The 63,015-nt window shown below is 41.4% G+C and overlaps 1 protein-coding gene and 1 long non-coding RNA gene across 5 annotated transcripts; both read right to left on the bottom strand.

The window, feature by feature from the left end:
• Positions 1–3,490: 3,490 nt before the first annotated feature.
• Positions 3,491–5,854, bottom strand: LOC124272100. Its single transcript, XR_006897240.1, has 2 exons — positions 5,152–5,854; positions 3,491–5,055 (listed from the first exon to the last, which is right to left on the bottom strand). It is a non-coding gene; the product is annotated as an uncharacterized LOC124272100 (long non-coding RNA).
• Positions 5,855–5,978: 124 nt separating this feature from the next.
• On the bottom strand, positions 5,979–60,388 carry LOC124272099. Of its 4 annotated transcripts, none has more exons than XM_046707252.1 (14): positions 60,365–60,388; positions 53,250–53,381; positions 46,294–46,593; positions 33,769–33,901; positions 32,994–33,193; positions 31,309–31,454; positions 27,110–27,254; positions 25,915–25,991; positions 25,184–25,373; positions 23,840–23,967; positions 11,174–11,315; positions 10,262–10,343; positions 7,618–7,705; positions 5,979–6,960 (listed from the first exon to the last, which is right to left on the bottom strand). In XM_046707252.1, the coding sequence occupies exons 2-14, from the start codon at positions 53,329–53,331 to the stop codon at positions 6,268–6,270; spliced, it is 2,406 nt and encodes an 801-aa protein (XP_046563208.1). In that variant the 5' UTR covers positions 53,332–53,381; positions 60,365–60,388; the 3' UTR covers positions 5,979–6,267. The 4 variants fall into 4 exon arrangements, with proteins under 4 accessions (XP_046563208.1, XP_046563207.1, XP_046563206.1 ...); XM_046707251.1 differs by lacking the exon at positions 60,365–60,388 and adding an exon at positions 54,822–55,018; XM_046707250.1 differs by lacking the exon at positions 60,365–60,388 and adding an exon at positions 55,309–55,416 and having other exon boundaries at positions 5,980–6,960.
• Positions 60,389–63,015: the final 2,627 nt, after the last annotated feature.

Here is a 63,015-nt window from a genome sequence, read left to right as displayed (position 1 = left end):
GATGGACATGGACATGGACACACACACATGGAGACATGGAGACATGGAGACATGGAGACATGGAACATGGACACACGGAGACACACATGGAGGACATGGACACATGGAGACATGGAGACATGGACATGGACATGGACACACATGGAGACATGGAGACATGGACATGGATGGAACATGGAACATGGAGACACACATGGAAACATGGAACATGACATGGACACATGGGACACATGGAACACACATGGACATGGAACACATGGACATGGACACATGGACACATGGACATGGACACATGGACATGGAACAAAGGAACATGGAACATGGACATGGAATGGAACATGGAGGACATGGATATGGAACATGGAAACATGGAACATGGAGATGGAAGGAACATGGAGACATGACAGGACATGGAACATGGATGAACATGGAGGAACATGGAGACATGGAATGGAACATGGAGATGGAACATGAACATGGAACATGGATGGAACATGGAGGATGGAACATGGAGACATGGATGAATATGGAAACAGATGGATGGAACATGGATGGATGGAACATGGAGACATGGAGAATACAGAACATGGAACATGGAACATGGAAATCATGGAGACATGGAACATGGAGACATGGAGATGGAACATGGAATGGAACATGGAACATGGAGGAATATGGAGACATGGAATGGATGGACATGGATGGACATGGATGGAACATGGACATGGAACATGGAGAACATGGAACGACAATGGAACATGGAGGACAATGGACATGGAACATGGATGGAACATGGAGGTGGAACATGGAATGTATGGAATGGAACATGGAGAACATGGAATGGAATGGAATGGATGGAACATGGAGATGGATGGAAACATGGAGATGTATGGAGGACATGGATGGAGATGGAACAGGGAAATATGGATGGAACATGGATGGAACATGGATGGAATGGACATGGAACATGGAGGATGGAACATGGAGGAATGGAACATGGAGATGGAACATGGACATGGAGGTGGAACATGGACATGGAACATGGAATGGAACATGGAGGACATGGATGGAACAGAAGAAGAAGAAGAAGAAGAAGAAGAAGAAGAAGAAGAAGAAGAAGAAGAAGAAGAAGAAGAAGAAGAAGAAGAAGAAGAAGAAGAAGAAGAAGAAGAAGAAGAAGAAGAAGAAGAAGAAGAAGAAGAAGAAAAGAATTTATTTTTGGACTTGAACAAATATGTTACTCGATCCAAGAACACATGGTGTACAGGCCTGTAAAGGACATCGGATATGTTTACAGCCAATGTATGGAGTCAATGTATGGTGTTCGAGTTGTTACATCATTCGAGAGTTTAGTGTATTTAGCTAAGTTTCGCAAGGCAGATTTATTGGAATATCTAAACAGTGACATAAACTTATAAACACTTGTAGAAGCTTTTAATAGATAACTTTCTAAACTGTAAATATTTAGGACAAATCGTTATAAAAGGCTACTGATTTTCAACAAAGATTTCACCCTGGGTATTGCAATAATCACAAATACGGTCTTCCCTTGGAATATTTGCATGATAAATCTCCTATCACTAGGATTTCTAACTAGATCCAAATGCACTTCAAAACCATAATTTTCGTTTAAATTTTTGTAAAGAAAAAAATTACCATTTGACTCTAAGTCAGGTCTCCATTTCTGACTACAGATATCGATGAGACGTGTTTTTGTGTCCGATGTTACACACATTAAGCCCTTACACAGGATTAAGGCAGTCACATCAACTCTTAATTATTATTCTAATATCTGCTACTAACAATTATATTTAATGAGGGGGCGGTGGGGTAGCCTAATGGTTAAAGCTTTGGCTCGTCACGCCGAAGACCCGGGTTCGAATCCCCACATGGGCACAATGTGTGAAGCCCATTTCTGGTGTCCCCCGCCGTGATGTTAATGGAATATTGCTAAAAGCGGCGTAAAAACCAAACTCATTCAGTATATTTAATGATTACCTAGTTTCTCTGAAGTTAATATATTCATGCCTGGTCTAATTTTCCACATGATTTGTGTATCAGTCGATACTCCAGTTGAATGATTGTCTGGACAATACTGACACGAAGTTCGTAAACACCAACAGGTCGTGTATCAGCTTTAGTTCCAAGTGAACCGACCTCCTACAGACGCCTCTTCCGGCTGACATTGCCTCCTTTGTGAGAATCTCACTTGTAATGTAAGATCAGACTTACAATATCTGTCTCCAGCTTTCATATTTTTAACCTATAATACATAAACATTTTTCCTTCTCAACGTGTAGTTTTAAGACTTAGTCTGCAATAGCACACTAATATCGAGAGATTCTGTAAAAAAAACCGAGTCTGAACCGGACACACCAGTGATTGGACAGGGTGCAGTGATCTGCAATAAGGGATGTGACTCCAGGTCCTTGTTAGATGATCCTAGGAGTCAAGGGTAGTGATGTAGCTGATGTCATCCTGACAGCTAGACAGGTGTATTGACGTAGCTGATGTCATCCTGACAGCCAGAGGTGTATTGACATACCTGTTGTCATCCTGACAGCCAGACAGGTGTATTGACGTAGCTGATGTCATCCTGACAGCCAGGCAGGTGTATTGACGTAGCTGATGTCATCCTGACAGCCAGACAGGTGTATTGACATACCTGTTGTCATCCTGACAGCCAGACAGGTGTATTGACATAGCTGATGTCATCCTGACAGCCAGACAGGTGTATTGACATACCTGTTGTCATCCGGACAGCCAGACAGGTGTATTGACGTAGCTGATGTCATCCTGACAGCCAGACAGGTGTATTGACATACCTGTTGTCATCCTGACAGCCAGACAGGTGTATTGACGTAGCTGATGTCATCCTGACAGCCAGACAAGTGTATTGACGTAGCTGATGTCATCCTGACAGCCAGACAGGTATATTGACATAGCTGATGTCATCCTGACAGCCAGACAGGTGTATTGACGTAGCTGATGTCATCCTGACAGCCAGACAGGTGTATTGACATACCTGTTGTCATCCTGACAGCCAGACAGGTGTATTGACATAGCTGATGTCATCCTGACAGCCAGACAGGTGTATTGACATACCTGTTGTCATCCGGACAGCCAGACAGGTGTATTGACGTAGCTGATGTCATCCTGACAGCCAGACAAGTGTATTGACGTAGCTGATGTCATCCTGACAGCCAGACAGGTATATTGACATAGCTGATGTCATCCTGACAGCCAGACAGGTGTATTTACGTAGCTGATGTCATCCTGACAGCCAGACAGGTGTATTGACGTACCTGTTGTCATCCTGACAGCCAGACAGGTGTATTGACGTACCTGTTGTCATCCTGACAGCCAGACAGGTGTATTGACGTAGCTGATGTCATCCTGACAGCCAGACAGGTGTATTGACTTAGTTAATGTCATGTAACCCCGACAGTGATATAATTACTCCTTCACTCCTTCAATTAAATTCAACATGTATGAGTGGGTATTTTTATTACAAGAACATGAATGCTATATACATTAGTATGACAGCAGGTAACTTATAAAGCAGAACATCAGAAAATCAAATATGTATAAATCCAAGTATTGAGTATAATGATATGACATCTCCATTCCATAACGGCCAATGTGGCTTCGTCTGGATAACTTCGGACCCTAAAGTTCTTAACTGAACCACAATCACCGAAAGGCAAGGAGTGAGTGAGTGAGTGTGGATAATCATGGATGATTCATGAGTATGATTACCCTGCGTTTACCTTCAGACATGATTACATTTCATCCTTACACTCTTATTTTCCCCATTGTCATCAGGGGGAAATGTAACAGATCATCTTTCTATATTCTTACAACTTTCATTTTGTTCCACAATAAATAAACAATAACCATTGTGCCTGACTCCATCAACACTGTCTTACATCATAACCACTATTCCTTCACTTAAGTTAACATGACACAAATACATCTGTGATTTGGATAAGATGGTTGTTAAATGTCAGCCACCTTAGTCAGTTGTTAGGAAAACTGCATGCACAGAACGAGAGTTACATCAGTACTTTTCAATAACCGACATCAACTAGATGTGGCTAGAATAGATAGATAGGTAGGAGGGGGACTAATAAATTTAAACTTAAAAAAAATCCACCACAAGCACATCTAAGGAATATATTATTCTCAAAACTTCTATTGTTGTAGACATTGCATGCTCGAATTACAAACAAAGATGATATTTACTTAAAAATTCCTTCAAAAACCTTATCTCTGTTACATTTATGAATACACAATGTCATTTAGAAAGTAGTCAAATGTAACAAGTTATATTTGGGATCACACTTTCTGAGTAATGTACCGATTCTAGTACTTTTGTTGGGTTGTGTCCCATTCGGGATTCGAACCCACACTCTCAGAGCCAGGCACCAAATCACCAGCACACAAAATCAGTCTGCATCATCTTCGACACATTCAATGTGAAGGTTTCAAGTTTAGTATATCCTCATGAAAACCAGCTTCATTTTATGAACGTATAGAAACAAATATAAACATATACAAACATGTATAAACATATAAAAAAATTAAGAAATACACAACTCCTTTGCACTTGCACTTTCAGTAGTGTTAAATAAGTATTTCTATGCATCTATTGCGTCTTCTGTACCTTGACCATACGAAACTACCCCGTCCTTGAACTGACTGTGTCTACCAGGTGTTGTAATGCACAACAGTCGTTAATCTATCGACCTATCATCTGTCTGCACAACCTTCTCCCTTCTCGGTAGAATAGGACGACTGGCTAATGGGAAAACTACTGGAACCGACTCGGAAGTCTCTCGGTCATGGTGCCGGACTGCATGGTCCTGATGATGGTGAAGGGAGGGTGTGGAGGAATTGCTTGTCTACTCCGGCCTGGCATGTTTGGACCGGGTCCACCCTGTTCCCGGACTGCATGGTCCTGATGATGGTGAAGGGAGGGTGTGGAGGAATTGCTTGTCTACTCCGGCCTGGCATGTTTGGACTGGGTCCACCCTGTTCCCGTACAGCATGGACCTGATGATGGTGAAGGGAGGGTGTGGAGGAATTGATTGGCTACTCCGGCCCTGGCATGTTTGGACCAGGTCCACCCTGTTCCCGTACAGCATGGACCACTTCTCAGCAGGTGGTCTTGGAAGACATCCTCCCTGATGACGACGACCTTCTGATCTTTGGAAGAAGATGTAAGCAATGGCTGATACTACAAGGCTGCTCGCGGGATCCTAGAGCTGAGTCAGGGATAACTGTTGAAGCCCTATTGGTTGACATCTTTGTCTCAAGTTACTGATACTATAATTGATCGAGTCTGGACCACACAATCCAGTGATCAACAGCATGAGCATGGATCTATGCAACTGGGATGACGTGTTGAGCATGTCAGTGAGTCTGGACACCCACTAACAAGCATAGGTTAGTGAAGACCCATTCTAACCTGGATCTCCACAAGTGATGTTTAAAAGTCGAGATCATATAGCCGGAATATTGATAAGAACAACATACAAACGTTTAACCTAGGATGGAAGTTTTAAGCAGCTGATGTCTTCTTCATCTGAACTATGGAAAACTACATCCTCGAGCCTAATGCTGCAAGGTCTAACAGCTGACTTGACATATATTGCTCTAAGACAGTCTGACTTTAGCTTGTTATCTATTCAGCCTGAAAAGTGGTGAGTGACTTGACAGTGATACAGCAGACCTACATGCCTGACTTGTGTGACCCCTACTGTGTTCTTGATGTCCATACATCTACACAGACAGTCTCCATACAGACACAGTCACTTACAGACACAGTCTCCATACACACAGTCTCCATACACACACAGTCTCCATACACACAGTCTCCATACACACACAGTCTCCATACACACACAGTCTCCACAGTACAGACAGTCTCCACAGTCTCCATACACACACATACAGATACACACAGTCTCCATACACACACAGTCTCCATACACACATAGTCTCCATACAGACAGTCTCCATACACAGACAGTCTCCATACAGACAGTCTCCATACACAGTCTCCATACAGACACACACACACAGTCTCATACAGACACGGTCACTATATACATCCACAATCTCTCCTGGCAGTATTGGCAGTGTCTTGGTGATTTGCTTGCTGGAGGACACATATGTATGTATTGCACTATGTGTACTTCATGTGAGAAGTAATATTTGTCACACTTGCAACTGCAGGGATCAGATCTTTTCAGACTAACTTCATTAGGAATACTGTGAAGCTTTCTTTGTAAAGTTTCTGCCCTTTGGGTGCTTAAAATGTATCAGAGGTCGACTGGACTCCTGGCTACTGGACTCCTGGCTACTGGACTCCTGACCATCCTCGGGAATCAACACTTCTGAGTAAGATGAAGCTGAAGGCCCAGACTGTGAGCAGGAACTGGTCACAGAAATTACAGATTCAGATGAGGGATGGAGATTGTCAGTGGTTTGTTCATCCACATTCTTTCCACTAAGGTCATCAAGTTCCTCTCCCCAACAGTCCTGAACAAATCTGTCTTCCACTGCAGCAAACTGTCTGTACTCGGAAACAGCACTTTGTCCCGAGTTGTCCCACATGCTCTCCCCTGTGGTGTCGGTTAAGTTGTCTGGAATTGGTCGAGGACCTCCTGAAGATGGTTGTGGTCCTTCTGGAGATGGCTGCAATCCCCCTGATGCGGATGTTGTTCCTGGAGCATGTGATGACTCTGTCCTTTCTTCGGATGATTCTCCATGAACTTCTGTAGACATTCCAGGTATTTCTGGTGGGTTTGCATCATTCTTGACTGAAGGACCCGACTGGCTAATGACTTGAGACTGCCTCACTGCTCCAAGACTGGCATCGGTGCCCATGCTGACGTTGCCGCTATCTCTAGACACCTGGGGTTTTATAGCTGCTACATTCTCTTTTGTGTCAGACTGGAAACATATGAAACAAAATTCAAGAACTTACAAGGTAAGTGAAATATGTGCTTTTGATTTAGACATTCTAACATTTGAACCTGAATGTGTGAGCTGGAGTTTTCGCACACTGTGAGTTGTTTGCAGAATTAATGTTCTAAAACTAAAAAAGTTGTTTAACAAACTATCATTAAAATATTTACACAGTTGACTATTTGATACAAGGTAGGAGTGCAAAGAGATGAACAGCCAGATGTGCGAGAAAGGATGGAGAAGGCATAGCTTTGTCCTCACTTGCTTCACGTACACCTGGATGTTGCTCTCTTTGCACTCCTCCCTCGTATCAAATATGGAACTGTGACAAAACTTTAATGATGGATTGTTAAATAACTTTTATTTTCAGGACATAAATTCTGCAAAAAACTCAGAGTTGGTCTGATGTTTCATTGAGTATTATATTTCGAGTTAGACTGCAATTCATTGGTCCGCTTTTTAAACCAAACAGACTATAAGAAATGCCAACAGCTTCAGGATATCATAAAATATATAAAAACACTTTGTTCTTCTAAAATGTTACTGACAAGAGGCTTGTGAAACAAATGAGTGTAGCCTGAGCTACTTTATACACTTGTATGTCTAAGGTTACTGGAAATATGTTGATGGATCGATATTCACCTTGCATTCCCCGAGAAGATGCTTGTAATCGGGAAGATGAATGGTGTAGTTACTACACATTCCTTTCTTCTTCATCCAGAGGCAGCATCTGCAACATCACCATGACTGTTACTTCAACACGTATCACAACTACAGTTCCAGTTTTACAAAATACAGGATTGTGCAGGGACTCATGCCAACTGGGAGTTCCCTTTGAACAGAACAGTATTAGTAACACTGGTCTGATGGTAGTGGAGCTCTTGTAGAGAGATGAACAGAACAGTATTAGTAACACTGGTCTGATGGTAGTGGAGCTCTTGTAGAGAGATGAACAGAACAGTATTAGTAACACTGGTCTGATGGTAGTGGAGCTCTTGTAGAGAGATATTAGAAACACTGGTCTGATGGCAGTGGAGCTCTTAGAGAGATAGAACAGAACAGTATTAGAAACACTGGTCTGATGGTCTTCGTAGAGATGAACAGAGCACTCTTGGTAGAGATGAACAGAACAGTATTAGAAACACTGGTCTGATGGTAGTGGAGCTCTTGTAGAGAGATGAACAGAACAGTATTAGAAACACTGGTCTGATGGTAGTGGAGCTCTTGTAGGGAGATGAACAGAACAGTATTAGAAACACTGGTCTGATGGTAGTGGAGCTCTTGTAGAGAGATGAACAGAACAGTATTAGTAACACTGGTCTGTGGTAGTTCTTTGTAGAAACACTGGTATTAGAAACACTGGTCTGATGGTAGTGGAGCTCTTATGTAGAGAGATGAACAGAACAGTATTAGAAACACTGGTCTGATGGTAGTGGAGCTCTTGTAGAGAGATGAACAGAACAGTATTAGAAACACTGGTCTGATGGTAGTGGAGCTCTTGTAGAGATGAACAGAACAGTATTAGAAACACTGGTCTCTGATGGTAGTGGAGCTCTTGTAGAGAGATGAACAGAACAGTATTAGAAACACTGGTCTGATGGTAGTGGAGCTCTTGTAGAGAGATGAACAGAACAGTATTAGAAACACTGGTCTGATGGTAGTGGAGCTCTTGTAGAGAGATGAACAGAACAGTATTAGAAACACTGGTCTGATGGTAGTGGAACTCTTGTAGAGAGATGAACAGAACAGTATTAGAAACACTGGTCTGATGGTAGTGGAGCTCTTTTAGGGAGATGTTACTTCATTCTTAAAAAAACCCGACTTATTTAGGAATGATGAGCAATGGCAGATTTAAAATACGTCTGTATGAGGCATGCTGAATCTAAGTGTTCGTTAAACTCATGCTGAATCTGAGTGTGAGCTAAAACTCATGCTGAATCTGTGTGTGAGCTAAACTCATGCTGAATCTGAGTGTGAGCTAAACTCATGCTGAATCTGAGTGTGAGCTAAACTCATGCTGAATATGAGTGTGAGCTAAACTCATGCTGAATCTGTGTGTGTTAAACTCATGCTGAATCTTAGTGTGAGCTAAACTCATGCTGAATCTGTGTGTGAGCTAAACTCATGCTGAATCTGAGTGTGAGCTAAACTCATGCTGAATCTGTGTGTGAGCTAAACTCATGCTGAATCTGTGTGAGCTAAACTCATGCTGAATCTGGAGTGTGAGCTTTCAAACTCATGCTGAATCTGGAGTGTGAGCTAAACTCATGCTGAATCTTATGTGTGAGCTAAACTCATGCTGAATCTGTGTGTGAGCTAAACTCATGCTGAATCTGTGTGTGTGAGCTAAACTCATGCTGAATCTGAGTGTGAGCTTAAACTCATGCTGAATCTGAGTGTGAGCTAAACTCATGCTGAATCTGTGTGTGAGCTAAACTCAACTCATGCTGAGCTAAACTGATGCTGAATCTTAGTGGAGCTAAACTCATGCTGAATCTGAGTGTGAGCTTAAACTCATGCTGAATCTGAGTGTGAGCTAAACTCATGCTGAATCTGAGTGTGAGCTAACTCATGCTGAATCTGTGTGTGAGCTAAACTCATGCTGAATCTGAGGTGAGCTAAACTCATGCTGAATCTGAGTGTGAGCTAAACTCATGCTGAATCTGAGTGTGAGCTAAACTCACGCTGAATCTGAGTGTGAGCTAAACTCATGCTGAATCTGAGTGTGAGCTAAACTCTGCATGCTGAATCTGAGTGTGAGCTAAACTCATGCTGAATCTGTGTGTGAGCTAAACTCATGCTGAATCTGTGTGTGAGCTTTAAACTCATGCTGAATCTGAGTGTGAGCTAAACTCATGCTGAATCTTAGTGTGAAAACTCATGCTGAATGTGTGTGAGCTAAACTCATGCTGAATCTGTGTGTGAGCTAAACTCATGCTGAATCTGAGTGTGAGCTAAACTCATGCTGAATCTGAGTGTGAGCTAAACTCATGCTGAATCTGAGTGTGAGCTAAACTCATGCTGAATCTGTGTGTGAGCTAAACTCATGCTGAATCTGAGTGTGAGCTAAACTCATGCTGAATCTGAGTGTGAGCTAAACTCATGCTGAATCTGAGTGTGATGCCAACTGGAGCATAATTAAAATCATGCTGAATCTAAGCATGTGTTAAACTGATGCTAAATCTAAGCATGAGTTAAAATGATTCTGAATCTAAGCAGGAGTTAAAGGGATGCTGAATCTAAGCATGAATTCAGAAAAAGGACTAATATCCTGATGATGACTTACAATGCAAAACCCGCTGTTAGTACTATGACCACACAGACGACGACAGTGACCACTATTTTTATGTCATCTTGTAGTTCCACAACTGAAACAATTCAAACAGGATTGAAACAGGATTTACATGGGATTCAAAGAGGATTCAAACGGGATTCAAACAGGATTCAAACAGGAAAACCAGCATTAATTAATCAAACTGTTATAAATATTTTACATCGAGGGCATTCATTTTACCATTCTGTTTGGAGATCACATTTTCTACACAGTGTGCACTGAAAAACATAATTTGCTCCCCCAAATTTCAAAATATACTGAGATGAAGGTATGGTCTGGGCAATGTCTGAAAATTCCTTCATCAGCAAAAAACTAAACATAAGTATACACAATCTCCCCCCTATCTTTCATCATATGAAACACATCACTATGCAACAATCAAATGTTAAACTCCACAACATGCAGGGTACTTAAACATTTGGGGTGTTGATATTTTGTGTCAAAAGACACAAGGGTGAGAGTTATGATGCCAATTTTTCAGAATGATGAATAAATAATTACATCCATAATCAATAGATGAGTGAGTGAGTGAGTATGTCTTTATGCCACTTTTAACAATATTGCAGCAACATCACAGTGGTGGGCACCAGAAATGGGCTGCATTTGTACCCATGTGAGGAATCGAACCCGGGTCTTTGGAGTGAAGAGCGAACACTTTAACCACTAGCCTACCCCACCGCTCAAACCATTAGCTAACCATGGTACACATGAGGTGTTACCTTCCATACAACACCCCATTCACAGGGACACCATTCACACATGATGATCTCAAGATCTAACTTATATGGGAGAAAAAGGTATTTCTTAAAACATTTACTTTGTCTCAACACTTAGTCATAGCTAAAGATTGATTATCTTGCTTACAGACTGTTTGCAGCGTCGACCACACCATCCCAGCCCTGCTGTGTTGGAGCCCGGACACAGCATACAGACAATCTGTGTCACAGTCCAGATCCTCCACGCTCAGCTGCATCCTGCTGCCCACATCCTGGTGCTGAAGTTCTTCCTGGGAAAATAAACTTCATTATTCTCTTATCTGCTTTGATTTTGAATGTCCTGAATCTATCCTCACTGGATGGTTTGGAAGCCTGGTTGTAATGTTTGATCTCCTTTCTTTGAGCTTCAGGTTATTGAAGTTTTAGAGGAGACTGTTGTCTCCACTTCCATGATACTAAATTGCAAATCTTATGATCTCAGCATTGTAACTGCGGGTGAGTAGGTTAGTGAGAGGTTGAGTAGTTGGGTGAGTGAGTGAGTGGGTGCGTGCGGATGGTTGGTTGGTTGGTTGGTTGAGTGAGAGATTAAATGGTTGAGTGAGTGAGAGAGTAAGTGAGTGGTTGAGTGAGGATGGTCGGTTGGTTGAGTGAGTGAGGTTGGTTGGTGCAGTGAGTGAATAAGTGGTTCAGTGAGCGAAAGGTTGAGTGAGTGAGTGAGTTAGGTTCAGCACTGCTTTTACCAGTGTTCCAGTTATGTCCTGGTGTGTCAGCATCATGTGGGGGGAGGCTAGTCCGAAGTGATGCAGGTTTTAAGATGTCCCACTTTGATAACCCCACCAGCATCAATTACTGAGTAAACCAGGAAATCATTTGGTCCGCACTTGCCAAAAGGGAAGCAACTCTGCATAGCAAATTGCAGCCCCCACGTTTTTGCCAAAGATAATGTGTTTTATATACTGAACATCATTGAAAACGCACCACCTGTATTAGTTTGGATTTCCAAGAGCATAAATGAGCAATCGGTGTAAATTTTACACACTTTTGTAGTCCAATGATTGAGAATTGTCCTGCTGGAATGTGTGAAGATCTTGATGTTGGTTAAAGAAGGGGAACCACGTTGTTCTGAAGAATGGTGTCACGGTAGTAAAGGGCATTCACTCTGCCATGACAAACTACCAGAGCGGTTTTGTGATGATAACTGATCACTCCCCACACCATAATGCTGTCTCCACCCACCGATCTGTTTGCACAACACAGTCCTGATGGTAACGTTCTCCCCGTCGATGCGATACCTGTAGACACCCGTCAGCATTTTGCAAGTGAAAACATGACTTGTCGGAGAACACAACACCATGCCAACGTCGTAACACCACAAACGATGCTGTTCAGCCATTCGTCAACGTTCAAGGCAATGTCTATCAGTCAGGATGGGTCCAACATAAGGGCGTAGACACCATAATCCTGCCGCAGGGAGACGGCGTCGGACGGTGGAAGCACTGATCAAACCACATCGGCCTTGGACAGCATTGGCAGTTCTGGCAGCCGTCAAAGTACGATCCCGAATATGGCACCGAACAATGTCTCGATCTTGGCGAGGGGGTGGTAACACGTGCCTGGCTACGACGTTGGCGGTTCCTGGTGGTTCCTGTTTGTTGGTACCTGTTGGCAATTCTTATGATGGTGGAATTGTAGCAGAAATGAAATTTCAGGGTTTGATCCCCTGGCATTTCATATGGTTGATTTAAAATTAAAATGTATCAATTTCCCAGTTGTATTTTTAGCAATGTCATTATGTTGCGGGTGAGGTCATTTTAATAGGTCATAAAATGCAAATAAAAATTATAAAATAATAGTTCATAAAAAAAAGGTTTTAGGTGGTAGTATTTTATAGGTTATTTAGTTCATTTGTGGTGAAAGAGTTCATAAATTGTATTGATGACAAAGGTAGCATTTCAAGAGAAATGCAGTTGTTTTGAGATCACTGTATATATTTAGCTCTGGGCAAGGTCAAGGTTGTCAGTCAAGGCTCATAAGTTCAAAGGTTGTGTCATGTCAGGTCATGACACTAGGAGTTGTTTATCATGTGATCAGTTATGCTGATTTCTGATTGGTTGATTGGCAAACAATTGGCTCTACATGTTACACCTGAGCAATTAACCTTCACTTCACATTGGGACACAGGGATTGACAGGTGAGCCTTTTTGTTTTGGCATGGTATTTTTACAGTGCTGGTTAGTACAAGTAAAATAGGTGTTATAATCCAATTCATAGTAAAAGCTTATTTTATCTTTAACTATAATTGTATTGTAATTTCTTGTAGTTAATATAAATTAAAAGTAATAATTCTATGATAGTTTAATAAGCATTTTAAACATTATCTTTACAAAGTTAGTTACTTGCCAAAATGAAATGATTACACGTATATTTAATTCATAACACATTATATTTTCCCCAATGTGTGATTTGTGACTGACTGAATGAATTGTTGTACTGTTTGTGTACTACAGACGGTAACGTGTATGCCATGTGGTCTTGGGAGGGCTGCCATGATGATAAGCTGCATACCATATATATGTAAGTGACTGCTTGTGTATCAATGATTTTGCTACATGGTATTAGGCTGTGTCATTCCTGGTTTTATTCTTTGTATGTAGCGTGCAATATTTTAAATGGGCATTTGTATTAGAACTCAATGAAGTGTAATGAAATGAAATCTATTGCCATTTAAATCTGGAGAATTGAATTCAATGTACTGAACATGACTTCTGTTATTTCAACATGGTGTAATGATTGGTATGTTAAGTATGTCATGAATTAAGATGTGATGTGTTGAATGTCATGTTATTGTGAATTATATTACTGCCTAAATGTTCCAGGGCACTAAATTATCAAGTACACATGCTGGATCATCAGAGCGAACTTGCAACACTCAAAATAAAAGATTTGCAGAACCCATGACAGCCATCTTCGCCGCCATTTCGCTCGGGCTGAAAAGCAGTATTACAACTTGAGCCCCCAGGGAGGATCCAGTGACATGGCTAAACCCCCACCACATCTCGTTACATCGTCTGACTCTGCGCCAACTCGTCATGTGATCGCGTCACTAGAAGACAACCAACGGTTGGGTGAGAACTTTCTCATACATTGTACACCAAAATTACATATTGCGTGTGTTATTGACGATCCAATTCTGTGAGGCGTCAGAGGAAACTGTGTCCCAGGCCTTGATGGCTACATGAACTTTTGAATTTTTAATTATGTGAAGTCATACATGAACCTGTGAATTACTTTTATTGAAATATTGATATATTGGACATTATTGATATACATATTTACATTTGCAATTTACAATTTTGGGGTTAACATCTTCATAGCTACATTTGCCCAATCATATATATGTTTGTTGTTTGTTTTATGTACCTGTTTATGTGAATGAATGTTTATTGACAGTGCAGTGAAGGCATGCAGTGAAGGGTAATGGTTGAGTTTGTGTGATGTAACATACTCTCCCCACACACGCACCTTGTCACATATATTTAGCAAACAAACAAAACAGTGTAACTTCTTATCAAAAGGTTAAGATTAGGTTTATTTAAACATAAGTTAGTCAATTAAATTAATTACATTATCTAAAGTATAAATATCTGTTTCCATTGTCTTGCTGTTGTTGACGTCGGCTGTGGAAGTGTCGTGTCAGCATTACCTGCCTGTGTGTCTCTGGGTCTCCCTTGTTGCACCCTTCACTTACTCACCTTTCACCTATGTAGTTGCATTGCTCATACACTTATCCTCTTTGTACTTTGGTGTACTTGTCCTATGGTTCCCGTTGTTCTGGTAGTGTCATAATGGCTCATAAGATAGAACAGGATCATAAGGTGATAGAGGAATTGGAGTCTAAAGAGATACCGCCTTTGGAAGATGGGGATGAAGGTGAACCTAATGTTCTTCTCTTAAGTCAATGGGTGCAACATCTAAGGTGAATAGTGCTGAGGAGTTGCAGGATTTGATGGTTTCTTATTTGCAATCAGTTGGTAAACTGTCAGGTGATGACTCCAAAGGTGTTCCTGGGAATGTTCCCAGTGGTATACCTAAGGATTCTGTGTCAGGGGATAAAGGTGTTAGCTTTCAGAGTCCTCAAGGTTCTGGCCAGTTAACTGCCATGCCAGGTCCCATTCCTCGTCTGTCATTGTTCTTTGGTGAATCGGGTAAAGGAGAAGCTCCATACGATCTGTGGATATACGGTCAACTGTCTTCTAGCAGAGAAAACTTACCAAGAAAATCATATTCGAGGCTGTAAAAGGCCGCTCACTGAAGGGGCAAGGCAGGCAAAGTGGCTTCACTCTTAGGATCTCGTGCCAGTTTAGGAGACCGTGTTGAACAAGTTACAGAGTGTTTATGGAACATGCGAGGAAAGTGAGTCTCTTATGGCAAGCTTCTACAGTGCTAAGCAATTACCAGATGAAGATGTAACCACATGGGGTTGTAGGCTAGAGGATCTTTATGCCAAGGCTACACAGAATAGTAAATCCCTCGGTAGATGAAATCAATCAAGCCCTTAAAAGTGTATTTTGGCAAGGACTTAAAGCCAGCCCTTAAGGATATCTCTGGTCATAAGGATGATTCCATTCAAGACTTTGACACGCCTGGTTGTAATACGGAGATTGGAACATGAGTTGAGTCTAAGGAATCCTCCCGGTTTCAAAGAAACCTCTTCCAGCTAAGATGGCTTTTCAACACCTTCTGAGATGCAAGAGTTAAAAGATATGGTTAAGGAATTGTCTGCAGAGTTGACCAATATCAAGAAACAGATGACAAAACCCCAAAGTAATTCTCCTGCTCAAAGCCATACAGGTAATGGCAATCCAAGGAAAGGCAGATATAACCCTAATGTAGGCGAAGGTCAGAATGTTCGTGGCAGAACAACTTATGATACCCTTACCTACCATACAAAGGGTCAGACTTCACCGCCTGAAGGAATTCATTACCAGTTTGTTGGAAATGTGGACAGCTTGGGTCATATTTGGCGCCGTTGTAGGATAAATATGGATCATCATTAGCCTTTAAACGGATGACGGGGACCCATGGGCATGGGCAACTCATGGGTCAGTTTGCCTCGATTCTCAAACAACAAATACTTCCAGAAGGATTAGTTGGAGAATCCAATGAGACATCGGTAGTAGTTTGTGACAAGCCATGTATAGCTCTAATTGATACAGGTTCAACAGTTTCAATCCGCTAGTGAGTCCTTTTACAAACACCATCTCTCTCGTGATCTTCCGCCTCCATACTCTTGAAATGCTGATAGACATTGAATGTGCAGATGGTGGGACTTTGCCATATTTAGGATTCATAACTGTTGACTTGTCAACGCCAGGGTTGCTTCAAAAACAACATGCAGTGTTTGTTACTGGTCGTGCCTGATAGTCGCTATAACTACTCAGTACCTATCTTGTTAGGAACAAATGTCCTCTCAACTCTTCTGAATAGATGCAAATCGGAGCATGGTCCAAGGTTTCTTCAACAAGCTAAACTGCACAGCCCATGGTACTTTACTTTCCGAAACATGGTCATCAGAGAGAAAGAACTGGTTAAACAAAATTGGAGATTAGGACTTGTAAGGAATGCAGAAGGTAGAAGTGTTATTGTGCCAGCTAATTCACAAGTTGTTCTTCGGGATCTGTTGACAAGGAGATATGTTATCCAAAAGCACTGGCTACTCTACAGGCTAGTTGTAAATCAACAATACCTACTGATTTGGATGTATCGCCTTCTCTTGTGTACTACAAGTATCAGAATCAAGATCCAGTTGAGGTCCATGTGTCAAACGCTACAACTCATACTGTAGTCATACCACCTAGAGCAGTAGTTTGTGAACTCCAACCAGTTTCTGTTGAAGATGTCAACTTAGATACCACATCTGACATGGAAAGCCGCATCAGTAAAGTAGAAGTCCACCAGGGTAATCAATCTGAAGAGCAGTTAGCAGCAGGACTTAGGGTTATCAAAGATCACATTGATGTCTTTTCTCATGGAGACTTAAACCTGGGTCATTCGGCTCTGCTGTTCAACATAGAATAGAATTGATGGACAACACTCCCTTTAAACAGCCACCATAGGATTCCCATCGCTATTTGAGGAAGCAAGAGAACATCTGAAACAGTTACTGGCATGTGGTGTCATTCGAAAAGTCCCACAGCCCCTGGGCTTCAATATTGTTCTATGTCGGAAGAAAAATGGAAAACTTAGGATTTGTGTAGACTTTAGACAGCTCAATCAAGCCACGCGATTAAGACAGCTTTGCTCTACCTAGAATAGACGAAGTACTTGATTGTTTGGCTGCAAAGTTCTTACTATTCTAAGTTGGACATGAAATCGGGATATCACCAGGTCGAGATTGCAGAAGAGCACAAGGAACGCACCGCATTTACTGTAGGTCCGCTTTTGGATTTTTGAGTACAATAGGGCTTCCGCTTGGGCTCTGCAATAGTCCTGCAACATTTTAAGCCATTGATGCAAGATTGTCTAGGAGACTTACATCTGTCTATTTGTGTAATCTACATAGATGACTTGATCATTTTTGCTGATAGTTATGAGGAACATCTCCAATGAGACTGACCAAAGTACTGCAGCGCATTGAGAGAATGCAATCTAAAACTAGCCCCAGACAAGTGTGAGTTCTTTAAGCAAAAATGTACTTACATTGGACATGTCATATCCAAGAATGGTGTCGAACCAGATCCGTCCAAAGTTGAAACCATTAGAAATTGGCCAAGACCATCCAACCCAGAGGAAGTCAGAAAATTTCTAGGTTTTGCAGGGTATTATAGGACGTTTGTTCACAACTTTTCACAGATATCCAAACCACTGTCTGTTGTAATGCCGAAACCAACTGACAAGAAAGGTAAATCAAAAGTGGATTGGATTTTGGGAGATGATCAAGAACAAGCATTCATGGAACTTAAGGATAGACTCTCATCACCACCTGTATTGGGATTATGTGATTATTCACTTCCATTCGAACTGCATACAGATGCAAGTCAAAGTGGGTTAGGTGCTGTTCTGTATCAAACACAAGATGGACACAAGAGAGTTATATCTTATGCCAGTAGAGGATTATCAAAGCCAGAAAAAAACTACTCAGCCCATAAGTTAGAGTTTCTTGCTTTGAAATGGTCAATCACTGAGAAGTTTCATGAGTACTTGTATCAAAATGAATTCACCGCATATTTACAGACAATAATCCTTTGACCTACATTCTACCACAGCAAAGCTTGATGCAACAGGCCATAGATGGTTGGCTGCCTTTATCAGCTTACAATTTTGACATTAGGTACCGGCCTGGAAAGTCCAATGTGGATGCAGATGTGTTATCTAGGATTCCAGGATATGCAACAGAGGCAAGTGAAAGATTTCAGAATCTATAAGGGCCATTTGTCAGTCTGTGTCAGCATTTAACCATGCTGAGTGTTTGAGCATGTCACCCTGATTCGCATCGTGATAATGAGGCTGGTCAAGATCTGAAGGAAATGAATCCAAGGGACTGGAGAAAAGAACAATTCAGGATCAGACTTTGGCCAAGTCATAAAGTGGATCAGACTGGCACAAGCCGCCAAAGAAAGGTCGGTCACAGGTGAACTTAACTCTTATTTACTTAACATTTGAGAATCTGAAACTACGTCAAGGTGTTCTTTACAGAATTACGGAAAGTTCTGAAGGCATTAATGAACAGTTAGTTATTCCCTCTCATTTCACGGAAACAGGTTCTACAAAATTTACACAATGATATGGGACACTTGGGCAGAGACAGAACATTGTCTTTAATAAGAGAAAGATTCTTTTGACCAGGAATGGCAGGAGAGACAGAGACTTGGATTAAGAGATGTACATGCTGTTTGCTGAGGAAATCAAGAACAAGTTCTAAAGCACCATTAGTGAGTGTACAAACATCATCATATCCATTAGAACTGGTTGCCATGGATTTCTTGACATTGGAACCTTCCAAAAATATCTTCCAATACATCTTGGTGATTACAGATCATTTTACCAAGTACTCATTAGCTGTTCCTACCAAGAATATGACAGTTCGTCATTTGTGACTGCTGAAGCATTTCTGAACAACTTTGTATATCAGTTTGGTTATCCCGCTTAGAATTCATTCAGATCAGGGTGCTAATTTTGAGGGACTCTTAATTCAAGAACTGTGTGCAATTACAGGTATAAAGAAATCAAGAACAACGCCTTTATCACCCCATGGGTAATGGGCAATGTGAAAGATTTAATCGCACCCTTCTCAGCATGTTAGGTACCTTTAGAGCCAGATCAGAAAACAGACTGGAAAGTACATCGCCGCACCTTTGGTCCACGCCACAATTGTACACGTCATGAGACGACTGGGTTTTCACCATTCTATTTGATGTACGGTCGCCATCCCATCCCAGACTACCAATTGATTTGGCGTTTGGTATTGAAAGAAACTCAAAGAAACCACAACAGTCTTATACCAAAGCTCTAAAGGAACAGTTGCAGCAATCATATGATCTTGCAGCAAAACTTTCCAGGAAAGCCAAGCAAAGGCAAAAACAAAGTTATGATCAGCGGGCACAAGGAGCAAACGTCATAGTAGGCGACAGAGTGTTGGTAAATCCAAATTTAGATATTCCAGTGTATGTAGTCACTCCAGAAGCAGGAGAAGGAAAGTCTAAAACTATGCACAGAAATCATCTTCTTCCTATTAGCAGTGTTGACATTGATCAGAAGCAGCGTCCAACACCTAAGCCAAGGAATGTGTTAAAGAACCAGGTTACTGATAATCCAACAAGCGAGTATTCTCAGCATGATGAGACATGTGTTTTGAAAGTAACAGATGCCATAGAACAGTCAGGTGCCTCAATTCCAGGAACTTCAACTGAGACTGACGAAGTGGTAGTATCAAAACATGATGATAATGACAATGATGATGAATCGAGTGATTCTATGTCAGATAGTGAAGATTCTAGATCAGAGTCTGCTGATGAAGCTATCGAATTAGAAACTGCGACATTATCTCCAGAAAATGCTCAAGAAAATACTACAGAGTTGGATGAAAACAGTGCTACTGTGTCAATTGAAGTACAGAATCACACTTGCGATAACGAACCACGTTGTTCCGGACGACAGAGACGCAAACCCGCATGGCATACCAGTGGCAATTTTGTGATGGCACATGCAGTGCGTCCACCGGAGTGGCTCGAAAAGGCAAGATTCTTGGAAAATTTGGCAACGAGTGGAACTTTTGAACATCTCCCTCCTAAAGTATCTGATGTACTGCTGTCAGTCATTCAAGGTCATGGTTGATGGCGGGGACGCCAATTTCTTTGTGGGGGGTAGTGTGTAGCAGAAATAAAATTTCAGGGTTTGATGCCCTGGCATTTCATATGGTTGATTTAAAACTAAAATGTATCAATTTCCCAGTTGTATTTTTAGCAATGTCATTATGTTGCGGGTGAGGTCATTTTAATAGGTCATAAAATGCAAATAAAAATTATAAAATAATAGTTCATAAAAAAAAGGTTTTAGGTGGTAGTATTTTATAGGTTATTTAGTTCATTTGTGGTGAAAGAGTTCATCAATTGTATTGATGACAAAGGTAGCATTTCAAGAGAAATGCAGTTGTTTTTGAGATCACTGTATATATTTAGCTCTGGGCAAGGTCAAGGTTGTCAGTCAAGGCTCATAGTTCAAGGTTGTGTCATGTCATTGGCAAACAATTGGCTCTACATGTTACACCTGAGCAATTAACCTTCACTTCACATTGGGACACAGGGATTGACAGGTGAGCCTTTTTTGTTTTGGCATGGTATTTTTACAGTGCTGGTTAGTACAAGTAAAATAGGTGTTATAATCCAATTCATAGTAAAAGCTTATTTTATCTTTAACTATAATTGTATTGTAATTTCTTGTAGTTAATATAAATTAAAAGTAATAATTCTATGATAGTTTAATAAGCATTTTAAACATTATCTTTACAAAGTTAGTTACTTGCCAAATGAAATGATTACACGTCATAATTTAATTCATAACACATTATATTTTCCCCAATGTGTGATTTGTGACTGACTGAATGAATTGTTGTACTGTTTGTGTACTACAGACGGTAACGTGTATGCCATGTGGTCTTGGGGAGCGCCATGCTTGATAAGCTGCATACCATATATATGTAAGTGACTGCTTGTGTATCAATGATTTTGCTACATGGTATTAGGCTGTGTCATTCCTGGTTTTATTCTTTGTATGTAACGTGCAATATTTTAAATGGGCATTTGTATTAGAACTCAATGAAGTGTAATGAAATGAAATCTATTGCCATTTAAATCTGGAGAATTGAATTCAATGTACTGAACATGACTTCTGTTATTTCAACATGGTGTAATGATTGGTATGTTAAGTATGTCATGAATTAAGATGTGATGTGTTGAATGTCATGTTATTGTGAATTATATTACTGCCTAAATGTTCCAGGGCACTAAATTATCAGTACACATGCTGGATCATCAGAACGAACTTGCAACACTCAAAATAAAAGATTGAACCCATGACAGCCATCTTCGTCGTCATTTCGCTTCGGCGAAAAGCAGTATTACAGAATGATGGCAACCAAATCGTCTGGCAATAATCCTGCTTGATGTGCCAACCTGCAACATGCCCAACGCCCGTTCTCGTTCCTCTGGTGACAATCTTGGCATTGAAAAATAAACATACTTGCAGAGGTACAGCTAATAGGAGAATATTTTTTTGCTGACGGTCATTTATACCCCTAATCAGCATGTTTTATGCTTGCAATTTGTGCTTTTCATGTGTGTTGTGCATGAATTTTGTTGTTGTCATGTGATGTGTTCTATGATGTGTTTGTGCAATCCGTTCTTTTCTGTACAGCATTATTTATTGTCTTTTGTGTTATTTACAACCTTTCCAACGTTCATTTTCAGTCTCAAAACAATCCTATTACCATATTTCAAAATTTACAGGTGGTGCGCTTTCAATGATGTTCAGTATACTTTGGGGGAATTCAGAGGAGAGGTATCTAACATTAAAACATTTGTATTGAAGTTTTACTAGACATTTCGATTCAAAGTTATAGGTAACTGTGTACACCACAGCCACATCTAGTGGGACAGTCATGATGTTTCCTGGAAAAGCAACGGCATCCAAAAACCAATATCAAGGCAACTCTTTTCTGTCAGATATTACTCCAATCATGTGAATTGTTGATGAGGCTACTAACAACTGGCTAACCATTTTCTCAAAAGTCGGGAAGAAAATTCATTCAGTTTTTTCATCCAAGAATTCCAACAAAGATAACTGGTAAGACTGGAGTCTTTAATACAGTGTCAATAAAGCATGCATAACCGACTCTGTTTCATAGGAGCTGGCAATGTGAACACGTTTCCATTGGCAACAAAAGCTCGAATCTGTTTTTTACTAAAAAAAACAACTCATATTGCTCCCTTTCCTTTCTGATACATTAGTTCAAGCTGTTGCAATTAGTGTGTTTGGAAATCAGGAAAACAATATTTGCAGAAAAATAACGCGCCCCCAAAAGATTCTTCCCTCATTTGAGAAGTCAAATTGTTGTCATGGAAACATATGCATAAATTTTTGCAATAATATTTAAATAGCAATAGGCATCAGCTAGGCTCATGAGCAAAGCATATCACAAGTTTAATAAAAAAACAAAACAAAAAAGGCCCCCAAAAGAACCTATCGTCATTTGAGAAATCAAACCTGTTGCACGACACATAAATAACATTTTGAAAACATATTTGAACTTAACATTTTATACGACGACATTATATCTAATGACTGTCCACTTGACAATACTATTCCCTTTAGATGTACGGAAGATACTAGATAACAATGGTTCCAATACAGACTTTTACACCATATCTTGCCAACAAACATTTTTTTAGAAAAGATGGGATATAAAGACACCAGTAATTGTAGTTTTTGCTCTGAAGATATAGAAACAACTATCCACTTATTCTGGTCTTGCAGCAAGGTAAACCATATATGGAAAAAAAATTGAGAACTGGCTACAGGCTAAAGCACAAATAAAACTCAAAATTGAAAAGAAACATGTAATGCTTGGTTACCCAAATAAAAACAATGATCCAATAAATATCATCTTAATTCTCTTCAAGGAACTAATTTTTCGAAATAAGTTTAACAACATTATGCCATCTTTTCAAGTTTTTCAACATAAACTGTTTGAATATTATATGTTAACAAAGTGTTGGTCAATAATTAGTTGTAATATCAATGCTTTCTATACGTACTGGTCGTCATGCCATGATTTATTCTGCTAAAACTATTTGATTGTTCATCATGCATACTGGAATATCACTGTTATTTGTTTGTATAAAATATTGAAAAATGCAACAAAATAAAAAACTATAAAAAATAAATATTTGAACATCAAAAGACATCATACAAAAAGTTTTAATAATAGCTAAAAAGACAAAACATTAAAAGAACCCGCTCTCATTTGAGAAGTCGACATTGTTTCCATGGAAACATAAACAAAATTTGGAAAATATCAGATATGTATACAATGTATATACCATGTTTCAGTGAAAAACACTGAATGTATACTTTTAAATATGGTTCAGAGTTGGATGGGAAGGTTGACTCTGAACTAACTAAAAATATGTCTGCTCTCCTTTTCATCCGGTTAAATGTGTCTATTACTCAACATTTTCGGCCATAGTGTTTCCTGAATCGTAACATTCACATGCTTTTGTTGAGTATGATTATGATGATTATGATGATTATGAAGTACCTTGCATGTAGCAACGTTCTGCTTCATTTTTCCAGTACAGTAGTAAACTCGGAATTGTTTTTCTGCCTTGGATGCTGTCCAGGTTAACACTCCATCTTCCAAAGAAACTGAGGTAATCGACTGAGTCTCTGCAAATAAATAGATCAGAAATGTTTGCTCAGTGCTCACAGAAACCATAGAAATAGATAAGGCCAGACCAATTTTATTTCTTGTTTTGTGGATTTTTGTCCTCAGAAAACCTAAAGGCAGGAGGGGGATTTAATTTTTTTTTTAAAAATCACCAGTCAAAGCAAAAACCCATGTGAGTTTTTTCAAAGGCATTGTTTTTCAAGTTCACACTCGCTGAGGTGCTCAAAGCACTGATTTTAGTTTAAATTCAGCTTAAAGTCTCTGTGAACAGATACCAGCATCTGAGCGTCCAACAAACTGCCTTGCGTAATCGAAGTTTCGCTCCCGTATATCTTAACATTAGGATTGTATTTTTCGAACGGGAAAATTTATTTAAATTTTTTTTCCTTATTCTTGAAAAAATAATACCGGCGGATCCGTAAAACAAGAAATAGAATTGGTCTGGCCTAATGGATTTATGTATTTAGTATATCTGGGTCAGTCCATAGCTAAGTAATGACGTGTACATTATGTTTTCTTGCAATCACTTGTAATCACTTCAGCGCATACTTTGTATTGTTGAGTGCGTATATATACTGTAATGTCTTGACATATACTTTAATGTCTTGACATATACTTTAATGTCTTGACATACACTTTTATGTCTTGATTGTGAAAAAGTATTGCTTTGTGTTAGTTTTGTGATGTCTTTCACAGATGGTAAGAAGCATCCTACATTATTGTTTCAAGGCTGAATTTAGCTTTGAATGCAGTTAAATTTCTACTACATGCCACTAAACGGTAGGTTAGAGGAAATAGGGCTGTCGGTAGTCTAGTGGTTGAAGCGTTCACTCATCCCGCTGAAGACCTGGGTTTAATTCCCTACATGGGTACAATGTGTGAAGACCATTTTTGGTGTCCACGCCATGATATTGCTGGAATATTGCTAAAAGCGGCATAAAACCATACTAACTAACTCACTTACAGGGAATATTTTAAAGCTTCTTGTAACTGATGTTTACAGTTAGGAAAATGAAGGTGTCATCCTCTGGGAAGGAGCTTATTTCATATTTAAGGTTAAATGCAAGAGTAATTCAGACAGTCATAATCAGGGTGAATGTAAACCTTTGTGGATCATGGCCAAGGGAGGCAACTCTGAGGTAAGTCAATTACCTACAACAGATTCCCTTTGAACAAAAAATATACTAAATATGGAAGTTTTATCAGGAAACTCACCAAGATCTTGTTTCGACACAGAAAATATGGTTGGGTGTTTCGAAAGTCCTCTTATGGTGGCTGCACGTAAAGACACCCGAAATCCACCGTCATTTTCTCCATTCACAAGCAGTGAGTAGTAGGATGTATAGTTCGTGGTCTTTGTCTCATATCGGGTTATCTTCCCTTGTTGCTCTTCCACAGGAACAGACTGGAATAACGAAGCCATACAATAACACCAAGCAGATATGACTAATGATAGGTGGCATCCAGTTGTTAGATCAACGACCCGTGAAGGTCCGGGTTAGAACTGGCCTTCAGTAACCCATGCTTGTCATAAGAGGCGACTAACGGGATCGGGTGGTCAGGCTCGCTGGCTTGGTTGACACATTCTCCATTGCGCAGACTGATGCTTATGCTGTTGATCACTGGATTGTCTGGTCCAGACTCGATTATTTAAAGACCGCCGCCATATAGCGGGAACATTGCAGAGTGTGGCGTAAGACTAAACTCACTCACTCACTCATTGTTACATCAACAATCAAGACCTAAAACATCAACATTTTTGCTTTTGAAAAAATATGAAAACATTATAATTTATTGCATTAAAAGTATGTTAAACTTTGTTCACCACATTTCATTGAGATGTGGCTGCTTCTAAAATTACGTTTTTGGGGCTGCAAGAAAAACAGAATTAGCAGAGGCAGCCTTTTGTAAAATACGTCGTCTGTCAGAGTTGTCGTGTAACTTACCTTGGGGTACAACATGAGAGCTGTGGAGTTTATGACACTGAAACACCCATTTGGTATCGTTGGACTGGACAGAGGGACTGCAATCAAACACAGGTATCATCATTAAATATAGACAACGGTTATACAAATGTAATTCCTGGACAGTGAGTAAGGTTGTAATGACACAGTTTTTCCAGTATAATCATCATATCAGTTTAACTTGGGCTGAAACATTGCAAGTTAAAATGGCTGCGGTATCGTATACCAGTTGTGCTCTGACATGGAGGATGTGTAGGAAGCTATGATGGCTGTAGGTGACAATCATAATATCAATCACTATTTCGCTTGACAAATGATAGAATATTGCTGACTGCCATAAAACAACATCCATTCCCTAATATGATTGTATCTCACAAGCAGCAGACCGATGAAGGTCTGGGTTAGAATTGGTCTTCAGTAACTCATGCCTGTCATAAGAGATCGGGTCTTCAGGCTCGCTGACTTGGTTGACACATGTCATCGGTTCCCAATTGCCCAGATCGATGCTCATGCTGTTGATCACTGGATTGTCTGGTGCAGACTCGATTATTTACCGCTGGAATATAGCTGAAATATTGCTGAGAGCAGCGTAAAACTAAACTCACTCACTTACTCACTCATTTGAAAAAATGTTAGTCGTACTGAATGCTGGAACACAAAACTATTAAAGTGTCAGTCAATTTATGCACAATGACCCTGAGGTTTAACATGGGACACGTGAAATCCATATCCATACAGAACGATGTGTTCACTATTTATCTGGAATATTGCTGAGTGCGGCGTAAAACTAAACTCACTCACAAGCAGTAAGATGAATCCTGTAAGACCAAGGATTATATCATTAAGAGAATCCAGGGTTCAGTTTTGGTTTGGCCGCACCCAGTAATATTCCAGCTATAATGGAGGTCTGAAAATAATCAAATCTGGACAAGACAATCAAGTGATCAACGACACGGGCACTTATCTACATAATTGGATGCGATGACATGTGTCTGATCGTCTGATCCCATTTGTCGCCTTTTATCCAGATGTGATTATTTACAGACTGCTGCCATATATCTGGAATATTGCAGAGTGGGGGTTAAACATGCACTATAAAGCACTGACTTCCAACTGGTCAAGCAGAAAATATATAACTGCAATGGAAGTCTTGTAGACACATTATATCAGCCATTACCATCTTCCAATGTCTGGACTGTAATGGTGGTGGGATCTCCTTGGTAGGCTCGGTCTGCCGTTACTGTCACGTTGTAACTTGTCCACGGTAAAAGTCCCGTAATTTTCTTTCTCACACCAGAATGTTTACTTTGTTTATGGTATATCTATTAAAAATAAAAATTGAAAATTTTAACTGTAAGTAATATGTATGCTACTTATCCCATCTTCCATCATGCACTTTCCCTTGTTCTTTTGACTGTGGAGTGGAAACAAAAGTTTTCAGCCTCTTGTAACATCTCACCCGAACACACACCACCTCCAACTGTTGCAGTTGCAGTTGCAGGGTTGGCTGGGAAGGAAGACATCTTGTGAGAAAGGATAATTATTATAAATAATTCTAAACTTATCCTATCTCAACTTATGTACCAACTTATCAACTGTTGTACAGAGGGCCGCAGACTAACTTGGTCTGTAGGTTGAACTATGTGATGATTCGTTCACAAGAAGACTGACCTAGTTTTCAGATGATCAGATCGTATGCTATAACTTGTGCTGGGTTGCTTCAGAAACCTCTTAGGAATACTTTAAAAAAACACCCTGGTTTGGTCGATCCTGAGTTAAGTGATATCTCACTGTGTTATTGTCAAAGGACAATGACAAAGCTAAGAGACAGGAATCTCTGTCCCCAATTTTATGAATAACTGATGGAATCGTAGGGTCTGATGCCGGCCCCAGAAACCAATGACCAATGTTGTATTGGTTCCAGTTGTAACTCTGGGTAGATACATCTCTCTGTGTTGCCAGGCAGTCAATAGCTGTTGAGACAAGACCAATGACCAATGTTGTATTGGTTCCAGTTGTAACTCTGGGTAGATACATCTCTCTGTGTTGCCAGGCAGTCAATAGCTGTTGAGACAGGACCAATGACCAATGTTGTATTGGTTCCAGTTGTAACTCTGGGTAGATACATATATCTGTGTTGCCAGGCAGTCAATAGCTGTTGAGACAGGACCAATGACCAATGTTGTATTGGTTCCAGTTGTAACTCTGGGTAGATACATCTCTCTGTGTTGCCAGGCAGTCAATAGCTGTTGAGACAGGACCAATGACCAATGTTGTATTGGTTCCAGTTGTAACTCTGGGTAGATACACATCTCTGTGTTGTCGTCCAGTCAATAGCTGTTGAGACAAGACCAATGACCAATGTTGTATTGGTTCCAGTTGTAACTCTGGGTAGATACATATCTCTGTGTTGTCGTCCAGTCAATAGCTGTTGAGACAGGACCAAGGGACGAAACTATTGGCGACCTTGGTTGTCAGCTGCATGTGTGAAATTTCATGATTGACACCCAGGAGCTGTTACTGTGGCACATCATTGTTGAAGTGGCTGCTCTTGTCTCATGAGGATTGGAAACAAACCTGACGGTGAGGGTGTAAGCTAAGAGGATTACTGATCGCATCCAAACAACAATGATGGTTCTAGATAATTCTGCTAGGGAGACTGGATAAAGACTGGACTCATCAGCCAACTTGCATGATTACAGAAGGGTTTTAAGTTCTGGAACCATAGGAATCTTGTACTCAGTCACTGTGGCCACTACTGTTTTAATGGCTGTGAGACAAGTAGACAAAGTAAATCCCTCAAATTTCCTTGAAATGCGGTGATGCTGCAGGTACTCAGAGTCTGTAGAAGTTGATGAAACACTATGCATCTTGCAATATTCTCCCAACATCTTCCATTCCATGGAAGTAAGAAGAGCCGATACAATCGTTTGAGCAACTCTTTGGAGAGATCTCTGAAGATGCACCACTGTGTGAAGGTGTAGCATCAGTGGACAGTTGTGGAGTGGATCTACAAGCTGTCTCTTGGTGGAAGAGCCAGTGGGTCTGTGAGGCTTGTGAGATCTACAAACCAACTTCTATCTGAAATCGAGGAGAGATGGATGAAGTAGAGACTTTAGCTGATCAACGATCTGTCTATGGATCTGTCTGTTGATACAAATACAGTTGTGTAGCGGACATACAAGCTGTCTCTTGGTGGAAGAGCCAGTGGGTCTGTGAGGCTTGTGAGATCTACAAACAAACTTTTAGCTGAGATCGAGGAGAGATGGATGAAGTAGAGACTTTAGCTGATCAACGATCTGTCTATGGATCTGTCTTGTGGATACACGTACAGTTGTGGAGTGGACATACAAGCTGTCTCTTGATGGAAGAGCCAATGGGTTCTGGTCTGTGAGGTTTGTGAGATCTACAAACCAACGTCTAGCTGAGATTGGAGAGGAATCAATGAAGTAGAGACTTGAGCTGATCAACGATCTGTCTGTCCTGCCAGATAGTTGGAGATAGTTGGAGGCAAGGATATATCAGGTGGAGGCGCGTATGTAGACGGGATTGACAAAAGCAGTTGGATCACCGATACAGGAGTGATTGGCCAGGCAGGAGGCAAACTGTGATGGGGAGACGAGGATACAGATTACGGTCCAACAGCATGTAGAGGGATCAATGAAGTTGATGTGATTGATGGCTCTAGGCAAGATCGACGAATGAGAATGACGTGGTCAACTTGTAAGTTTTGCATAGGTTTCCCGTGACTGCCAACAGCAATGACTAGAGCTGCTGTGTGTTGGGCAATATGTGAGCATCTGGTGTTTGGACACACACCAGCTCTAGCCATTGCTGTAGGAGTTACAAGTGGCTGAAAACTTTGTTCTAGGTCGGTTCCATTCCACAGTCAAAAGAAGAGAGAATGTGCATAATGTTAGATAGGATATAAATAAAGGGTATAGATTTTAGAGAAATTATTTCAAAAAGGTATAAAACTCCTAGAAACATGAAACACTGGTACCACTGTCATCACTTATGACAAGTGAAACATAATTTGACAACATTCTTCATTATTCAGAAGTCTCAATCTCAAAGAAATGTTGCTCTGGTCATAATATATTTTTTTGGGGGGAGATTGGTTGAAAGATTTTTCAAGCTTCCCTCGTGAGCACATTGATACCTAAATTCAATATTACATTCATGTCTCATTATATCTCACTTTGTACAAATATTTTATCCAGACTTACATCCATTCTACCCAATATATACGAAACCAATAAAAACATATATGGGCTGAACAAAGACAAACTCTACCCTTCCATGACCCAACACTGGCCTGAGATCTAATATGACCCATGGAGAGTTGAACAAAACATCTACCCTTCCATGACCCAACACTTCCATGACCCAGAGTTGACTAATCTGGCCTGAGATCTAATATGACCCATGGAGAGTTGAACAAAACATAATCTCTACCCTTCCATGACCCAACACTGGCCTGAGATCTAATATGAACCCTGGAGAGTTGAACAAAACATAATCTTTACCCTTCCATGACCCAACACTGGCCTGAGATCTAATATGACTCCTGGAGAGTTGAACAAAACATAATCTTTACCCTTCCATGACCCAACACTGGCCTGAGATCTAATATGACCCACCCTGGAGAGTTGAACAAAACATAATCTTTACCCTTCCATGACCCAACACTGGCCTGAGATCTAATATGAACCCTGGAGAGTTGAACAAAACATAATCTTTACCCTTCCATGACCCAACACTGGCCTGAGATCTAATATGACTCCTGGAGAGTTGAACAAAACATAATCTGTACCCTTCCATGACCCAACACTATGACCTGGAGAGTTGAACAAAACATAATCTTTACTTCCATGACCCAACACTGGCCTGAGATCTAATATGACTCATGGAGAGTTGAACAAAACATAATCTCTACCCAACACTTGAGATCATGATTGAACCAAATCTCTGGCCTGAGATCTAACTATGACTCGACTCTGGAGAGTTGAACAATTCCATGACCCAACACTGGCCTGAGATCTAATATGACTCATGGAGAGTTGAACAAAACATAATCTGTACCCTTCCATGACCCAACACTGGCCTGAGATCTAATATGACCCCATGGAGAGTTGAACAAAACATAATCTGTGCCCTTCCATGACCCTGGAGAGTTGAACAAAACATAATCTTTACCCTTCCATGACCCAACACTGGCCTGAGATCTAATATGACTTCGTGGAGAGTTGAACAAAACATAATCTGTACCCTTCCATGACCCAACACTGGCCTGAGATCTAATATGACTAATATGACCCTGGATGGAGAGTTGAACAAAACATAATCTCTACACTTCCATGACTCAACACTGACCTTCTGAGATCCATTCCGACCCCCGGTAATGCTGACAGTGTAGTTGTAGACACCTTTGTCGTGCGGATGAGGTTTAGTCCAGTTGAGTTTGACATATCTTCGTCTAATTTTGATTTCTGTTAAGTCTCCAACTGGACCTGGTTTCTCTGAAATTATAGTTCAAAGGACATGAATTCCTCAAAGGACATGGTGTGTGAGTGGGGCACTTTTGAAAGAAGATTTTAACACACCGATAAAAGTGATTAGATGTGTCTATATGCATGAGGATTTGTTGTGACGCAAGAGGCCATCAGGAAAGTTTGACTAACATGAGCAAGTTTTTGATACCATCTGGATAAAAAAAAAAGAATTAAATAAAAGCATGAACTACTTCAGAAGTCTTTGACTTCTTTTAAATGTTTTCAAATTTCCCACGAATCACATATAACAGTAACTGATCCCACCGCCCACATATACTCAGTCAACATCCCAGCCATCATATACTAGTTTCAAAGTCTAACAGTCTAACATCCCACATCATAATCACATATAACAGTCAAACATTCCACGTGCGCGCCACCCACCACATATACCAGTCAAACATCCCACCCATCACATATACCAGTCTAACATCCCACCCATCACATATACCAGTCAAACATCTCCACCCATCACATATACCAGTCAAACATCCCACCCATCACATATACCAGTCAAACATTCCACCCATCACATATACCAGTCAAACATCCCACCCATCACATATACCAGTCAAACATTCCCACCCATCACATATACCAGTCTATCCCACCATCACATTCCACCCATCACATATACCAGTCAAACATTCCACCCATCACATATACCACAAACATTCCACCCATCTCTAACATTCCACCCATCACATATACCATCATATACCAGTCAAACATTCCACCCATCACATATACTAGTCAAACATTCCACCCACATCACATATCTACATTCCCAGTCTAACATTCCACCCATCACATATATCAGTCAAACATTCCACATTCCATGACATATATCAGTCATACCCATCACATATACCAGTCAAACATCCCACCCATGACATATAAACCCAGTCCGCCGGTCTTTACATCCCACCCATCACATATACCAGTCAAACATTCCACCCATCACATATACCAGTCTTACATATACCATCACATATACCAGTCTAACATCCCCATCACATATACCAGTCAAAACATTCCACCCATTCCACCCATCACATATACCCATCCAGTCAAACATTCCACCCCATCACATATACCAGTCAAACATTCCACCCATCACATATACCAGTCAATCACATGTCAAATTCCGATTCCACTAGGAAGCAGGGATCTAGCCTCATTGTTAAAGTGTTTTTGCTTATATCATGAGAAAAGCTTGGTCTAACATCCAGCCATCACGTATGCGCTAGTCAAATGTCCCACTCCAAACATCAGAGTCCATATACCAGTCAATGTGTGACTACATCTAGCCTCATTGTTAAAGTGTTTTTGCTTATCATGACTCCCCCATGGGTACAGTGTCCAACAATACCCTGGGATGTTGTAAATAGTCACTCTAATAATACGTCAGTTATGTGCGCCTTGCGCGCCTATGCATTAAGACCTAAGTCCACATCAGGTAACACAGAAGGGTTAGACAACATGGGCAGTAGTTGTTCAACTTACCGATCTGTTTGAGACTCATCTTGCTGCAGTAGAACACCTGGTGATTGGGTTGCTGGCCGCGGATGATGATTATGAAGGTATCCTCCCAGCACTGATCAGTAGCCCCCGGGGGTTGGCAGTCAAAATTACAACGGCCTCGAATTGTGGTGTTTTGTAACCTGCTCAAGTTATGATCTTTGCACGTCATATTATTTGCGTTCCTGAAAACAGATTTGTCACATTAAGCAGCCTACCCATCGCATTAGGTAGTGTGTTTATTCCACAACACACTGAACTGAAGTGACCTGCAAACAGTCATATCTGGAATCAATAAACCAGTGACTGATACAATGAACAAAAGACAAAGCCAAAGTCACAGAATCTCTTGTAGCAGAGACAGCTTGAGATATGTGAGCATCAAACAATATTTTTCATAAATACACTGAACTATTTAATTTGTAAACATGAACACAAAATTATACATTATCAACAGTGATAATAATTCTTAGATTCCTCTCTCTAACACTGTTGGCTTCTTCCTGAAACAGGTCCACAGGTTTACAAATTAAAAATGAGATTAAGGTCTGATCAGTCATCTAATTCTCACAGAACCATTACAATCACAATTAACTTCCATTTATCAATAAAATGCTTTAGTTATTTTAGCCATTGAGCATATTTTCCACACAACTCATTGTATTTGTGCAAGACACATACCTTCATCACCTTTACACAACTTTAATTTCAGCAAATAAGAAAGCACAGAAATCAGTCAAATATGGTAATGTCTACATACCAGTCACTGAAGCAAGCGCCCATATAGCATGTGTAGGAGTTATGTCCCTTTGTGTCAGAAACATCGTATGTACAGTTGACGGTCTTCTTTGCATGAAATATGCACTTGACGTTCCTTGGTTGTTCCAGGGGCTCTGATACACACATTGAACACATACATCTACATGGACACACGAAATATGCTTGGGTCAGTTCCACAAAACGATCTCAGTGCTATGATGGCTCACTTATGATGATTATGATTCTAAGATTCCATTCTGAAATCATCCAGTTCAACAGCGGAAACTGGTGAGATCATAACTATCACAGATGAGGTGAGCAGAGGACAGGAAACGAGAGGAAAGGGAAGAGAGGTGAGGTGAGAAGAGTGATGAGGAGAGTTGGGAAAGGTGAGTAGAGGAGAGGAGAGGAGAAGAAGAGAGGAGTGGAGAGGGGTGAGGAAGAGAGGACAGGTGAGGTGAGGCGAGGTGAAAAAAGCACAGGTTAGGAGAGGACAGGGGAGGAGAGGAGATAGAGGAGAAGAGCACAGGTGAGGAAAGATGAAGTGAGGAGAGGACAGGTGAGGGGAGGATGGGAGAGAACGGGAGGACAGGTGAGGTGAGGTGAGGAGGGAGAGGAGGAGAAGGAGAGGTGAAGTGAGGAGAGGACAGGTGAGGAGGGAGAGGAGCAGAGGTGAGGAGAGGAGCAGAGGTGAGGAGGGAGAGAAGACAGGTGAGGAGGGAGAGGAGAGGTGAGGAGAGGAGCAGAGGTGAGGAGAGGTGAGGAGAGAAGAGGAGAAGACAGGTGAAGAGGGAGAGGAGGGAGAGGAGAGGAGAGGTGAGGAGCAGAGGTGAGGAGCAGAGGTGAGGAGGGAGAGGAGAGGTGAGGAGAGAAGAGAAAACAGGTGAGGAGGGAGAGGAGCAGAGGTGAGGAAGGAGAGAACACAGGAAAGGTGAGGAGGGAGAGGAGAGGAGAGGTGAGGAGAGAAGAGGAGAGGACAGGTGAGGAGAGGTGAGGAGGGAGAGGAGGAGAGGTGAGGACAGGAGAAGACAGGTGAGGAGAGGTGAGGAGGGAGAAGAGAGGTGAGGAGAGGAGAAGACTGGTGATGAGGGAGAGGAGGAGAGGTGAGGAGAGGAGAAGACAGGTGAGGAGAGGTGAGAGGAGAGGAGAGAAGAGGAGAGGAGAGGACAGGTGAGGAGAGGTGACTTTGGGTGAGGAGATTAGAAGAGAGGAGAGGAGAGGTTAGGAAATGAGAAGGTAAGAAAAATGTGAGGTGATGTGAGGAGAGATGAAATGGAATCATCATCTGTTCAGCTATAATCATCAGAACCATATCTATATTCCAACAAGTAACGAAACACATTGTCTGAGTACAGTGTAGTCATGTACGATCAAATTCAGACACAATAATGTCAGCCATGTCTATTTACTGTAGTACAAACAGCCACAAAGAGCTGTACAAAACAACTGTTAAGCAGAAAATAACATCATGAAAAAAAACACTTCTCGATTAATCATAACAGGAATATCTGTGATCAAAGCAACATGTAAAGACATTGATTGTTGCAATTTTTTCACCAAAAAATATTACACATTTGAACATATTATACATATATAAAGTATGAATTGACTTTAAGTTTCAGTTTTAAAATTTTGTGATTTCAAAGAAACTGTATACATGATCATTTACAGTTTTATGAGCATGTGACATATTTTATGTAAATATTTCCAAAGAATACATACATACATACATACATACATACAAACACTGCAACTGTGCAAAGCAAACAGAAGCAGAAAAAGGCAGTTTTTAGTCTAAAAAACAAAAGCTGCTACACTATACAGGACATAGAGGACACAACATCAGCTGTGCCAGGGCTACAGACATGCTCCTAAGCCATTGTGCACTTTGTTATCATTCCCGTTGTGATGGTATATTTGCAAATAGGTTATTTAATAGTTACGCCCTAGAGTTCAGTCTATTGGGCATCTATAAACCAATAATACCCACTGTTAACACGCAATGTTTGAGAAGCTTGAATCAGTTTATAAAACTCATTAGGAAATACATGCATACTAAAAGTCTACACAGGATAACGACCATCAGCTTTGCTTTAAAATGGTGTTTTAAATAAACATTGTTTATTCAGTAGAATTTCCATGCAAGCAACTAAAAAATTCATTGCTAAAAATGACAAGTTATTTTTGAGCATCTGACATTTGTGCAGGTTATCTCTCAATTGACAGACACACAAATGAGAGACAGTCGATTGACAGACTGACTGACTGAGTTTGGTTTTAAGCCGCTTTTAGCAATTTTCCAGCAATATCACGGCGGGGACACCAGAAATGGGCTTCACTCATTGTACCCATGTGGGGATTCGAACCCGGGTCTTCGGCGTGACGAGCCAACGCTTTAACCACAAGACTACCCCACTGCCCCCGATTGACAGACACTGAACTGGAAGGTTCATCAGGGAAACATCTATGAGTACAATGGAACAGTCCACTTGAGTAGTGTAGGGTGAGCCTGAAACAGGTTCGTTACTGAAAAGTTTGATCTAAAGAGAACTTTGTTGTGATTAACTGATAATCTGTCTTCTCTTCTCAAAACTGTTTTTTCAATCAATTACTATATATATAAAAACAGGTTTGCCACTGAGAGGTTTTATTGTCATAATTGACTGAAACATATTTTATTCATTCAAGAAAAGGATTGGGCACAAGTTATCCAACTTAGAAAAGCCCTCTCCAGATAATTACACAATTCATCTTACAATGTACACAAGTGACAGCCATAGGCTAAGATATGTACGACAGACGGTAACTGAGAAAACGTTTTGTTTGAGAGATCTAGATATGTACATATTTGAAAACATTCTGGTTTTCAGTAGTAGAGATCTGCATGGCCATGTAAGATAAGATTAATACAAATCAGTGTTCTATTTTTAACAATATTTTGTAAAGATTTGAACAGTTTATATCTTTGAATAATATACACCACTGGCCACATTGACATGATGCATCATCTTTTTACATTTATTCTAAACAAACCATAATTAAGTGTACTCATCATATATCTTTATCATTTAACTTCCTTAATCCATATGAATGACATAAAGGTGCCTTTTTCCCTGCCTTCACACTTCAAAGATCAGAATGAGTTAGGTGCAATGCTACATTTAGCTACAATCACAATTATGATAATAATACTTTGTTTTGGATGTGTATTTATGATAAAGCACAAACTGTAGAACTTAACTACAAAATGCCTACCTTGGTTATAAATTCTTGCTCCCATAGAATAAAAGTGAACAAGGGTTAAATTCATATAGTTGTTTTTCTGGACCAGGTTTGAATATATTCTCCCCTCCTCCCTCACGGTATTCTGGTATACAAATAGGTAAACAATTTAAACTGGCTTTGGTGTCTTTGACCTATTCTTGCCAACAATTCTTTGAAGTGAAATGCTTGAATTACCTGAATCGGTCATGTGGAATTCTTAGTAAGACAGATTTTCAGGCTGGTCCTTTCAAAACCCAGTACACTCAGATCTAGTCTAAATCTTATAATCTTTGTAATTTTACCAGATCACTTAGTGACTGTGCAATGTGTGCAGGGACGTAGTGTCCGTAGTGAGATAATAGCCATGGACCTCGTATCATCCCTGAAACGTTATCTTCGTGCGTTGAGTGTAATCATTTCATATGGTCATATGTGGTTAATGATAAATGAAACATACTTCCGGTTTTGTTGCCTCTGATACCACTAGTTATAGGAAGGTCACACAGAGGACACTCTACCTCGATCAACACAGATAAATGGAGATTGACTCATGCAGAACAGAGAGCGTTTAAATATTTATTTCCCATTTTAACATAACTATACATGCAGCATACATGCAGATGTTGCTTCTGTTATAGATTATTTTGTATCTTTGGTGTAAGAGGTTTTTCAAACAAAGTGTAAAGCAGACAAGAAGTAGTGGACATTTCCATAATTACAATCTGAAAATCAAATACATATTGTAGTTTCATAATATCTAAATATTACTTTTTGAACTGAAAACAACTGGTTTTATCTTTTTCTATAAAATCTGTTAAGCACAAATGTTTTAACCATAATTACTGCTTTAAAGTGACAGTTTGATCTTTATTTTATGTCCAAACAATAGGTGTTTGTAACTGAAATTACCTCTGGCTTCTGTACAGCTTCCAGCATGTCTGACAGTTTCTTCCATATTTCAGATGCATAGTGAAAATTACATCATGCTAGCGTAATTGTTTCAGAACAAAATTCATATTCATTATAAAACCTGAGTAAGCAGAGAGGTTTTGAATTATTTGAGTCAAATTGCTGCAAGAATAATTGTAACAGAGGATTCATCCCTGTGGTAATACTTTCACTGGTATAATAGACCTGGGTTTTTGTTTCCCTATGGAAACTTTAATCTGTATGATACATTGCACACCAAGGCAGGGCAATAGTACACCTAGTATATTTAGAGAATAACCAACGAGGTATGAGTGATTACGGGAAATATGCCCGAGTTGAAATAATGTTCACAGTGCTGAGTCTTGGCGAGGCACTGAACATCATTTTAACGAGGGCATATTTCCCGTAATTGCTCGTACCGAGTTGGTTATTCTATTTATTACCCATAATGTAATTTTTAAAAATAAACATGAAATATAAAATCACCCGGAGACAGATTTGTCACCTCAAACAGCTGATTCGTATTCCTCTGCGTATTAAATTGCAGTGGTAATTACATTACTATGCTATGCAAAATAGTACCACGTATAGTCGCTTTAAAATACAACAAAATATTTCTTATGTAATAATTCATTAACATTTATTAACATGATAGATTTGATCTTTTAAATGCAACATCACTGAACGTAATAACAGCTAAAACGTTATTTGATCAAGTCAGTCTGTGGGAACATCGTTCATTCTAGTGACAGGGTGATGGTGTATTGTTGAAACCCGCTTTGGCAAAAACCTGTCTATTTTGGGGAAAGTCAACGGTAAAAAGTTTGGAACTCTAAGATACAACCATTCCACGAATTCATCTAGAAAAGGTGGCAGATCGACTCACTTGTCACACTTAAGGTAGCGCCTTTAGTCAGTATAATGCTAATTCTATTTTCCTGAATTCAGTGTTACCAACAAACAGGTTGTAGGAATTCAAGGGCTGTAAAATTCTTATCAGTCTTCCTATTAGGTCACCGTCAACTTTAACTAGGTCATTGACGTTGATCGGGGTTAGTCTAATGGTGGCCATGTTTGTTTACGATTGTCTTTTTTTTTTAAGGTTACTTATTTTAAACAGACTACTATTTATAACGCAATGTTATTGCAAAATAATGATGTCTAATAAAAAGGGATTCATATTCTTTAACCTTTATGTCTTCTTTTTTAAATCTCGGAATGTGTGAGTGCAGCACGTTCTAATTATCAATGAAACGGTAAAAGTTGTCAATGAACGTGGATCATGAAATGTAGTTCCGTCAACCAATCATATTTCTTCTCAGCTGACCAATCAACGTTGAGAATCACTAAAAAGCACATGTGCAATTATCACCAAAATAATCACCTGTGTATCCTAGCCCGTATGGGTAATAATGTATTTTAACCTGTAAACATGGGGAATGAATTATCATCGTAAACCTTAAATATGATCATTATGGTAAACCTACTTACTGTGTAATCTTTCTTTGTTATGATTATATATTCATCAACTCTGTACGACCTTCAGTATGTCGTGACATTCATGTGTACATTTATTGTAGTCAAACACTTATAGATTGTACTCGGTGGCAGGATACAAGAGGCATCACATGGATGGCGTGGAGGACAGAGCTGGAAGCTGAAGCTTACAACATACACTGAGTAGCAAGTATCAGGATTCTCAACGAATAACTGCTTGAACAAACAGGGAATGTGGCCAGGAAAACAGCATCTAAACTCAACTGACAGAGTGTGCTGGGTCATGAAATACTGCATTACAGCTGTGTTTTAGTGGCAAGTTGAGAGAGAGCTGGTTTCAACAATTTGAAATCAAGTAGCTGCTAATATACTACAGTCTAATATACTACAGTGAAACCTTGTTGTCTGGGCATAAGCTATTGTGTAAGGGGGAACTGCAATGAGCTGCAATGTCATGTGACATAGATGCCAGGATGAGCTGCAATGTCATGAGACAAGGTGCCAGGATTAGCTACAGTGTCATGAGACACAGGGGTCAGGATGAGCTGCAATGTCATGAGACACGGGTCAGGATGAGCTGCAATGTCATGTCACATAGGGGTCTAGGTGAGCTGCAATGTCATGTGACACATGCCAGGGGTCAGGGTGAGCTGCAATGCCATGTGACATATATGACAGGGTGAGCGCAATGTCATGTGACACAGGGGTCAGGATGAGCTGCAATGTCATGTGACACAGGGGTCAGGGTGAGCTGCAATGTCATGTGACACAGGGGTCAGGATGAGCTGCAATGTCATGTGACACAGGGGTCAGGATGAGCTGCAATGTCATGTGACACAGGGGTCAGGATGAGCTGCAATGTCATGTGACACAGGATGCCAGGATGAGCTGCAATGTCATGTGACACATGGTCAGGAGAGCTGCAATGTCAGGGGGTCAGGATGAGCTGCAATGTCATGAGACATGTGACACAGGGTCAGGGTGAGCTGCAATGTCATGTGACACAGGGGTCAGGGTAGGATGAGCTGCAATGTCATGTGACACAGGGGTCAGGATGAGCTGCAATGTCATGTGACACAGGGGTCAGGGTGAGCTGCAATGTCATGTGACACAGGGGTCAAGGTGATGAATGCTGCAATGTCATGAGACACAACACAGGGTCAGGAGGATGAGCTGCAATGTCATGTGACACAGAGGGAGCTGCAGGATGAGCTGGGGTCAGGGTGAGCTGCAATGTCATGTGACACAGGGGTCAGGGTGAGCTGCAATGTCATGTGACACAGGGGGGTCAGGATGAGCTGCAGGGTGAGCTGCAATGTCATGTGACAGGGGGTCAGGGTGAGCTGCAATGTCATGTGACACAGGGGTCAGGGTGAGCTGCAATGTCATGTGACACAGGGGTCAGGGTGAGCTGCAATGTCATGTCAAACTGGTCAGGGTGAGCTGCAATGTCATGTGACAGGGGGGTCAGGTGAGCTGCAATGTCATGTGACACAGCGGTCAGCTACATCTCAATAATAAGGGACCCACATTGTCATCTTTAGTCAAACATGTAGTCCTTAACAAATGTCAGAATTATACACCTGACACACTTTGCTGGGAGGGAGTGAGTGAGTTGGGTTTTCTGACGCTTTTAGCAATATTTCAGCAATATCATGGTGGGGGACATCAGAAATGGGCTTCACATTGTACCCATGTGAAGAACTGAACCCGGGTCTTTGGCGTGACGAGCGAACGCTTTAACCACTAGGGTACCCCACCACCCTACTTTGCTGGGAATATATTACATTTCTGTCAGCTGTCACTTATATTGAACAATGCAAACAGTGTTTGCATATGATTGCCAACCATGAATAGGGGTGATTCATGCTCTGAGAGATTGAAAACGTATCCGAAACCATGACAGCCTTCCTCTTCCTTTTCCCATTGCGCGAGATCAACTCAGAGATACACTGACATACAGAACAAGCTGAAACTTATTTGTGACTAGAATATTTCACATTTCAGTATTTTGAATACTGCTGCTTTTACAGGCATGATGGTGAATAATACAACTGAGCTGGTGTATGATACTGTCAGGCAGGATGGTGAATAATACAACTGAGCTGGTGTATGATACTGTCAGGCAGGATGGTGAATAATACAACTGAGCTGGTGTATGATACTGTCAGGCAGGATGGTGAATAATACAACTGAGCTGGTGTATGATACTGTCAGGCAGGATGGTGAATAATACAACTGAGTTGGTGTATGATACTGTCAGGCAGGATGGTGAATAATACAACTGAGCTGGAGTATGATACTGTCAGGCAGGATGGTGAATAATACAACTGAGTTGGTGTATGATACTGTCAGGCAGGATGGTGAATAATACAACTGAGCTGGTGTATGATACTGTCAGGCAGGATGGTGAATAATACAACTGAGTTGGTGTAGGATACTGTCAGGCAGGATGGTGAATAATACAACTGAGTTGGTGTATGATACTGTCAGGTATGATGGTGAATAATACAACTGAGTTGGTGTAGGATACTGTCAGGCAGGATGGTGAATAATACAACTGAGCTGGTGTAGGATACTGTCAGGCAGGATGGTGAATAATACAACTGAGTTGGTGTATGATACTGTCAGGCATGATGGTGAATACAACTGAGCTGGTGTAGGATACTGTCAGGTATGATGGTGAATAATACAACTGAGTTGGTGTATGATACTGTCAGGCAGGATGGTGAATAATACAACTGAGTTGGTGTATGATACTGTCAGGCAGGATGGTGAATAATACAACTGAGTTGGTGTATGATACTGTCAGGTATGATGGTGAATAATACAACTGAGTTGGTGTATGATACTGTCAGGCAGGATGGTGAATAATACAACTGAGCTGGTGTATGATACTGTCAGGCAGGATGGTGAATAATACAACTGAGCTGGTGTATGATACTGTCAGGCAGGATGGTGAATAATACAACTGAGTTGGTGTATGATACTGTCAGGCAGGATGGTGAATAATACAACTGAGTTGGTGTAGGATACTGTCAGGTATGATGGTGAATAATACAACTGAGCTGGTGTAGGATACTGTCAGGCAGGATGGTGAATAATACAACTGAGCTGGTGTATGATACTGTCAGGCAGGATGGTGAATAATACAACTGAGCTGGTGTATGATACTGTCAGGCAGGATGGTGAATAATACAACTGAGCTGGTGTATGATACTGTCAGGCAGGATGGTGAATAATACAACTGAGCTGGTGTATGATACTGTCAGGCAGGATGGTGAATAATACAACTGAGCTGGTGTATGATACTGTCAGGCAGGATGGTGAATAATACAACTGAGCTGGTGTATGATACTGTCAGGCAGGATGGTGAATAATACAACTGAGCTGGTGTATGATACTGTCAGGTATGATGGTGAATAATACAACTGAGCTGGTGTATGATACTGTCAGGCAGGATGGTGAATAATACAACTGAGCTGGTGTATGATACTGTCAGGCAGGATGGTGAATAATACAACTGAGTTGGTGTATGATACTGTCAGGCAGGATGGTGAATAATACAACTGAGCTGGTGTAGGATACTGTCAGGCATGATGGTGAATAATACAACTGAGCTTGGTGTATGATACTGTCAGGCAGGATGGTGAATAATACAACTGAGCTGGTGTAGGATACTGTCAGGCAGGATGGTGAATAATACAACTGAGCTGGTGTATGATACTGTCAGGCATGATGGTGAATAATACAACTGAGCTGGTGTATGATACTGTCAGGCATGATGGTGAATAATACAACTGAGCTGGTGTATGATACTGTCAGGCAGGATGGTGAATAATACAACTGAGCTGGATACCGTGTATGATACTGTCAGGCATGATGGTGAATAATACAACTGAGCTGGTGTATGATACTGTCAGGTATGATGGTGAATAATACAACTGAGCTGGTGTATGATACTGTCAGGTATGATGGTGAATAATACAACTGAGCTGGTGTATGATACTGTCAGGCAGGATGGTGAATAATACAACTGAGCTGGTGTATGATACTGTCAGGCAGGATGGTGAATAATACAACTGAGCTGGTGTATGATACTGTCAGGCAGGATGGTGAATAATACAACTGAGCTGGTGTATGATACTGTCAGGCAGGATGGTGAATAATACAACTGAGCTGGTGTATGATACTGTCAGGCAGGATGGTGAATAATACAACTGAGCTGGTGTATGATACTGTCAGGCAGGATGGTGAATAATACAACTGAGCTGGTGTATGATACTGTCAGGCATGATGGTGAATAATACAACTGAGTTGGTGTATGATACTGTCAGGTATGATGGTGAATAATACAACTGAGTTGGTGTATGATACTGTCAGGCATGATGGTGAATAATACAACTGAGCTGGTGTATGATACTGTCAGGCAGGATGGTGAATAATACAACTGAGCTGGTGTATGATACTGTCAGGCAGGATGGTGAATAATACAACTGAGCTGGTGTATGATACTGTCAGGCAGGATGGTGAATAATACAACTGAGCTGGTGTATGATACTGTCAGGCAGGATGGTGAATAATACAACTGAGTTGGTGTAGGATACTGTCAGGCAGGATGGTGAATAATACAACTGAGCTGGTGTATGATACTGTCAGGCAGGATGGTGAATAATACAACTGAGCTGGTGTATGATACTGTCAGGCAGGATGGTGAATAATACAACTGAGCTGGTGTATGATACTGTCAGGCAGGATGGTGAATAATACAACTGAGTTGGTGTATGATACTGTCAGGCAGGATGGTGAATAATACAACTGAGCTGGTGTATGATACTGTCAGGCAGGATGGTGAATAATACAACTGAGCTGGTGTAGGATACTGTCAGGCAGGATGGTGAATAATACAACTGAGCTGGTGTATGATACTGTCAGGCAGGATGGTGAATAATACAACTGAGCTGGTGTATGATACTGTCAGGCAGGATGGTGAATAATACAACTGAGCTGGTGTATGATACTGTCAGGCAGGATGGTGAATAATACAACTGAGCTGGTGTATGATACTGTCAGGCAGGATGGTGAATAATACAACTGAGCTTGGTGTATGATACTGTCAGGTATGATGGTGAATAATACAACTGAGTTGGTGTATGATACTGTCAGGCAGGATGGTGAATAATACAACTGAGCTGGTGTATGATACTGTCAGGCAGGATGGTGAATAATACAACTGAGCTGGTGTATGATACTGTCAGGCAGGATGGTGAATAATACAACTGAGCTGGTGTATGATACTGTCAGGCATGATGGTGAATAATACAACTGAGCTGGTGTATGATACTGTCAGGCAGGATGGTGAATAATACAACTGAGCTGGTGTATGATACTGTCAGGCAGGATGGTGAATAATACAACTGAGCTGGTGTATGATACTGTCAGGCAGGATGGTGAATAATACAACTGAGTTGGTGTATGATACTGTCAGGTATGATGGTGAATAATACAACTGAGCTGGTGTATGATACTGTCAGGCAGGATGGTGAATAATACAACTGAGCTGGAGTATGATACTGTCGGGCAGGATGGATTTATTGATGGTTTTATTGTTAGGGACAATATCACATGCTTCAGCAGCTGGATCATCCAATACAAATGTAATGAAATCACACATAAAGCAGACAACAGATGTAACCGGGAGTCAGGTTCTATAAATATTATTGTCAGCAGCATCATGAGAACTTGGCTCCATACATTTTTCTCAGTGGTCAAGAATGGAAACTTGCCTTCTGCATGACATGCTATTGCTTTAACTTCTTGTCACTCACAATTATGCAATATTGTGTACTTTAATACCTTAGGCAAAACCTTTCTCATCAAATTTGTCTGCATGTGTCAAGAGGAACTGGTGCATGTCAAGTACGTCATATTAACAAGGTTTCACTGTGATTTTAAAATCATTGAAAATCCCCAAAGAAATCATTGCGAAAAACAATGAAATCATCGAAAAAAGCAATGAAATCGTTGAGAAAAAACAGAAATCATTGAAAAAAACAATGAAATCATTGAAAAAACACAGCAAGCTGCTATCAATACTTTGTCAAAAGCTGTAGATGGTGTAATGTCCTCCTCTTCCTAAGGCAGATGAGTTTACTAACTAAAAGAGTCCAATTTTCATCTTTGCTGAACTACACTGAAATTTTAAACCCTGATTGTAGCACCACCAATGGATATTACAAGTTATGTCCCTTCAATGTCCCTACAACTGACCAATCAGATTTGACCTCTAATATCACTTGTAAAAATGGTGGCATCCAACCAAGATGATCTGTTATCGAGATAATCAAGATCAATAGTGTAATGAACAGGACTTATGATGATTTTTATGGAGAAGCATGTACAATGTGAATGACACCCCCTAAAATTTATGCACAAAATAAGTGACATCCCCCAATGTCATGTACAAAATCAATGACCTCCTTCCCCTTCCCATAATTTCTAAGAATAATTTTAAACATATTTTTATGTACAAAATTGCTGACCCCCCCTAACTCCCCAGAACAAAATGGGTGACTCCCCCTTAAAATCATCATCATCATCACCCCCCCCACCCCCAGCCATAAATTATGAACGGTCTCTAAAGCCAGAATAATTCCAGCCTAGTTGAACAAAGGAAGAAACTGGACCAGTTGCCTTGAGAATATCACCTGTCCTGACTGTTACTGATGTACTGAATACACTCTAACAGAGACGTGTACACACATTCTAATGCTACAGGAGACAGGTACATCTAAAGCACACAATGAAAAGTAGGTAGAGTTCAGAACCCACATACCATACACCAAGACGTCTACAATATTGTTAATATTGTAATTCCCACACCAGTAATGGCCGCGGTCATGGCTTGAGATATTTGTCAAGGTCATCGTGATAGTCCTTGAGGTGGTCCACTCTACTCTCATTCGTCTTTTAATACTCTCTCTATTAATGCTTGTATTATGATACGGTTTAAACTGGAATTTGGATTCAATTCTTATGGAAGTTGGATTGTTTGGACGTTTTGTAAAATTACATATGACAGTCAACGTGTCTCCTTCATAAATCCATTTCTCTGTTGAGTTGAGAACTTGCATTTCTGAAAACAAAGTATCCAAGCAAACAAACTCAAAGTGTGAAACAGAAAAGCGGACACACTGTTTTGTCAACCTCAGAAAACAGGTTCAAATGTTCAAATGTATGTTTGATCTCACATTTTCTATGTTTGCTCTTTGAAAGGTATTTGCCACATCAGTTTGAACAGGGACCACCCTGTACTCTCCTAGCACCACCCTGCACTCTCCAAGCTCCACCCAGCACTCTCCCAACACCATTCCTCTCTCTCCAAGCTCCCAAGCTCTCACCTGCAGCAGCATCATCCAAGCTGCTCCCTAGCACCACCCTGCACTCTCTCCTAGCACCACCTCTGCACTCTCCTAGCACCACCCCAGCACTCTCCTAGCTGCACCATCTCCCAGCACCACCCAGCACCACCTGCACTCTCTCTCCTAGCACCACCTCTGCACCTCCTAGCACCACCCTGCACTCCCTAGCACCACCCAGCACTCTCCCTCCACCCCACGCACAAATCTCCACCACCACCAAGCTGCACTCTCCTAGCACCACCTCAGCACTCTCCCTAGCACCACCTCTCCAGCACTCTCCCTAGCACCAGCACTCTCCCCAGCACCACCCAGCACTCTCCTAGCACCAGCACCTCTCTCCACCCCTGCACTCTCCTAGCTACCCTATCCCAGCACTCTCCTAGCACCACCCACACTCTCCTAGCACCTCCCCAGCACTCTCCTAGCACCACCCAGCACTCTCCTTAGCACCACCCAGCACTCCTAGCACCACCAGCACTCTCCTCAGCACCACCCAGCACTCTCCTAGCACCACCTGCACTCTCCTAGCACCACCCCAGCACTCTCCTAGCACCACTCCCCTCCAGCACCACCCAGCACTCTCCTAGCACCACCCAGCACTCTCCTAGCACCACCCACCACTCTCCTAGCACCACCCTGCACTCTCCTAGCACCACCCAGCACTCTCCTAGCACCACCCAGCACTCACCCCTGCACTCTCCCTAGCAAGCACCACCCAGCACTCCCTAGCACCACCCAGCACTCTCCCTAGCACCACCCACTCTCCCTCCAGCACCAGCACTCTCAGCACCCAGCCTCCAGCACCACCCCAGCACCACCCAGCACTCACCCTGCACCAGCCAGCACTCACCCAGCACCACCCAGCACTCTCCAAGCACTCACTCCTAGCACCACCCAGCACTCTCCAGCACTCACCCAGCACTCTCCCAGCACCACCCAGCACTCTCCTAGCACCACCCAGCACTCTCCCAGCACCACCCAGCTCCTCACCTAGCACCACTCCAGCACTCTCTCCCAAGCACCACCCAGCACTCTCCTAGGCTCCACCCAGCACTCTCCTAGCACCACCCAGCACTCTCCTAGCACCACCCAGCCAAGGCTCCACCCAGCACTCTCCTAGCACCACCCAGCACTCTCCTCTCCTAGCACCACCCAGCACTCTCCCAGCACCACCCAGCACTCTCCCAGCACCACCCAGCACTCTCCCAGCTCCACCCAGCACTCTCCCAGCACCACCCTGCCCTCCTAGCTCCACCCAGCACTCTCCCAGCTCCCAGCACCAGCCTGCTCTCCCAGCTCCACCCAGCACTCTCCCAGCTCCACCCAGCACTCTCCTAGCTCCACCCAGCACCACTCCACCCACCTCTCCAGCACCACCCAGCACTCTCCCAGCACCACCCAGCACTCTCCCAGCTCCACCCAGCACTCTCCCAGCTCCATCCACCCAGCACTCTCCTAGCTCCACCCAGCACTCTCCTCCAGCTCCACCCAGCACTCTCCCAAGCTCCACCCAGCACTCTCCCAGCACCACACTCTCAGCACCACCCCTAGCACTCCTTGCTCCACCCAGCACTCTCCCAGCTCCACCCAGCACTCTCCCAGCCACCATCCAGCACTCTCCCAGCTCCACCCAGCAGCACTCTCCCAGCACCATCCCAGCACTCTCCCAGCTTCCACCCAGCACTCCCCAGCACAGCACCCAGCACTCTCCTAGCTCCACCCAGCACTCTCCCAGCTCCACCCAGCACTCTCCCAGCTCCACCCAGCACTCTCCCAGCTCCACCCAGCACTCTCCCAGCTCCACCCAGCACTCTCCTAGCACCACCCAGCACTCTCCCAGCACCACCCAGCACTCTCCCAGCACCACCCAGCACTCTCCCCCAGCACTGCTCCACCCAGCACCACCCAGCACCATCCTAGCACCATCCAGCACTCTCCTAGCTCCACCCAGCACTCTCCCAGCTCCATCCAGCACTCTCCCTAGCACCACCCAGCACTCTCCTAGCACCACCCACCGCTCTCCCAGCACCACCAAGCACTCTCCAAGCTCCATCCAGCACTCTCTCAGCACCACCAAGCGCTCTTCCAGCACCACCCTGCACTCTCCTAGCTCACTCACTTAGTTTGTTTGAATCCTAAGATCTTGGATTCAAACTCCCAACTGCCCTTCTAACACGTCCATGTTTGTCAGCAAAGGCTCCTGGGTTTCACCAGAGATGTATACATCTAGGTCCAGCATCAGTACTCCCACATTTGTCTGGCATGCATCATTAGATAACTGGAATTCTGTGATGTGGCACAAACCCCACTCACTCACCCACAGGAAGACTGAATTTAGACAATATTGGATACAGTTATTACCTTGTACTCAAAACTGCTTAGTGGCACAGCTACTGTAATAATGGTTCAGATATTTGCAAACACTGAATAGTGAATGTGAATTACAATGGCCACATTTGATAGGGGTGAAACGGAATACCAGCGGTATTAGTAGAACCACGGTATATTGCCTTCGGTTTGGTATACCGTAATGCAATCAAAAAATTCGGTTTTTGTACCATCGTTTTATTAATCATTTTATACCTTTCGTAAAATGTCTAGAAATCGAATAATTTGGTCACAATCTATGCATATCTTTGCTTGACGACCGCTATTTTCCTGGAAGTAAGTTCGAGATCGCCTAAGTCGTCTACTTATAAAATCAGCAAGACAGCAACTGGAGATACCAGATCAGTTGCTGGGTTCTGTTTCTTTTCAGTTATTTATCGTTATTACTTATAAAAGTCCATTTTATCATAAAGACACGCCATCAGCCGAGTACTTATGATGTTTGCTATGATGCAAGACACGCGTTATGGCCCAGTAAACACTGCTGCAACATCGGAAAATACATGGTGATGTCGGGAAACTGGTAATAAAAGCGATTTTCCTTGATTTCATTATATTTGTTGAATTTAATCCCATTTTCATTCATTAAAGCTGTTTACAGTTACATCGGAGAAAAAGTGTGTGAAATTGCATCCCCTCATTCTATACGCGTACCACTTCCGCTTACCTTGTTCATAAGGGTCCACTTTTCGTGCCTACACCAATATGACAAATTTCACAAAATTTCAGCAATCACGTACTGATTACCATCTCGTCATCCATGGACCCCTAAACCAGCATCATTGACTCATTGAAGTCGTATTTCACAATTAATTGTCAACATTTTGTTTTTACAAGATTTTGCCAAGATTGTGTAGCAGTACATCCCAAGATCTGTGGAAAGTCTCGAAATGAAACGAGAGATAGACAATGGTTTATAGCAAGGACAATGATCTGTCACACTGACTGTAACTGTCTTATGACAACTGTGCTGTGTTAATTTGTTTAATTTATTTATCTATGATATGTCATCAACAGAGTCACATTCGACAAGATCTGATTTGTCTATTGTTTTTTTTATTAAAAACACGTTTACGTTCCTGGGATGTGGTGATTTCACTGCAGAAAATACTGATGTGATGTTAGTGACTTTTAATCATATTTGGCTACTTGCTATTTTGTCACACAGTCGTGACCTCAAAGGTTTCGGTGATACTTTCTATTTTGTCATGAAATGACAGTTTTGTTCATTCAAAATAACAAAGATTATGGTTATTTTTTTCCCATGTTATTAAACAATGTAAGGCTTGGCTGTTGTCAATTTTCTGCATTATCATCATATCTCATATATACCGAACCGAAACGGACCGAACCGAAGACCTTGTACCGCAATACGTACCGTACCGTGGTAAGAGTGTATTGTTTCACCCCTAACATTTGATTAATGTTTGACTGGCAAGTTCTAATGCAGTATCTTGTATGGTGAGCTGATGATACTGTCAACACCGCTTGAGACTACAAGTGATATAAATAAATTACGTCTTGTGTCTAAAAATCCATAAATCTGATGCAAGAAATCCGCAGTTATAAATAATTAGCATTTTAGCTGAAAATAAACTCCTCAGACTATTATCCTAGAAGCTGTTCATTGTGTATGTGTTCTGAATAGCAGCATCAAGATATAGGTCACTGCACTAATACATAATTCAATACAAAGTTTAAACTGAAGAAGTCATCAGGTAATTCTGAATGGATTCATGATTTCCATTCAATCATCCAGACCATCACATAATTCACTGCATAGTTACAGCAATAACTAGCCTATCAAGTGTTTCTAAATTTGACAGTGTTTGTCTCTTCATGCAGAAAGTGTCTTTCTTTAATTCTATATTTAATTCACTTGATGGACAAATAATTATCAGTTTCGATATTTTGGCTGCAACATAGATTACACAAACAATTTCATTCCTGACTTTCCTGCTGCAGCTCAATCACAGGCGAAATTACACAACAGATTAATTCAAATGTTCAAGTCCATTGAGCTAAACAATGATGATTTGTTGTTAAGTCTGAAATAATTATTTTACATAAAATATGATCAAATCTGTTTAAAGCTGAAGGATCTGTGTATACACTGAGAACTCTACAAAGAAATCTAAATATTATTAGGTTTAAAAGCCAAATCCCGACAGGATAAATATGAATATGATCATATGAGTATTTGACAAATTCTTACATTCTTTAAACTTATCACCAGATACAGTCTGTTCAACTTGACCTACTTATAAGAGTCATCATCAAGGGAGGGTGCACACTGAGTTGTAACAGGAAATTCATTGAGTCCTTGAGAGTGAGATACTGATTGTCCTCTAACATGGCAGATAGAAATATACCCTCTGGAATCGTTCTCCTAATTGTTCTTAAATCTATTGTGAAGTTAAAGTTTGTGCTTTCATTACAACTGTTTATGACTGTATATTTTGGTTCAGCGTAAACAGTTTTAAAAGGGGAATATTTTGTAGTAATGAGTTGAGATTTCATACCGTTTTCGTTAATTTCTTACAGTGAGTGAGTGAGTGTATAAAGCCACTTTCAACACATCAGTGAGGCCTAAACAACAAATGTTGTGGTTCCGATTACCCGACCGACCCTTGAATTCTGGTGCCAACCCTATAATTTTTAAGTGATATGAACAAAATATGCTTTCAGATACAAATGTTTTTTCACGGCACCAACAGACATGTAATTCTGATTGAGAAAGTCGACATCATGGCCGCAAGCTTGATTGAAAAAACAATTACACATTGAGAAATTTGTTAATAGTTTGGACTTAAATTCTAAAAGAAATATTTAAAAAATCCTACCTACCCTATATTTTAAAGAGGTGTAATCGGAACCACAACATTTTTTAATTTGGCCTGATTGATGACCAGATATCAATGATACATTTCCGTTTACGTGAAGTATATGTAATAGCCAACTCAAAACCTGGAACTTTGGACGGGGATACATTACCTTAGGCTCGGATTCAAACCATGCATTCCCTCACTTATCAATATCCATCATTTCCATTGGTTATTTGCTGCAGAACTTTGATGGGTAAAAGATACTTCGTAATGTTGATGAGTCGGTGAGATAATCTGCTCAGTGATGTGATCAGCTGCCCAAATGAACTTCATAATGTGTTTAATCATGACAAGCCATGATAGATTCGTAAGCTATCATTGCGCCCCCTGCAAGAGCAAACATGCCCAGTCTCGTCCTGATGCAACATGCCACAGTAGTTAATAAACATGCACTTTCATGCTTTTGTTTCCCATGCATACATGCACATACTCATCCCCTTCATCCCAACCCTAAAAATCTTCCATGAAGAATTTCAAACATGGACAGTTTTCATTCCAAAAGCTTAAAGATGAAAAAGTATTGTCCTTAAACAAACGGTTCTAAATTTGCAATTTTACAGCTGACAGGAAATGAGTAAGTGAGTGAGTATTGTTTTATGCCGCTTTAAGCAATATTCCAGCAATATCATGGTGGGGAACACCGGACATGGGATTCACACATTGTTCCCATGTGGTGAATTGAACCTGTGTCTTCGACATGACGAACGAACACATTAACCACTTGACTACCCTACCTCCCCTGCAGGAGATGAGAAATGCCTTCATGGATGGAATACCCCAGTATCACACTTGGCTGGACTGACTGACTGTCTGACTGACTGACTGACTGACTGAGTTTGGTTTTACGCCGCTTTTAGCAATATTCCAGCAACATCACGGTGGGGGACACCAGAAATGGGCTTCACACATTGTACCCATGTGGGGATTCGAACCTGGGTCTTTGGCATGACGAGCCAACGCTTTGACCACTAGGCTACCCCACCGCCCCTTGGCTGGACAGCAAATAGAGAGAATATATGGAAGGGTTAGTTACCGCACCCCAAATAAAGCTTCCATAGTGTCAGGATTGAACAGATATGTACACGCAGAGTCCTTACCTGTTGCTGTTGTGTAAACCTGGTCAGTGACAACAACGATGATGATGATGATGACAACGACGATGACAACAACTTGTTTCATCTTCCTGACCTTGGGCTAGAGCTGAACAGGTGATGACATCCTCGTTCATTCTGTAACAGAGACATATAACATTCAGGTTCATTCTGTAACAGACACAATACTATTGTTCATTTGTAACAGACATAAAACACAAGGTATGATATCCTGGTGGTTAAAGTATTCGCTGATTGTGTTGGAGAACTCCGATAAAACTTGACCCAACTCTGACATGAGATAAAGGAGAGGTATCACTTCATGCATATGTTCAAGTTCTCATTTGAGGCAGACTCTTATTCCAAAAAACATCTGTATCTAATGGGAACAGCCTTATCTGGAAACTTGGTCTTGGTGTGGGATTATGGCTGATTTCACAATAAACAATGGTGCAGTATTGCACATGCAAGATGTAATCTTCGCAGGTGGGACTCAGCAGGTGGGACTCAGCAGGTGGGAGTCAGCAGGAGCAGCACTAGCAGTGGATCTTGCTGGCCACTGTCTTACTGAACTGAGCTACAGATAAGCCGTGTACTTGTGTATTCGTAGAGTCAGCAGAAAGACAGAACTATCCTTGCATTTAAACAACACTGAAACAACTTGAAATATGCTATTGAAATGGAACTAATATGAATATTTCGACTGTTGAATGAACAATTGCATATCACAGGGGCGGATACAGCTTTTTGAGAAAGGGGGGTGCACACTATTGAGAAAAGGAGGGGTGCACATTTCATTTTTACCCGAGTTTCAATGGTCATTTAACAAACTTTCACCACAAAAGGGGGATGTGCACCCCTGCACCCCCCCTCTGGATCCGCCTATGGCATATCATGCCATGAAATTCATCTGTGGACAGTTACATTTGGTGGGATATATGCGACAAGTGAACAGGAATATCAAAAGATTTTAATTGAAAAGCACCTGCTGTTTAGTCAATGTCTGCCTTCACTACAACATAAAGCTTAGATATAAATGGTGTCCGTTGGGGTTATATCAGAGGTAGAGATAAGCTGCGTATCTGCGTAAATTACGCAAATATTTATGTGAAAACTCAATTCCTATTAAGTCTATTGCGTACAAGTACGCTTGAATTTTTGTAAATACTCAATAGAGGTTATGTTACATACGTACACACAAAAGTGTCAAATCTTAGCTTGCGTACATATGGATAGATAAAATATCTGAGGTACACACATGTATATTGAGAGGTTCTGTTTCAGGACATGAACTTGGCAACTTGCAGTCTTTCTTATTGTTTCTCATATTACAGATCAAATATAAATAACAAACACTCACATTTAAACTTTATTATATTTTAACAATTAATGGAAAATGACAAAATATCCAATTGAGTTTGAGTGAGGTGGGTACAATTTATTTGGTTACTCAAAGGAAAATTAGGATACCCAATTGAGATGACCACAAGCGAGTACATAACTCAATGACCCAAAACGTTATCTGCAGCTCTGTTATATATTGTTAGATATGTAAATATCTGTCAAAGGTCATCTTACTTGAAAGAGAGATTTTGTTGCCCATTCATTAGATCACACCATGTCTATGCTGAGTTATACCAGAGATACTCTACAACAGGCCTTATATATAGTCTCCCTGATTATACATAGTCCACTCATGAGTCATTTTGTTGATGAGTCGGTACCAGTAATAAGCTTTCATGTCATGCTAGTAAAACGAAATATAAAATATAGTCATATAATAGACGTTTCAATCGATATCCTGTTTATGTAGCACTTAGGCTTCTGAGAACTGCTGGGCGCTTTCAAGAAATTGTGACGTAACTTCACCATAAACAGCAACAAGCCGCCAGGCTACACTCTGAACACTGCTAACTAACAGTGACAGATGTCTGAAGTTCAGTACATCACATACAGTAATACAATTGGATCATGGTGAGCGAAGATACGTCATTTTGTCTGAGACTAATTTTACAGGATTATTGAAATATGTAAATGTATATACATGTGTCAATGTTCAACTCACCTATATATTGTGTTATATTAACTCAATATACCAGAATATTACGAGCCTTTTCGTGACTTCTTCTGCGCAATGGCGGGCCTCCCGCTTCCGTTGGCGCGGTCGCGAGTTTAGAAATGGGAATCCCCTGAATCTATTTTAAGCATATTAAACAGTCGCCATTACTCATGCAGTTGATATAATATAATTTTTTTACTTTTTTGGTTTATGATTGTTGTTTAACGCCGCTCTCATCAATATTCCAACTATATGACTGCAGTCTGAAATAATTAATGGGTACAACAAGGAGAGAGAGAGAGAGAGAGAGAGAGAGAGAGAGAGAGAGAGAGAGAGAGAGAGAGAGAGAGAGAGAGAGAGAGAGAGAGAGAGAGACTGGAACAATGCCTTATAGAAGCATGAGGACTCTGATGAATCATTATAGACTTGAGTGGGAATCTAATTATTTTGATTATTTCCAGGGGTCATGGACATAGCCTAGTGGTTAAAGCGTTCGCTCGTTACGCCAAAGACCCGGGTTCGAATCCCCACATGGGTACAATGTGTGAAGCCCATTTCTGGTGGCCCCCCCCGCTAAAAGCGGCGTAAAACTAAACTCAGTCAGTCGTTCAAAGCTCATTAAGGTTAGCGTAACCGAGCCCGGTTAATGTGACATTTATATGCGTCTTCTCCACACAGTCTACTACAGTTGTTTCCAATGGCGACAGGTGCAATAAACACCCGGCACACTGAATGAAAAGGTCCGTGTCACCACACGCAACATATATTACATAACGCCGCTGACAGCAAGCTGGTACTTAACAGTGTGATACTTATCGGTACATAAAGTATTGACTTCTACAAAAAACAAAGGCATTTGTTTGAACGTTTTGAATGACAAATAACAACATCGATTTATCACTAACATAAAAATTCAGTTTTAGTGAGTGAGTTTTAGCAATATTCCAGCAATATCACGGCGTGAACACCAGAAACGGGCTTCACACATTGTAACCGTGTGGTGAATCGCACCTGGTCTTCGACGTGACGAGCGAACGCTTCAACCACTAGGCTACCCCACCGCCCCAAAAGACAAAGAGGGTGTAGGTAGCCCCGAATTCAGTATTAAACAGAGAAAACAAGAGAGCACTTGTGTGAGTGAGTGAATGTTTGCATGCGTGAATGAGTGAATGCTTGCAAGCGTGAGTGAGTGAATGCGTGCATGCGTGAGTGAGTGAATGCGTGCATGCGTGAGTGAGTGAATGCGTGCATGCGTGAGTGAGTGAATGCGTGCATGCGTGAGTGAGTGAATGCTTGCATGCGTGAGTGAGTGAATGCGTGCATGCGTGAGTGAGTGAATGCTTGCATGCGTGAGTGAGTGAATGCGTGCATGCGTGAGTGAGTGAATGCGTAAGTGAATGCTTGCATGCGTGAGTAAGTGAATGCTTGCATGCGTGAGTGAGTGAATGCTTGCATGCGTGAGAGAGTGAATGCTTGCATGCGTGAGTGAGTGAATGCTTGCATGCGTGAGAGAGTGAATGCTTGCATGCGTGAGTAAGTGAATGCTTGCATGCGTGAGTGAGTGAATGCTTGCATGCGTGAGTGAGTGAATGCTTGCATGCGTGAGTAAGTGAATGCTTGCATGCGTGAGTGCATGCTTGCATGCGTGAGTGAGTGAATGCTTGCATGCGTGAGTGAGTGAATGCTTGCATGCGTGAGTAAGTGAATGCTTGCATGCGTGAGTGAGTGAATGCTTGCATGCTTGAGTGAGTGAATGCTTGCATGCGTAAGTAAGTGAATGCTGGATGCGTGAGTGAGTGAATGCTCGCAGCGTGAGTGAGTGAGTGAGAGTGCTTGCTTCAACGCCTCTGTTAACAGCATTTCACTTACTCCACGGCGTGCCACACGGGAGGTGAAATTACAGTCAGTGATTTGGGGTTGTATTGGCGTGTTTTAAAGCTATATTCAAATAATAGCAAGGGCGGGCGAGAGTCGTTTGTATGATGAATCAAACGAAAGAGATTCTCCGGCGGTACTTTAAACAACTCCAGTTGACCGCGCTCATCGGAATATCTTTCACGGCAACACACAGACATGGTTTCATGTTCCGTGAATATTTCTGTACATCGACAACTCCCATTAGCATGTCATGAATGTCCCATCGTTTTTCCAGCTACTGACAAATCAGCGGGTGTTTTAATTACAAAGACAATTTCATGTATTTTTATGATCAAACATCCTCATGTTCGGCGGTCACGCGTTGTGCCACTACGTCATATGGCGACGTCTGTGCTGTAGGCGACGTAGAAACTTGGTAATGGTCGCTGATGACGCACATGCAACGGGTTTGATCCTCAACTCGGGTCTACGTAATTTCCGTGGGCTTTTTTCTGTCAATATTATGAATTCAAGTTGTCATAAATTGTGATTTCCTGAATGCTGAGACCGCCTCCGTGGTGTAGTGGTTAGAGCGTCCGCCCGGAGAGCAGAAGGTCGCGGGTTCGATCCCCGACCGCGTCATACCAAAAGATGTTAAAATATGGTACTTGTTGGTCCCTGCCTGGCGCTTGGCATTAATGGGTACAACAAGGACTGGTCGGCTCGGAGTCAGTATAATGTGTCTGAGTGGGGTATTCATGCTTCACTGCGGTATGGTATCTCAGTGAGCTAGCGCTATAAAACCAGCTTCAGTCTTGGCTAGTACAAGCAGCTTCACATACACATACACGCGCATGCACGTCGTCATATGAGCGAAATATTCTCAAGCACAACGTTAAACCCAATTTCATCTCACCTTAATGCTGATTCCATTTGTCTACAACTGTCGGGCGTCTAAACGGAGCTGGAGTGAGTGAGTGAATGAGTTTAGTTTTACGCCGCTTTTAGCAATATTCCAGCAATATCACGGTAGGTGACTACAGAAATGGGCTTCACACATTGTACCCATGTGGGGAATCGAACCCGGGTCTTCGGCGTGACGAGCGAACGCTTCAACCATTGGCCGACTCCACTGCCCTCAACGGACCTGGAATTTGCTAGAAGACACCAAACATACTGGCCAATACATTTCACAGTCTGTCCGCCTGAAATCAGCTCCCAGTTCATTTATCATACAACATACAAGTATAATTTGAAACAAATATATTTTACAACTTTGGAAACAAGTTGTTCCTGAGTATCGCCTATTTTTGTTTCTTCTGTAACCTGGCAATGTAAACTATTCAGACTATTTAGTGAGAGAGAAAGGCAATATCTACACCAAACCTCAATAGTTGTGCTTGAACCCAGGCTGCAAATAATACGCCATGTTTGCGAGTCTTGGACATTTGTTTTATATTCAGGTATCACAAAAACATGTGTGTGTGCTCCTAACTGCAATAGGAATACGCCTAGAAATACCCGAGACATCACGTGTTGTTTAGAAGTGAAGAAAAGCCAAAGCAGGTGGTAAGTTTATGTAACCTGGCAACAAAGCGAGGTTGTCAATGAAGCCATCAAAATAATAAAACTCCAGACCATAACACACAGGCACGCACACACACACGCACCAACGCGCGCGCGCACGCACGCACGCACGTACGCACACACACATATAGTATGACCAGAAATTATTGAGAATTTTAGGAATATGTTTAATTGGATTTCTAGTATAAACAACCTTGACCAGATATCAAGTGCTTGGTTTCATTCAAGAGAGACAACTCCGTTAATCCTTTTCATTAGTTTGTGAAGAGTTATCCCCTTTTGTTTACTTGCTAGCAGACGACATTTTCAGTGATCCTCAGTATGGATGATTTAGAGAAGAGGAAGTTGATTTTAGAGTATTATAACAAGGACATCAGATCAGCTAAAGTGATTTCAAGTAGAACAGGCATCCCTTTGTCCACTGTTTATCGTGTTTTGAAAAATATTGCAAATGGATATGGCATTGAGCACCAGGGAGGCGCAGGTAGGCCCAGAAAATTCACTGTCGGTGACAGGAGGCGGCTTGGTATTCTTGTTTCTAAAAACAAACGAAGGGGTTTAGAAAACTTAAGGATGGATATGATTGATAGAGCAACTGTGGCTGTCTGTAAGGAGACAATTGGAACTGAGCTGTATGCAATGGGTTGTCAGAAAAGTCGAGGAATTCCATCACCGATCATGAAACCTGAACAAAAGGAACGTAGGTTGAACTGGTGCTTACAGCATAGAAATTTTAACTGGGACAATGTGATTTTCTCAGATGAAAGTTGTGTGTGGCTGTTTCCTAATACACTGAAATTCTGGACCAAACAAACTGAAAAACCTTTGTATCAGCGCCCAAAGTACAGTCCGAAAGTTAACGTGTGCGGTGGCATATCTGTGTTAGGGGCAACGCCCTCTGTGTATTTGAAGGGAATATGAACAGTGAGCGGTACACAGGTATTCTCGAGGGACATTTACTTCCATCTGTTCACGTGTTCTATGGAATTGTTTTGATTTTCCAGCAGGACAACGACCCAAAACATCGTTCAAAGCATTCACAGGCCTGGTTTCGGCCCCAAAATATGACATTATTAGATTGGCCAAGCTATAGCCCTGACCTAAATCCAATAGAAAATGTTTGGGGACTTATGAAGGAAAGTGTCAATAAGAAAAATGTGACAAATATTGGTGAAATGAAAGAAGAGGTGGTCCGATATTGGAACAGCATGGATCACGACTTTCTAACTTCTTTGATCAGTAGTATGCCCCGCCGCATTGAAGCCTGCATTGCTGCCCATGGTGACTTGACAAAATACTAACTGTTCACCTGTCTTTGAATCTTTGTCATTGAATGTTCTGCTAATATTCACATTTAATCCGTGAGTAATAAGTGAAAAAATAAATAAATTACGATCTTTAAATTCTCAATAATTTCTGGTTGTACTGTACATTGCACGCACGCATACGTACGCATGCACATGCACAAAAAAACAACCAAACAACGAAACATTTGCGAGGATCCACTACTCAAGATTTAAGTTAAAAGCGACAGTCACAATCCATACACGTCCCACCCACAAGTGTCCATCTTCACATCAACAACGCGCAACCAACCGATTTTTAAAGGGGTGCTTACCTCCAGCAAGGTCCCATCTGCTGTGAAACTGTCGTGATGCGGGGCACACTTATACTTTTCCATCGAGGAAATAATACAAGAACCAATAGAATTGAGGCAAGCAGATCGACGAAATAAATGTTAATGCATTATTTTGATGTAAAGAAAATTAGTTACAACGTAATAACAATGATATTCACCGAGACGCAAATATCCTTAACGACGAAGGGGAAATGATACCGCCGTGATATTGAAAACATTATAATCACTTGCAGTGCGGGTTTCGTTCTAAATAACACGTTATCTGAATAAAATATTTATCCTGAAGAACATATTAAACCACAAACAGTTTTGCCAGAAGGTGAAAACGCATGGTTTGAAAACTGCTAACTGGGTCGAACCAAATGGGGAGAAAATGAAAACACGATCTATAGGTTCTGAGATGAAGAATCGGAGGAGACCGTAAACCATTCCTGGTTTCTCAGAAACAACAGGGCGGTGTGATAGGGACCCTCCATGACAACAGGATATATGTCACTTTAATGCAAAACGTGCATAAAGCATTGTAAATGTTCTCAGATGAAGTTCTCAAACCAATGAGAGATTGAGTTGGGTTTTACGCCTCTTTTAGCAATATTCCAGCATTGTCACGGCGGGGGCACCAAATTGGCATCACGCACTGTACCCCATATGGAGAATCAAACCCGGGCGTAATGAGAGGACACTTTAGCCAGTAGACTACCCCACCGAACCTTCGAACGAGTGAGAAACACAGTATATTTGGGGCAACGCCAACATTCACTGGACTTGTGTTCACTGAATGTATGAACATAAGGCAAACGTCCCGAAAAAGCTTTGTCCGCCACAAGCTTGCTCACAGTTAGATTTTCTCTTTACATTTGGGGCAGATCGTCTATGGCTCCTCTAGTTGCATACCTTAGGCACGCCAGAAATCTGTGGTTGTTGGTTCGAAACCCGATTCGTACCGAGTCTGTTTCGAGCTTTATCAGCACTACCCCAGGGCACGTGAGTCTAGGAAACGTCTTAGAGTTCGTGGTTTCCTTTGATCTTCAAAGGGCCGTTAAACACAGCTCACTCACAAAGTGTCTTGTGGTTTGTGACATCACCCCGACCATAGCGGAAATTCTACAATTGTAAGAATGACACGTTAACCAGAATATTCATACTACTGTTCACTGTGTACACAATGTTAACTTCAGGCTCTCCCTACAGAGCTCTAAAACATTCCTTGTCCTTTTGTATAGAAGTTACTAAGCTTCACCCCTTTATCAGGCAAACGTCCAATTGTATCCCTGTTTTGAAACGGCCAAAGACGATATTGAAGACGAATGTAATGAACAGAACTCACAGTGCCACAAACTACATGTAACCAATAATAAGTAAGATTACCCGTCAAAATGAGAGTTTGTGAAAAAATCAAGAATAACTATTCATTGTCCAAATGGGAAAAAAACAACAACTAAAAACAGTAACTCTCTGTGACCCATGTAATGAGATCACATCCTCAGGATGATCTCGGGATGGCACCCAACACAGGGTTTTACCTTCGCTTACAAAAGGGTAAAACGTGTATGTTAAATATTCATTCATTCATTCATTCATTCATTCATTTATTTATTCATTTATTATAGAATAGTTATATAGCGACATATCCACGCAATTAGTACATGCTCAAGGCGCTGGTATTTTAAAGGTGGTATTTAAATAGGTGTGTGTGTGGCTGATTAAGGGGGTTAAGGGGAGGGGTGGGGGGGGTGGTGGTTAGAGGATGGGGCGGTAGTTGGGTTAGCTGGGCGTTGGCTCATGAACAACCCACCAAACACTGCTAGAAAGAGAAGGTAACACAGCCCTCCGCCTAGGGGTGAAATTCCCACGCACTGACATAATCCACAGGTTCGATTCGCAACTGTTAAACGGGTTTAAAGAGTTGAATCGCAATTCCCATAAGGGGTCACATACCGAAAGCCCACTGTTGTATTCCGCGTTGATATTGTTAAACTATTTCTCTGTACAGCTCGTGAATAGGGCTAAGTAGCTGTATCCTGCTCCACCTACTGGTGTTCACACCCCATACAGTCTCGACTGTTACACTGCAGGCAGACAGTCAGACGCTCACTCAGTCTGTTTTTGTTGTTGAAAATCTGTTGTCCGCATGTTTGTAGCCCTTTATAAATAGTCATTATATATATTTGTGCAGTTATTCGTGACATAAATTGTGATACAAAAGGCACGTTGAGGAATTACACGTATCAAAGGTGCTATCCAGAAAACGATAGTTATCATGAAAGTAAAGATTTATCGAAAAAACCCGTAATGAAACGCTGTTTCCGTATGAAATCGTGATGTGTTTCATGTTTGCCGGGTACATGTCTAAACCGGAGAGATTTGGTGCACTCTGAAGCAGATTGTGGACGACTTCCACTCTGGTTTAAGCTAAGACCGCTGCGGTCACTCGAACCACTGAGTCACTACCCCCTGCAGGCGTCTGTAGAATTGAGTTGTGGAACCTGGAGACTTCGTCATATGCATGTATGCATATAGTAAATACTGGTTTCACTGTTTTGTAAACGCTTATTGGAAATTTAATGGCTGTTTAAAAGACTGCTTCAAAGTAAAAGGATTTTGCGGCTTGTTGACTACCGTATATAACC

Source organism: Haliotis rubra, unplaced genomic scaffold (genome assembly GCF_003918875.1).
Source record: "Haliotis rubra isolate DU_JTF1 unplaced genomic scaffold, ASM391887v1 Scf1661, whole genome shotgun sequence".
Taxonomy (NCBI): Eukaryota; Metazoa; Mollusca; class Gastropoda; order Lepetellida; family Haliotidae; genus Haliotis; species Haliotis rubra.
Note: the sequence above shows the minus strand (reverse complement) of the source record. Positions and strands in the feature narration are given on the sequence as shown.

Bases quoted from the DNA above. Each gene is read 5' to 3' on its own strand.
- LOC124272099 (XM_046707252.1), bottom strand. From the start codon at position 53,331: ATGAAACAAGTTGTTGTCATCGTCGTTGTCATCATCATCATCATCGTT. The intron at 33,194-33,768 runs GTATGTAGACAT...ATCTGTTTTCAG, and splicing joins GGCGCTTGCTTCAGTGACTG to GAACGCAAATAATATGACGT. The intron at 25,374-25,914 runs GTAAGTTACACG...TCGTTATTCCAG, and splicing joins CTCTCATGTTGTACCCCAAG to TCTGTTCCTGTGGAAGAGCA.